The 72,089-nt window shown below is 42.9% G+C and overlaps 1 protein-coding gene across 10 annotated transcripts; it reads left to right on the plus strand.

Moving 5' to 3' along the window:
* Positions 1-23,720: 23,720 nt before the first annotated feature.
* On the plus strand, positions 23,721-55,769 carry Vldlr (very low density lipoprotein receptor). Of its 10 annotated transcripts, none has more exons than XM_087637875.1 (20): positions 23,721-24,104; positions 24,235-24,590; positions 37,023-37,142; positions 41,320-41,442; positions 42,761-42,883; positions 44,495-44,866; positions 44,952-45,074; positions 45,168-45,290; positions 45,867-45,986; positions 46,090-46,215; positions 46,700-46,871; positions 47,445-47,663; positions 49,093-49,211; positions 49,770-49,909; positions 50,214-50,355; positions 51,561-51,707; positions 52,594-52,677; positions 53,010-53,090; positions 53,857-54,026; positions 55,122-55,769. In XM_087637875.1, exons 2-20 carry the CDS (start codon positions 24,509-24,511, stop codon positions 55,155-55,157), a joined length of 2,622 nt encoding a protein of 873 aa, XP_087494001.1. In that variant the 5' UTR covers positions 23,721-24,104; positions 24,235-24,508; the 3' UTR covers positions 55,158-55,769.
* The last annotated feature ends 16,320 nt before the right edge of the window (positions 55,770-72,089 follow it).

A 72,089-nucleotide genomic window follows, 5' to 3' on the forward strand; every position in this document is an offset into this window, starting at 1 on the left:
CCTTCTTACAGGCACCAACGTCCCTCCTCTCCAGCAGCATCTCTCCTTTCAATCCATGCAGCTTCTGAGAGAGGACTAAAAGGAGATCCATCTCTCCATTAACACCTTAGAGTCTGCAGAGAAAGATTTGGCTAGGAGTAAAGGCCTTAGTATCTAAGACTTCACTTATATAAAAATAAACAACCCAAGCATCTTCCATGAAAAGACGCTGAATACATGACTAACGTTTACAAACACTTCCCTCTGATCTCATCATAGCTCTGCCAGCAATCCAGAAATACAGCAACATTTTAAGATGGTTCTTTTTGTTGTGATATTTTGATTGGCTGCTTGAGATAGGATCTTTCTATGTAGCCCTAGCTGTTCTAGAATTCACTGTGCAGACCAGGCTGGCCTTAAATTAACAGAGATCTCCCTGCCACTGCCTCCCAAGTGCTAGGATTAAAGGAAAATTTTAATATTTTGATTTGACAATAATTGTTTTGTAATAACTAACAACCAATTGACATGGTTTGCTTTTCATTTAGTTTTGTGTTTAGTGGAAACTTTAAATGAACTTTGATGAAGCATCACTACCACTCTCGCCATCATTAAATCTGAGATACAGAAACCTCAGAGTGAGGAAAGGTTTTACCCCAGGGACATAGAAGAATGGGTTGAGCCAAGAACAGATCCATGTAGCCCATGACTACATGGTTGTCTGCTGAATCACTGTAGAAGGAAGTTGGAGGCAGAAGAGCAGCAATTGCAGTCAGTTATGCCTGCATGCTAATTCTCCACTATCTTCTGTGCTAAGCACTTTTCAGGTGCTTTTCCTCTGTGCATCTCAATACCAGATAGCTTTGTTTCATTAAAATCTACAGCCCATAGTGCTTGCGACAACACCAAGAATCAAAGGAATTCAATGAGTGACCTAAGGTCGCTAAGCTATAACCCACATAGCCAGATGCCCCAGTGACATTTGACCCAATATTCCTGCCAACAAGAGGCACTTACTGCGAAATCTGGCTGGAAATATACACTTTGAGTATCTGGGGGTTTTGTTTTATTTTGTTTACTTGTTTTGTTTTGTTTTGTCTTGTCTTTGGATGGTTGGAAGTAATTTCACTTGGTCCTTCTTTACCTGATGTGTGATGTCATTTCATTTATTTTCCTTCAAAGGTCTGGAAAAGGGAACAGGTAAGAGAATTTTTAAATGCTGTAACTTAACCTTGAGAAAAGACGGCTCCATGACATAGAGAGAAAATAGATCAATTACTCTTTCTCACAAATCACAAGTTAATCGCTGGGGGACATAAGATTAAGAAAGCTAAAAATGGAATATGCAAAAATAGCATTGTTCTTTGGGAACATTGCCTCTTTATAGAAGTTGAGACCCTCCCCACTTACAGCAGACTCTATGTGGGGTGTGAGTCCTGGATTTCAGATGTCTGTTGGAGCCCATGACTGATCAGTTTATGGTATTTGAGGGAAGTGAGAAGGGCTGAAGACAATTTTGGCAGGCTTTGTACAAGGCTGATCAATATTTTCCATTTCTCCATTTATGTATCCCTAAAATTCACTAGCTATGAGAACACGCTGACCAGATGCTATATGAAAAAGTCCGACAGACCCATAAGTCAAGGTGAGGAGAAAGAAAAGAGTGATGAAGGAAGCTGAGGAGTTGGAGGGAGCAAAGCAAGAGGATGCTCATAAAAGCATCTTTAGACCAACCACTGTGCCCGTGTCACAGAATCGCTGATGGACTCATAAGAAGATCCTTCCACATACTCAATGCTAGACCAGAACTTTCCATCTTGTATATGTCAAGAACATCCAAAACCATAGAAGTAGGAGCTTCAAAAGAAACTAGAACCCAGGACCTGCAGCCGTTTGCATCATTTATTTTAAGACCTGCCTTGATAGCCAACAGGTTAGCCAGTGGAGTTGATGTTGACATTTCAGGCTTCAGGTTCCCTGTCATGTTTTTGTAACTTGCCTCAAGGGTTTGAATTTATTCACAGAGAGGTGAAAAATGGCAATAAAGGAGCAGAGATGTGCAAAGGTGACCAAATATTAGCCAGGTGAACAGCAGCCTTTACCTAGGTCCAACCATGCTCCAGTGGACTAGGATGAAGACTATCAAAAGCCATTGTGTAGACTCTTCAATTAAACAGAAGAGACAGATGATAGTACAAACTTAGGAACACAAAACCAAACCATGATAAGGCCATGGAATTAGGACACAGCCACAAGACCAATGAACCTGTTGTAGATAGAAAGCAACAACAGGAAAAAGGACAAAACCAGCCAACCATCTAAACAAGCAAGGAGAGAAACAAAACTGCAGTATCTGGACCACTGCAGATCCACGTTATCTTGTCCATGAAATCTGAAGGAATTCAGAGAAGTCACTAGAAGTCTAGCTGCACTTCCAAGATCAAATGAAACTTAAGAAGAAGGAAGACCAAAGTGTGGATGCTTCAGTCCTTCTTAGAAGGGGGAACAAAATACTCACAAGAAGAAATATGGAGACCAAGTGTGGAGCAAAGAATGAAGGAAAGACCATCCAGAGACTGCCCCACCTGGGGATCCATCCCATATACAATCACCAAACACAGACCCTAGTGCTGGTGCCAAGAAGTGCATGCTGACAGGAGCCTGATATAACTGTCTCCTGAGAGGCTCTGCCAGAGCCTGACAAATACAGAGGCAGATGCTCACAGCCAACCATTGGACAAAGGATGGAGTCTCCAATGGAGGAGTTAGAGAAAGGACTGAAGGAGCTGAAGGGGCTTGTGACCCCATAGGACAAGCAATAATATCAACCCATCAGACACTCCGGAGCTCCCAGGGACTAAACCACTAACCAAAGAGTACACATGGAGGGACCCGTGGCTCCAGCCACATATGTAGCAGAGGATGGCCTTGTCAGACATCAGTGGTCCTGTGAAGGCTTGATGTCCCAGTGTAGAAGAATGCCAAGGCAGGGAGGCAGGAGGGAGTAGGTGGGTGGGTGGGAGAGCACCCTCATAGAAGTAGGGGGAGTGGGGATGGACTAGGGGTTTATGGAGGGGAAAACCAGGAAAGGGGGATAGCATTTGGAATGTAAATAAAGAAAATATCCAATAAAAGAAAAGAAAAAATAAAAGTAAATCACTGGTAGAAGGAGGAGGAAGAGGAGGAAGAGGAAGAGGAAGAGGAGGAGGAGGAAGAGGAAGAAATGTAGCTGTACATATTTCAGAGTTCTCAGAGATAGAACCCCAGCAGGAAACACAAATTCAGGCTTAGAAGACCCTGACTGCATTGCTTAAATCTTCTAAAATTGAATCTTCCCCACAGGTAGCCAATCTACTTATTCTCCAGAATATTTCTATGAGAGGCATTCATTTATTACAAAACACTGAACATGGGTTGAGTACCCCTCACCTAAAATGCTTGGGACAAAAACTATTGCATGTTCAGAGCATTGCAGTCAGGGATACGTAAACTATCTCTTGGCTTAATGACAAGAAGACATTCTTTTGCGAAGCAGATTCTAGTGTATCTATGCTGATAGCCAAGAGACATAGAGAATCGTGTAGCTTTCTGAGAGTTTTGATAGGCAGTCCCCTCTAGAAAGGGCAAAAGGGAACAGAGTAGGATCTAGGCATCAAAAACATTTTTAGGATGGGTGGCTCTGAAGGGAAAAGCACCTGCCCTCCAAGCCTGACAATGGTGTGTGTGTGTGTGTGTGTGTGTGTGTGTGTGTGTGTGTGTGTGTGTGTGTGTAATAAAACTATTTTTTAACTCTTAATATTATTTATAGTATTTTATTATCACAAAGTAAAATTAGAGGTTACAGTAAGTTGTGTATGCTCTTGCTCTATTTTTTTTTTCACTAAAAAAGACTAGACCCTTCAGAATTATGGGCACAGAAGATACAGGAGAGTAGAAAAGATGAAGGAGGGTCCAACAGGAAATGAGGGGAGAGATTGAGAAGATGCCATTTGCACAGCTACTAGTGAGCCGTGGGGTAACATGACAAGGAATCCCTCCTTCAAGGGTGTAGGTAACCAAGGTAAAGGAAGAACAAAGATAAAGGCTTCAAAAGAGATTTGTTTTACTTACTTATTTGAATCCCCCCCCTCTCTCTCTGTGTGTGTGTGTGTGTGTGTGTGTGTCTGTGTGTGTGTAAGCTTATGTGTATCTGTGTGCAGTTGTTTGCCACTATGTAATGTGGAGGCCAGAAAAGGGCATAGGGTATCCTTCTCAATCAACCTCTTCCTTTTCCTCTGAGGAAGTGGAAAACCCATTTTCTCCATTAAGCTAGAAGCCAGAAAGTCCCAGCATCCCTCCATCTCTTCCTGCCTTGGAGCTGGGGCTGCAAGAAAGCACTGGGCACTCAGACGATTGATTTTGCAGCAAGTGCTCCTAACCATGGAGACAGCACCTCGACTCCAAGATAACGGCTTGGAAAACCACAAATAGACAAAGAGGAAATTCCTTTAAGCTAGTAAAAAGACCCGGAGACTCCCTCGAAGATATGGTGCCATCAGAACTCCAAGGAAAAAGATCAGGTTCACCAGGTCAAGGTAAAAGTCCTTGGTCACCATCGAATATTCCTGTCAGATACTTTAAATGGATTCATCTCACTCGGCACACAAGTGTTTCTCTGAATTTGAAATTAAAGCCATTGTGCACAGGGAATTCATATTGCAGTCAAATTCTGAATCAGCTATCAGGCAGTCTGGTCTGTATGGTGGGGTCCATTCACACTTCTAAGACACCAGGGAGGACTCTGAAGAAGTTGAACACTCAGCGTTCACCCACCTGCTTTGCTTCACACACAAAATGTACATTCATTTAGACAGATAAAAAGGGGGTTGTTTCACACTTACATTGGATATTCACCATTAAATATTTCAGTATTTAGTAGTAAAGATAACAACTTTTTTTTATTAATTTGGGTATTTTTATATACATTTCGAGTGTTATTCCCTTTCCCGGTTTCCGGGCAAACATTCCCCTCCCCCTTCCCCCCTCCCCTTCCTTATGGGTGTTCCCCTCCCAACCCTCCCCCCATTGCCGCCCTCCCCTCCATAGTCTAGTTCACTGGGGGTTCAGTCTTAGCAGGACCCAGGGCTTCCCCTTCCACTGGTGCTCTTACTAGGATATTCATTGCTACCTATGGGGTCAGAGTCCAGGGTCAGTCCATGTATAGTCTTTGGGTAGTGGCTTAGCCCGTGAAACTCTGGTTGCTTAGCATTGTTGTACATATGGGGTCTCGAGCCCCTTCAAGATCTTCCAGTTCTTTCTCTGATTCCTTCAACGGGAGTCCTATTCTCAGTTCAGTGGTTTGCTGCTGGCATTCGCCTCTGTATTTGCTGTATTCTGGCTGTGTCTCTCAGGAGCGATCTACATCCGGCTCCTGTCGGTCTGCACTTCTTTGCTTCATCCATCTTGTCTAATTGGATGGCTGTATATGTATGGGCCACATGTGGGGCAGGCTCTGAATGGGTGTTCCTTCAGTCTCTGTTTTAATCTTTGCCTCTCCCTTCCCTGCCAAGGGTATTCTTGTTCCCCTTTTAAAGAAGGAGTAAAGCATTCACATTTTGATCATCCGTCTTGAGTTTCATTTGTTCTAGGCATCTAGGGTAATTCAAGCATTTGGGCTAATAGCCACTTATCAATGAGTGCATACCATGTGTGTCTTTCTGTGATTGGGTTAGCTCACTCAGGATGATATTTTCCAGTTCCAACCATTTGCCTACGAATTTCATAAAGTCATTGTTTTTGATAGCTAAGTAATATTCCATTGTGTAGATGTACCACATTTTCTGTATCCATTACTCTGTTGAAGGGCATCTGGGTTCTTTCCAGCTTCTGGCTATTATAAATAAGGCTGCGATGAACATAGTGGAGCACGTGTCTTTTTTATATGTTGGGGCATCTTTTGGGTATATGCCCAAGAGAGGTATAGCTGGATCCTCAGGCAGTTCAATGACCAATTTTCTGAGGAACCTCCAGACTGATTTCCAGAATGGTTGTACCTGTCTGCAATCCCACCAACAATGGAGGAGTGTTCCTCTTTCTCCACATCCTCGCCAGCATCTGCTGTCACCTGAGTTTTTGATCTTAGCCATTCTCACTGGTGTGAGGTGAAATCTCAGGATTGTTTTGATTTGCATTTCCCTTATGACTAAAGATGCTGAACATTTCTTTAGGTGTTTCTCAGCCATTCGGCATTCCTCAGCTGTGAATTCTTTGTTTAGCTCTGAACCCCATTTTTTAATAGGGTTATTTGTCTCCCTGCGGTCTAACTTCTTGAGTTCTTTGTATATTTTGGATATAAGGCCTCTATCTGTTGTAGGATTGGTAAAGATCTTTTCCCAATCTGTTGGTTGCCGTTTTGTTCTAACCACAGTGTCCTTTGCCTTACAGAAGCTTTGCAGTTTTATGAGATCCCATTTGTCGATTCTTGATCTTAGAGCATAAGCCATTGGTGTTTTGTTCAGGAAATTTTTTCCAGTGCCCATGTGTTCCAGATGCTGCCCTAGTTTTTCTTCTATTAGTTTGAGTGTATCTGGTTTGATGTGGAGGTCCTTGATCCACTTGGACTTAAGCTTTGTACAGGGTGATAAGCATGGGTCGATCTGCATTCTTCTACATGTTGACCTCCAGTTGAACCAGCACCATTTGCTGAAAATGCTATCTTTTTTCCATTGGATGGTTTTGGCTCCTTTGTCAAAAATCAAGTGCCCATATGTGTGTGGGTTCATTTCTGGGTCTTCAATTCTGTTCCATTGGTCTGTCTGTCTCTGTACCAATACCATGCAGTTTTTATCACTATTGCTCTGTAATACTGCTTGGGTTCAGGGATAGTGACTCCCCCTGAAGTCCTTTTATTGTTGAGGATAGTTTTAGGTATCCTGGGTTTTTTGTTATTCCAGATGAATTTGCAAATTGTTCTGTCTAACTCTTTGAAGAATTGGATTGGTATTTTGATGGGGATTGCACTGAATCTGTAGATCGCTTTTTGGTAAAATGGTCATTTTTACTATATTAATCCTGCCAATCCATGAGCATGGGAGATCTTTCCATCTTCTGAGGTCTTCTTCAATTTCTTTCTTCAGAGTCTTGAAGTTCTTATTGTACAAATCTTTTACTTGCTTGGTTAAAGTCACACCGAGGTACTTTATATTATTTGGGTCTATTATGAACGGTGCCGTTTCCCTAATTTCTTTCTCGGCTTGTTTCTCTTTTGTATAGAGGAAGGCTACTGATTTATTTGAGTTAATTTTATACCCAGCCACTTTGCTGAAGTTGTTTATCAGTTTTAGTAGTTCTCTGGTGGAACTTTTGGGATCACTTAAATATACTATCATATCATCTGCAAATAGTGATATTTTGACTTCTTCTTTTCCGATCTGTATCCCCTTGACCTCCTTTTGTTGTCTGATTGCTCTGGCTAGAACTTCAAGAACTATATTGAATAAGTAGGGAGAGAGTGGGCAGCCTTGTCTAGTCCCTGATTTTAGTGGGATTGCTTCAAGTTTCTCTCCATTTAGTTTAATGTTAGCAACTGGTTTGCTGTATATGGCTTTTACTATGTTTAGGTTTGGGCCTTGAATTCTTATTCTTTCCAGGACTTTTATCATGAAGGGTGTTGAATTTTGTCAAATGCTTTCTCAGCATCTAATGAAATGATCATGTGGTTTTGTTCTTTCAGTTTGTTTATATAATGCATCACGTTGATGATTTTCCGTATATTAAACCATCCCTGCATGCCTGGGATGAAGCCTACTTGATCATGGTGGATGATTGTTTTGATGTGCTCTTGGATTCAGTTTGCCAGAATTTTATTGAGTATTTTTGCATCGATATTCATAAGGGAAATTGGTCTGAAGTTCTCTTTCTTTGTTGGGTCTTTGTGTGGTTTAGGTATAAGAGTAATTGTGGCTTCGTAGAAGGTATTCGGTAGTGATCCATCTGTTTCAATTTTGTGGAATAGTTTGGATAATATTGGTACGAGGTCTTCTATGAAGGTCTGATAGAATTCTGCACTAAACCCGTCTGGGCCTGGGCTCTTTTTGGTTGGGAGACCTTTAATGACTGCTTCTATTTCCTTAGGAGTTATGGGGTTGTTTAACTGGTTTATCTGTTCCTGATTTAACTTCGGTACCTGGTATCTGTCTAGGAAATTGTCCATTTCCTGCAGATTTTCAAGTTTTGTTGAATATAGGCTTTTATAGTAAGATCTGATGATTTTTTGAATTTCCTCTGAATCTGTAGTTACGTCTCCCTTTTCATTTCTGATTTTGTTAATTTGGAAACACTCTCTGTGTCCTCTTGTTGGTCTGGCTAAGGGTTTATCTATCTTGTTTATTTTCTCAATGAACCAACTTTTGATTCTGTTGATTCTTTCTATGGTCCTTTTTGTTTCTACTTGGTTGATTTCAGCTCTGAGTTTGATTATTTCCTGCCTTCTACTCCTCCTGGGTGTATTTGCTTCTTTTTGTTCTAGAGCTTTTAGGTGTGCTGTCAAGCTGCTGACATATGCTCTTTCCTGTTTCTTTCTGCAGGCACTCAGCGCTATGAGTTTTCCTCTTAGCACAGCTTCCATTGTGTCCCATAAGTTTGGGTATGTTGTACCAACACTGGAAGATAACAAGTTCTGAAGCTTGCAGTGTTGGCTACAGGAAGCAAACCATTACAAACGCGCATTGATTGTTTCCATTCATTAACTGAGTACTAGGAAATGAAGGAGGCTCCATCACTGTGGGCAGAATCCAGCCTCTCCATCCCAGCTGCTTAATTACAGCAACCCAAAGCTCCTAATTTCACTGTGTCTTTTCAGATACCTACAGTCATTCATTGGGACCGGGAAAGGGAATAACAATCAAAATGTAAATAAGAAATACCCAAGTTAATAAAGATGAAAAAAAAAAACTCACATTGGTTGAAATTCTGATGATATGGCCTCCTCAGAGAAGGGATTATCAGGGAACAGTTACTGACAGGTTCTTTCCCTTACCCTGCTTTTTAAGGTTATCAGAGAAGAAAAGGATCATGGATTAAGATCCTGATTTCTGTAAGCCTCATCTCCTGGCCAGCAAAGAACTACCAGGAGTTAATAAGATACACTTCCCGTCTCTTTCTGGAACAGAGGTAACACAGAGAAGCAAGGGAAGGGGAGTCTACTTGCTTCAAAGCAATGCAATAAAGCCATCTGTGCAAGATCATAGCAGGGGTATCAGATCCTAGGTAGAGGTCATCCAAGACATGCTTTCATGGCAGAGTGCTTGCGTGCCTTGCATGCAAAAGATTCTGGGTTCAATGTCAATCTCTCTCTCTCTCTCTCTCTCTCTCTCTCTCTCTCTCTCTCTCTCTCTCTCTCACACACACACACACACACACACACAAGAGCTGGAACGATCACTTGACTTCCATGTCAACTGGGTCACAGCTGTCTATAACTTCAGTTCCAGGGGATCCAATGTCCTCTTCTGCCATCCACGGGTATCAGGCACATGCGTGGTGTACATACACGCATGCAGGCACTCAAAACACACTTAAATGAAATGAAGGGTTTTCGAGACATGCTTTTGATGAATTTGTTGTTATATTAAATAATCAGAAATTCTTGATTTCTGGAAAGGCTGAATAAAAAATGGAACAGAGTGGGAGCAGATAATTAGGCTTCTACATGGGAGAACTAGTCTAAAAGCATAGGCTGCGTCTCCTTCTATAATTAAGATTCTGTTTTGAACTGTCCTTTCCAAAGAAAGAAATAAGACACCAAGCTCTTGAGGATGACAAAAGTGGCTTCTACAAAACCTGCTTTGACAAGAGGGGAAACATTACAAACTCATGTCATCATCTGTTACCACCAGTGTCTGCTCTGTTTTTACCTTGGCTGTAAGGACAGATCTTACACACACTTGAACATTTAAAAATTGTCCCATGAGACACATCTGCTCTGTCTTGAGACCCACGTAACTGAGTCCTTGCACCCCAAGGCTCTTCAACTCTCCACTGGTATAAATTCCTACAGACACCTTCCCTTCTGATTCTGATTTGCTGGAATCTCCCCCAAACCCATGTCTCACCCACTGCCACTCCCCCGCCCGTGTGCTGATTCTAATCTCTTTAAGCAGCCTCTTTGCCTAATTTCCTAAGGCATTACTTACTTGTAGCATGTGGCATATGACATACTTTATGGAAGGTCTGGTGCACGGTGACGATTATATCACAGAACCCCGCACGCTCTGGTAATATAAAATGTAATAACCTATTTTATGCTGCTTAGTTAAGTGAAAAATGGAAAGAATTTGTATGCACACCCTCATGGTGCTAAAGTTACCCATGAGAAGATTTTTTTTTTAAGATTGGAATATGCAAAAGTGTGACAAGCAGTTAAAGTAGTAAAATCACCATTAATTTTTTTCCTTCCCCTCCCTCAGACTTTCTGCCTCTCCTTTGAGATCCTCGTCTCTCCATGTAGAGGCACAGGCAGCATTCTTCTGCTTCATGCTTTTGGCCTCCTTTTTCTGTGGCTAAGGAAATGCTACCTTTGCCCAGCTAAGGGGACTAGGCTGGAGTCCTTGGCTTTGCTCTTGGGCACCTGTTAAGCAGGCCCTCGTGTTCCCTCAGAGGTAACCTCTGGCTCTGTGGGCTCGATGCTTCACATGCATTCAGTGACAATAAACAGCGAGAACGCATGACCGCCTGGAACTTATTTTTCTCCCTTTATGGAGCTGCACTTTGGCGACATACCAACAAAGACCATTATACAGAGTGGCGCTGTACAATTTGGTGGCAGTCGCTATAGGGAAACTGAATCATCAGAGTTGCACATGGCCCTTTTTATGAGTAGCTATGAGAAAATTCACTTCTGTTCTGTGTATGAGGGAGAAAGGAGCTGTGCCTGAGAAACTTCATTTTTCTTTTCAAGCAAGTAACCACTTGAGATTCATTTCTTTTTAGTCATGGTCACGAGAACAGTCACAAACAAACTTTGATTGCATGAAAATGCATTCTTTATAGCTAACTTCACCTTATTGCTTTTACTTTTTTTTGTCCACAGTTAAGCTTCTTTAAGGGAGAGGGGGAGAGTTATATAACCTAAATTAGCCTTGAACTCATTATTTTAGCCCAGAATGGCATTGAACTCTTGATCTTCCCTTTTCAGTCTCCCAAGCCCTGGCATTATAGATGTGTACCAACACATCCTTTTAAAAATCACCTTAAAGTCTTTAGGGAACAAGGTTCTTTGAGGGACAAAGTGAGCATCCTCGCTGGTTTTTATTGTCAACTGTATATAATCCAGAGTCACCAGAGAAGAAAGAACTTCAAGTGAAAATTTTTATTAACCAGACTGGTCTGTGCCCATGACAGTGAGGCATTGTCTGGATTAAGGATTGATGTGGCAGGCTCCAGTCCACTGTGGGAAGTGCTATTCCTAGGAAGGTGAGCCTAGGCTATATAAGAAAGCAATGGAGAGCAATCCAGTAAGCAACACGCTTTCATGGCTCTCATCTCCAGGTTCCAGTCTTGAGTTGCTGGCCTGGAAACCTCAGGGATGGATCACAACACAAAGTGGAAGCTAAAGCCCTTCCTCTCTGAGTTGCTTTTGGTCAGTGCTTTATCACATAGAATGAAACTAGGGCAGCCGTTAGGAGAGAAATGATTACTGCTAGAAAGAGAAGAAAAATAGAAAATGGCATAGAATGATAGCCCCACGTGACCAGAACTTCATTCATGTAACCCTTCATTCTTCAGGAAGGGCCTAGCCTGCCTCGTCTTCGGCAGAACAAAACTGATAAGAGGACAGAATGCCTGTCCTACCTGCAGTGTTTTCTCCAAGAATCCCGGGCTGCTTTCCATTGCAATCTCAGCCTCTGCTAAATTCTGAGCTGGCAAATGCTTTCATAGAACACACTCAAAGACATTTTCTCGGTGCTTTGTCCCAGGAACATATATGCGTAGGAGGGTGCCAGGCCACTTGCTTTTCATCACCATGAGCACGCATTAATAGTCATACATTAGTTTTAGGAAAAGAATATCACAGGGCAAGTCACAAGAATTCCTTTTGCAAGGGCCTTCCTTAGCACAACAGTGGATTCCAGGGGACCTAAGCCCCGAATAGCAAACCTGTAGCTCCGTGAAGGCCTTGTGGACAGCCTCCATGGTGTAAAGCAAGAGGTCTCAACCCGTGGGTCTTGACCCCTTGAAGAGGTGGAAAACCCTTTCACAGGAGCTCCCTAAGATCATCAGGAAACACAGATTTCTTTACATTATCATTCATAACAGTAGCAAAACTATGGTTATGAAGTAGCAACAAAACTAATTTTATCATTGGGGGGTCACCATAACACAAGGACATGTATTAAAGGATCACAATAATAGGAAGGTTGAGAACCACTGGTATAAGGGTTACTGTGTGCTGGCATGACTCTTGGGTTCTACTGGAACTCAGAATAAAGCATTAAGAGTGAATCCACTTAATGCCAGGAGTGGTGGTGTGTCTGTAATCCAACTGAGGTTAGGGGAGCTGGACTGAGGCTAGCCTGAGATGTACATAGATAGATAGATAGATAGATAGATAGATAGATAGATAGATAGATAGATAGCAATAATAAGGAGACATGGGAGGAGTTGGAATAAGGGCGAAAGGCTAGCAATAACATAAATGCAGATCTCATATATAAAATTCTCAAAATAATTAAAAACATAGAAAAGATGAATAGAGACAGAGGGGACAGGCAAGCATGGGAGAGAGCCAACTCTTGACACTATTAATGATACTCTGCTATCCTTGCAGACAGAAACCTGGCATGAATGTCTCCTGAGAGACTTCATCCAGTAGTGGATGGAAACAGATGCAGAGTCCCACAGCCAAACATCAGGCAGAGCAAGGGGAGTCTTGTGGGGGATAGAAGTGATCAGACAAAGTGGTCAAGGACACCACAAGATCTAGAGTGTCAACTAACCTGGGCCCATATGGTCTCCAAGAGACTGAATCACCAACCAAAGAGCACACAGGGGCTTCACCTAGGCCCCCATGCACGTTTGTAATAGATGTGCAGCTTGGCCTTCATGTGGGTCCCCTAACAATTGGAGCAGGGAATGTCTCCAACTCTGTTGCCTGCCATTGGATCCCATTTCCCCACATGGACTGCCGGGTTGAGTGTCAGTGGGAGAGGAGGTGCTTAGTCCTACTGGGACTAGCTGTATCAGAGTGGTGTGGTTCCCAAGGTGGGAATAGGAGGGGGTATGGGAGACAGATTTGTAAGGACTGGAAGGAGAGGAGGGAGGCTGGAATTGGGAGGTGATATAAATTAAAAATAATAAGCTATAGAAAGAAAAAAATCCTACTTGTAAAAAGAAAAAAAACATAGAGAAAAGTCTAAGATTTAAATAAGTAAATAACATGGAGCTCTGTGCTTCCTGACTGCTGGATGGCCTCATGCCCTACTGTTATGCCTTCTACAGTAAGACGGACTGTGTTCCCTGGAACATGAAGGCAAAATAAACAATTTCTCCCCTAAGAAAGTAAAAAGGTGAGGAGTTATAGAGGAAGCCACCCAGCATCAAGTTCCAGCCTCCACATACATGTGTGCACTCATGTGCAGATATCTACATACACACATGTGCTTAAGAAATTTATATTGTTCTGACAGGCTACACTTCTTTCTCCCTAAGATGACACTGAGCCTGGGAGTATTCAGTCTTGGACCATCTCACAGCCCATGGAGAACATGTCAGACTCTGTTAGGATGGCTCTCCAAGCATTTCTCAAGGCTGATCCAGATTGAACTTCTCTGAGGACCACATGCAGATTTCAAGGAAAATGGCAATGGCTTGTTGTCCATAGAAAATCAGTGCTTGCCACCTCCAGTGGGGTGTCTCTAGGCAGAAGGCATAGGACAGAAGAGGAACCTTGGATCTCAGCCATCAGAGTATACAGTTAAGACCAGTGCCTGACCCATATCTCCATCAATGAATACACAGAGAATCCCTTTCAATGGTTATAATAGATGATGAAATGCTAGTGTTAATTTCTTTCCAAGAAACAACATTTGTTGGAGATAGACATGGCTTGGAGTCCAGGACTGTGCTGCTATGATGCAGGGAAATCGGTACCACAGATCCTTTCAACATACTGGGTATGAGTCTCGGTCCTTGGAGGGATTTAGGTAGCTAAAAAAGACAGTAAATATAACTCGGGTACAAATTACCCTTATTTGTCATTAAAGGGCTTTTAAGTGCCTCCTAAGGTGGGCCCCAAATACTATGGGAATATCAACACAGAGAATAGATTAAAAATAAGTAGAGAAGTGCTTTGTGATCCCGACCTTACCAAATTGGAAGACATGTCTGAAATGACAAGTGTCCCAATCCCTTCCCACATGATACCAGTGACCAAGAGCAAAGGGTAAGTATGAGAAAACAGGATTGTATTATGAGACTCTGTGGGAAGAGGGGATAGGAACTCATCATGATGGTGGGGAGGAGGTCCCAAGGGCCATAATGAAAGGGTTTACTAAGCCTTTGGAAGGAGAGATATGTGTGACCTTTTCTCAGCAAGAATGATGTGTACAGCAAGAACAGGTAAGAAGATAAATTGAACAGTGCAATTCTAAATACATGAGCTGTCCCTCTGCTTTTCATAGTCAGTCCTGATAAATCTAAAACCCCTACCATAGTCCCACTGGACTTGCTTTGTTCTTTTTTTTTCTTTTTTGTTAGTATTTGGGGTGAAAAAGACAGAGTCCTCTCAAAATCTGCTTGGTGAAAAATCCAGGACACACGGGGCCAAGTCTTCATACAGGGCAATTAAATACAGAGACAATACTAGCAGCAAACCACTGAACTGAGAATGGGACCCTGTTGGGGAGTTAGAGAAAGGATTGAAGGAGCTGAAGGGGCTTGCAACCCCATAAGAACAACAATGCCAATCAACCAGAGCTCCCAGGGACTAAACCACTACCCAAACATGGACTGACCCATGACTCCAACTGCTTATGTAGCAGAGGATGGCCTTGTTGGGCACCAGTGGAAGAAGAAGCCCTTGGTCCTGCCAAGGTTGGATCCCCAGTGCAGGGGAATGTCAGGTGGGGAGTAGATGGGGATGGGAACACCTTAATAGAAGAAGGGGGAGGGAATAAGGTGCTTTTGTCCGGGAAAACAGGAAAGGGAATAACATTTGAAAGTAAATAAAAAATATACAATAAATACAGGACAATTGTTTGTGGCTGAAAGAGATTTACCTGGGTGGTACTGCTTCCTTGATAATGAAGAAACAATGAGAGTGGTGGTTACCAAGAGCCCCGGAGAAGTGGGAAGCAGGGAGCGGAAGTTGGTGGTGCATATGGAAGGTGAACACTTTGCCATCCATTGCACACCCAATTGAACATAAACCAAAATAATATATTTTATATTTCACAACTAGAAGAGGACATTTCAAATGCCCTACCATAAACACTAACAGGTAAATGAAGTGATAGGTCAGTTAGCTTGATTTGATCATGCAACATTTACATCGATTCAACACATTATATTTCATAGATGGGCAACCACAAACTGCTTATCAAACACAGCATTAAAATAATTTAAGATTAAATTTTATTTAAAAAATAACAAAAGAAAAAAGGAAAAAATAAGACACTAATGGGATAATAACTCTGTCTGACGGACTAGAAGACCCATTTGTAAAAATAAACTCCAGGCAGTTCAGGTCAGGAACAAAGGAAACCAGAATAGAATTTGACCTGATAAATAGTTCCTGTTTTCACCTTCAATTTCGAAAAACCCTTGCTGCAACAGTTCCGATAATTTCTCCAATGAATGTCTCCTGAAATCAACTAGACTTGAGGAAATGTTATTAGATCCATCAGGGACAGCTCCATTTTTCTTCATATTGTTTCATGAACTTTCTTCCACAGACAGAGCACCTAAGATATTTTCAGACAGGCAAGCAGAAAAGAGAATAGGGTTGGGGGACAGACAGGAATCAAGAAATAGGAAATATAAACAGCTTGATTAAATGTGACTGACATTTTCTTACAACACAGAAAAAAGAAGATACGTATGCATGTTTATGTGTTTGCATATAAAACTGTAAGTCCTGCTTACATTGTACATTTCAACTTGTTTAGGTTTTAGCAACTGTGCTTTGCTACAAGATGACATCAGGTACCAGAGTGGGGTACTTTTACTCTCTCTTCTTCTGGGGATACTGAGACCTCAAACTCTATCCAAGGGGATCCAGTTCAATGTGATGCTAATATTTCTCTCTCTCTCTCTCTCTCTCTCTCTCTCTCTCTCTCTCTCTCTCTCTCTCTCTCTCCCTTCCTCCCTCCTTCTCTCGCTCTCACTCAAAACAAAGATGTTTGATAAATATCTCTATGTCCTAAGACTGATCATTATGGTGAAACAAGCAAAAAGTGATAAAACTCAATATGAGTTTACTAAGAGGCTTCACTTAGACTTCATCTAGCCATCCATGAGTAATAGTGACCATTGTCCTATAAGTGAGGGCTGTTCATGAGTAATAGTGACCGATCTTTCATAAGTGAGGGCTAGAAGTTAAATCCCCAGGAGACACTTTGCATAAACTCAACATGGACTCCAATCTGTGCTTGAGCTCTGTAAGCTCCCAAAGGGAGATCCACGGTCTCCTTCGAGGGGGTAATGATGTCATGTTTGCAGAGTTCTTTGAACCCACACAGAAGAAAGGCAACGCACAAGCTGAAGACATTCTTCTCAGACTATGCAAGACATAACTATCATATTTCTGTTCTGCATGTAGAAAGCTGTCCCTCTTGCTCAGCCAGCTCTATAGAGTCATTACACAAAGGAACATAGATCCTTCCTTATAACTCTCTTAGACTGAGTGCTTTACATATTCTCGCCTCCTCTTCCTCCTCCTCCCTTCTCTCCCCTTTATTCCCTCCCTTCAACCCTCTCTTTATTTCTGTTTTTTTGTTTTGTATTTTGTTTGTTTGTTTTGTGTTGGTTTTTTTTTCTTTTTTTGTCTTGGCAAAGGGGAAAAAGAGAAGAAATAAATACAAAGAAAACGAAGCCATAGTCCACCTTCCTCATGGATACTTACTCATTGAAAGGGACTGTTCTGGAATTTACTGAAAGAACATGACTGAATGATACCTCCAAGCAGTTTAGTTTGCTATTCCACCAACAAGTATTTAAACCATAAGCTCTGCCATCAGCATTCATATTTCTTACACAGATAGCAAAGGAAGTTTTTATTGCAAGGGTAGCTTTGATGATATTAGGACAATACTGTGGAAAGAATGAAAAGCAAGTGCCCGAAGCAACAGGCAAACCTTGAGATTGCTATGTAGCCCAGGCTTGCCTAGAACTCATGATCCTGCTTCTGCCTCCCGAGGGCTGGTATTATAAGGTTGAGCCACCACGCCTAGGTTCTCTTTGTGATTTCGCAAAATAACCATATTGTTATAATGTCAACTAAATTCATTGTTCCTTTATTCTCCAGGTCGTAGTTTATTCTCTATAAAACTAACTTGAAAGATCTTTAAAACTACAATGGGAGCCCCAGCTCTTGGTAAAAGGGCTTCCCCAGCTGTAATGAAATCCAACCCCTAACTCTTTGATCTGTCTGTCTATTTATTCCAGACTTCTGACTCTAAGAATCCTTAAGTGGTCTTTCCTTTCTCATATGGCAAACTCTGTCATGCCTCATAATTGAGTGGGCACTCGATAAATGAATGCTACAGTGCTTCTGCGAAATAATACACTTCCTATTGGCAGCAAATCCAAGAGAAACTTCCTTAGAAGAAAGGACTGTCAGTTACCACTTAACAAGCCTGAGTTGGCTCCCGTAGAAAGAGCAAGCAGAATAATAGCAACTTGCTCCCCAACAGCAGCCACATGGCTATCTGGTTGCTGCCTCCAGTCACCTGGCACGCTGCTGGAAACACAGAAGGAGCTCAACAAGTCCTTGTTGTAAGATCAATTCAGAAAGGCATGGGACTGGTGATATGTAATCCATCACCTGATAGGTGGGAGCCGGCTGGGTTTCTCGCAGGCTGGCTGGGCCCGTTTTTGACCTCCTGTGGTCTTTGGCTCTCTTACAGCTGACAAATTTAGCTGAGTGCGAGATGCCAGGCCGAGAGCAGGATGCCCAGAGCAAGGACTAGAAGGCTGTTCTGGCGCTCTGGTGGGTGATTTACTTCTGCAAGACCCTCATCCTCTCTATGGATGATCTCACTTTCAAACTTTATCCCAAGATGTCCTCTGTAACAATCCAGGCCGGAGCTTCAGACTGGACAGGAGGGATTCATAATTAGAACGTACATCAGACTTAGCTGGGAAGCCTGAAGCTGCTGACGGGCAGACTCTGTTTGTAATTATTGCTATTCTTAAAGAAGGGCATCGGTGTAGACAGTCCCATAAACCAACTGAAAGGGCTGGTGTACTGCAAGGATCAAAAAATATTGCTTTACATTCTTGCAAAAACTGTTAACCCTTTCACATCGTCAGAACAACAAACACCGCTCTTCTTGCCAATCAGAACATCTTTATTGATCACCTGTTATATGCTGGAGGCTGTTATGAGTAATTGCTTAGATCTGATTAATCCTTGTAAGAAGTGGGTAGGCTTGCTAGCCCACTTTCAGGTTCAGGGAAAATCTGATATAAAAGAGAGTTTGAATAGTGGTTGAAGTTTTCATAACTAGTTAGCATCGGAATCAGGCTTGGAATCCCCAAAAGCCTGCTTCCACCCTCCCATTCCTTTAACAACTGACTTACACTGCCTCTCCATATTCATTCAGTTCCAGTGACTTCTAGGTACCTAGTGGGTGGCCTCTAGAATCTGTGCAAGGAAAATCACCTTCCTGCTCATATTTATAACTATGCGTATCAGTTCTCATCAACAACCTTCAATGGTGTCCTAGACACTCTGAATAAATAGAGAAGGTACCAATACTGTCTTCCTCAATTGTATTCATCCGTTTCTCTGGTGTCTCCTCTTAATTAAATTAACCTATTTTTCTACAATTCCAATCTACCTGTTATTCCTAAATCAAAACGGTTTCCAGATCTGACCTCTCCTTTAGTCCCTAGATAAGTCACTTGTGTCCAGTATTTGAACTCCAGTAAATACATTTTTAAAACAATAGAGATGTTTGGATAACACCCTCCCTAAGTGCTTGGGAGGAGGCAGTCTGTTCTTCCCAGAGCACTAGCTGTGATTTTACGCAAACCACACACGTAACCAAGTAAGGAAACATAAGGTATATTATTGCTGCCCGTGTGCAAATCTTGTAAAAGTTCACAAAACGGAATTATTGTGATAAAACTGCATGCAAGTTGGCACAGTGACAAAAGCGGTTCTGGCCTTAGCCTACTTATCATATTAGTTAGAAGCAAACGTCTGTCTAGCCAAGAGAAAGCTGGAAACTAAGTTCTTGAGCCTCTGCACAGCTCAAGCAACTTGGGGAATGTGCTTAGGGATGTGCCTGGAAGGACGTACCTGGAGAATGCCTTGGACTAACTGGTTAAGGCCCTGAACCAGCCATGTAGCTGAGGGAAGAAGTTCTGTGGTAGGTTCAAGAGTGATTCTCAAAGCACATTCCCTGACCAACAGCATCAGTATTCCTGGGGAATATGTTAAAAACTCAGCACAAACTCTCAGGGTGGAGCCTGGCACACTCTTGAGACTGGCTTTTCAAGTAACTCTGATAGAAGTTGAAATGTGTAACACATTAGTATAAACCATCAGGCCATGACCACACAGCCTAGAGAGAAGGTGAAACCTGTGGGTTTCGCTGGCCTCTCACACAATTGAAAAGGGATTGCAGGGGAGGCCTAGGTGTAAGCATCAGAATACACCAGGAAGGGTCAGTTCTCTTCACTCTGACTTGCTGAGGCTTTGGTGATCGCCAGGACAATTAGCCATTTGGTCTAAAGATGACTTCAGAGTCCTGTATGTATTCAATTAGGACTTTGAAGAGAGGGAAATGACAGAAGAGCATAAAATTTCAAGTTTTCTGTAGGCCCCTGCCCTGATTTCAGAAAAATTGGATAAATAATTTTATATAGTTTTCACGGGGGAAAAATCCCACTTCTTAAACAAAACACATTGGAGTTGTTCTCTAAAAAATAGTATATATATATATATATATATATATATATATATATATATATATATATAATTCCCAGTGTAGCAGTATATATATATATACATATATATTGCTTTTTGTGAATTTTATAGGTTTATACATTGAAATATGGTAATATCTGCCTCCCAGTTCACTTGAATTGGGGTATACAGTTTGTTTAAGGCCCTATAGCAGGATTTCTGAGGTAGAGTCCTGAGATTCTGTGCTGAGAGCAACAGTTTTTCTTTCTGGTCTTTAATATACTCCATAACCACCAGTATCTCTAGGGTTTCCTTCTCTGATGCCATTCTAAACTACCTTGCACCACTAGAGAGTCATCACTGGAAAAGAATTGGATGACAAACCTCTGATCAAATTCTATCTCCAAGCCTCCCTGTGCTTCAGAGCAAATGCCAAAGCCTTACGGTGAGTCCCCAAGCCACACTAATCCAGCCCTGCTTCCCACAGCTCCACTCTTGAGCTCATTCTGAACTCATCACACTGCCTTGGACACATGGGGCTTGTGATGGTTTGTATATGCTTGACACAGGGAGTGGCACTATTAGGAGATGTGGCTTGTTGGAGTAGATGTGGCCCTATTGGTGTAGGTGTGTCACTGTGGGCGTGGGCTTTAAGATCCTCACCCTAGCTGCCTGGAAGCCAGTCTTCTCCTAGAAGCCTTCAGACAAAGATGTAGATCTCTCAGCTCCTGCACCAGGCCTGCCTGGATGCTGCCATGGTCCTGCCTTGATGATAATGGACTGAACCTCTAAACCTGTAAGCCAGCCCCAGTTAAATGTTGTTCTTATAGGGGCTGCCTTGGTCACGGTGTCCGTTTACAGCAGTAGACCCCTAAGACAGGCCTCTTGTGTTTTGGATTCCTCAACAATCTTCCCAGTGTAGCAACTGCCAGGTTTCATGAAATACCAGGTTTCATTGTATGCAAACTCTCAGTAGATGAAGGAAACATAGATTGGTTTTTTCACTCTGTGTCACGGGTTGCCAAGTCTTTCACTACTTTATGCTTTGTGAGCAACATGGTCTCTGATATGTAAGTATATGTATCCAAACCTTCAAACTGTATTTAAAAGCCTTCTTATTCATAGACATTGTCAGAGTTGTGTGTATGACCACTCATGCAATCAATCAGAAACCTGGCCTAATGGCACAGCCACTTCTTGAATGCCTCCTGTTGCCAGGGAGACAAAAAGAGTCTCACACCAGCAATTAAATGTCCAGGTCTGGAAGTGATGCCCTTATAACTTCTTTCCCTTAATTAATGAAAGTTAATCTCTTAAAACCAGCCAATGATAAAGAGGCAGGCTGTGACTTTACTGTGTGAAAAATCTTGACTGTATCAGCTCAAGTCAAGCACCCGAGGAAGCCTTTTCTTACCTCTTCATCCTGTAACCAAGTCAGCGGCATTTCCCTGTAATCCTATTCATTCATTCATTCATTCATTCATTCATTCATTCATTCATTCATTCATTCATTCTTTTGTTCACTCATCCTTGTGATGCTTCAGATGGGATGCACGACCTTATGCATGCTAGGCAAGCAATCCACCACTGAGTGACAGATACAGCCACAGCCCCATCTCTGTATTTTACAGCATCTCAAACAACTTTGGGTCACAATGCCATATGTAAAACACTGCTGCAATTCTCAATATGTCTCTCTTACTCTGACCAGCTCCCATAGTCTCCTCAGCTAAGTGTTTATCCATGGCAATTGCCTTGCATAGCATAGCACCCAGCACGGCTCGGTGTGTGCTGTTTAGACATCCTAACTCACTCGGTGGATTGTGGGAGTAAATGGTACTGTTCACACAGTTACCTGAAGGCCTCTGTTAGTTTGCCCACGCTATCTACTTGTGATCAATCTATTCTTTTAGTTATCTATTACTCTCTACCTTAATCACTTGCATGCCTTCTTTGTAACTTCTTTCAGCCAATAACGGTTTGGTCTGAAACACAGCCGGATCTTGAGGCCACGAAAGATTTTGAGTACCGTGTGGGTTGTTTCCGTCTTCAGTTTACAGGTCAGAAGGCAGACACAGCAAAGGGAGTGGTTTGTTTTTGTCGTTTGAAGTTGCGGAGAGAGAGAGAGTCAAGTGATGGACCAAAAAAGCCACCAAATTGAGTATAGAACCATAACTTGGCTTACCAACAGTTTATTTATGCTAGAAAGCATAATACATGTTTGTCAAAGATAAGTCTTATTGTACCATATCAACGTTTCCCTTGTAGTGTACATTTCTCTCTAAAGTAAATTAAAAACAAGCATGTGACGTCTCAGTTAAGTACTGAGTCTGTTCATATTGACTTCACCTATGTCCCCTTCCCTCTCCACCAGCTGTAAAGTGGTTATGAGCTTCTCAAGCCCCAGAGATATGAAAGTTAGACCAACCCCCGCAAACTTGGTCTGTGTTTGGGTACTAGCTGTGAGCACCTGCGTTGTAAAATGGCATGGATGGTGTTTCCCATGCAGTTTTCAGACGTCCTCTACCCTCCGATTATACACAGCAGCATCCATGCTGAGCAGCTTTGAAGGATCCCATCTCCGTGTGAGCTTATCAATCACAATGAGGCTAAATTACACGGACCAAAAAATGTGTCCTGGCTGAGAACTACCCCCAGGGCCTCCTGGGTACAGGAAGTTCCCAAATAAACCTCTCTCCCAGTAGTCTGCCACTGAGAACTGCTCAGGAGAACCAAGGCAGGGACCTTACAACGCCTGAAGAAAGCTCGGACATGGAATCTGAAATCTGTCAACTTGGATTCATTCGAGGTACAGCAACTTATAAAACCGAAGTGTATACACATCACATTAGCAGGTGAAATAATTCAATGTATCCCTCTACTCTGCTTAGACCAGAGCACAGAAGGCCTCTCAACCAGGGCGATGTGTTCAAGAAAACTGAAGTTCAATAAGAACAAATCCTAGACTTAGGTCCTGCCCGGCACCCACCTCCCCCGATCTATCCTTTCGAGAAGGTTGACTTTACTTCCTTTTTTCCCTCCACAATGCTCGTAATTGAACGTTACAAAGTATACCGAGAATAAATCTACCGGGGTCCCCTTCCTCCAACCAGAAAAAGGTTAAGCTTTTAATTACAGGCCCTCAAACTATCATTTTGTGCAATTAGCAATTAACTATAATCGTTGATGAGAGAATGCAGGGCTGCGCTGGCAATTTCCCTCCTCCCCATCCCAGACTCGGTTATTTTAGTCTTCTTCTATTACAGAGGACAAGCCACAACCGCGGGAGCGCTCTTGTTCTTTTTCTCTCTCTCTTTCACACACTCTTGCTTAAAGCCACATTTAATTTTTAACAAAATGGCATGTCAGCTTGCCACTGTGATGGGACACCGAACCCCACACAGAACAGCGGAGCGTTCGCATCCCTCCTCTTCATCACTTTCAGGTTGGCGAGAAGAGTCCCCTCAGAAGATGCTACCTACCGACCTCACAACATCAGCCCTTCCTAGGGGCTCTGGAGAGGGGGGAAGAGGGTTCCTTGCTGCCCCCAGACCCCTCAACTGCCAACCCCATCAAGCCCGGAGGCGGTGGCAACAGCAGCAATAGTTGCATCAGCGCTCCTTGCCACGGCGCCAGGAGGGTACAGTAGCGACTGTAGGGAGCTAGGGAGCGCACAGCTGCTGCGGCCGCAGGTTCCCTGGATCAGGAAATTAGGACAGGCACCCGGGATTGGAGGTGAGAACGGTGCGCGAGCCAACCAGAGGCCGCCCCGGGTCCCCCGTGAGCCCCAGGCCGACGCGCGGAGAAGCCGAGCCCCTGGAGCCGTCCGGATGGCGGCGGCGACAGCCCCAGCCCCAGCCCTAGCCCCAGCCCCAGCCACTCACGCACGCACGCTGCCACTTGCCCCCGCACCCTCCTCACAGCGCGCGGGAGAGCGGTGCGTGCTGGAGCTGCTGGGCTGAGCTCCCCCGCTGGGGTCGCCGCGCCGCTCGGCCGCGCTCCTGCCGCCGCCCCGGTGGGTGCCCCAAGACCGTTCACTCGAGCTGTCCCCGGCGGCGAACGGGCTCCCCGCCCCCTCCTCCCGCGCCGTTCCCTCCCCTCTCCCTCCCCTTCTCTGCAACGCCTGCATTATTTTCCGCCCGCAGGGTCTGCGCGCACACCGCGGCCGCGGCGGGGGAGGTGACCGGGTGGCTGGCTGGCTGGGTGGCTGGCGAGGAGTAGAGCGTGCAAGTTGCAGAGAAGGGGTGCCCGCTCCTTGCGTGCTCTCCGTGCTCCCGGCTCCTCACTCCTTCCCCCTCCTCCTCGCCTCCTCCCTCCCCGCCCCCACCTCCTTCCTCCTCTCCGAAGGGCTGGTAACTTGTTGTGCGGAGCGAACGGCGACAACGACGGCGCGACGGAGGCACCATCCGGGCGGGCAGCATGGGCACGTCCGCGCGTTGGGCGCTGTGGCTGCTGCTCGCGCTGTGCTGGGCGCCCCGGGACAGCGGCGCCACTGCAAGCGGTGAGTGGGGACGCGCCCCTCCACACTCGGCCCGAAACAAGCCGGGCGTCCGCGATCGCTGCGTTTTGGGAGACCCCGGGGCTCCTCTTGCCCATCCCCTCCTAGCAGACGTCTCTCCACGCTCCTCTCCTGCTCCCCTCCCCACCCGGGTGGCGCCTCTGAGCTGTCAGAGCCGAGGCTACTGGGAGCCGGGCCCGGGGGACTGTGGGGTTTAGGGTGTCCTGAAGCGTCCCTTGAACTTGTTGTCATCCTTCTGTGTCCCCCTTCTTTCCAGAACCTCTGTTTTACATGGTTTTCACCTCCCATTGACAAGGGCTAGGGGATGTGGGCTGTAGAGCCACTGAACAATGGTTCTGCCTCCTCTGCCAGGCGGGCTGTTAGGACCCTGGCAGAGCATGGGGCCTGGAAGCCCGGGTGCGTCCCTCAGACTTAAGCAGGGTTGAGAGCGCACGGTGGGTGAAGGTGGGCGTCTCCGAGGACACCGGGCACCAGGTGCCGGCCGAGCCTGTAGTCCTCGCGCCGCCGTGAGCAGGCGCACGTTCGGTGGGCGGCAGCCTGGAGGCCGAGCCATGTCAAGTACGCAGCCTGCGCCCGGGACTGCGACTCCCCAGGCGCCGGGCCATCTCTCAGGCTCCAAGTGTGGCTTTCAACTGGACTGTCCTCTGAGTGCCTTTCTTTCTCCCTCCCCCGGGGATTCCGCAGCTACTGCAGCCTTTAAAAACCTCTGGGGTCTCTGAGATAACTGAACGGGGGAGGGGAGTGGGATCCAGACTTAATCAGGTTACTTTGCTGAGCCTCATTCTGGGCAACACTTTCCCCCAGAGAAACTGAGTCCCAGTGTAGTGACTGTAATTAGCCTTTATTCTACACAATAAGGCCGGAAGGTGTGGTGCTGGAGCTGAAGTGTGACTGTAGCTTGCGGAGGGCGGGGGTGACTACAATCGAGTCCCCGGGGGTCAGCACACTGACTTCGGAGCCCTGTGTACTTTCAGAGTCTCATCTTGGGTCATACAACTTTCCAGAGCAGGTGATAAGACGCCTTCCTAACAAGGTCCGGTCTGATCCTTGGCAGGCCACTGAAGAGGTCTTAGAGGTCTTAAGAGGTGACACCAGAGTGCTTGCTTGTCAACCGGCTCTAGACAGAACGCCGTCCCCGCTCTAAATAGTCTACGATCCCCATCTCTTGTCGCCCGAGTAGCTTAGAAGGCCCGCCCGCGTGCGGTCACGTGTGTCCTGGAGTGAGAGCGAACTTTCAAGTGTGTGGTCAAGCGGTCTGTCGAGCTATACTGGGGTGTTTAAGTCCCCCAGCGCCCCTGGGCCTTTGGTTCCGCTGTCCGGAGCGTGAGAAGCTGGGCAGGGCTTTTCTAACCCATGCGATTGGCTGGTAGCTGGATTGCGTTTAGCTTGGTCACGTGTCTTCGCGGAGTTAATTGAGCTGCCCCAGCTGGGATACCTTTAAGATCTGCCAGGCTCAGAGGGGCCTTTCCCTCTGGAGCTTTCTCCAGCTGCACTCTGAAAAGGGCCCATGTACAGTGACGCCAGAATCCTACGTGTGGCAAGCCTATGCGCCCAGAGAAGCCCTGCTTAACCGAACATTTCAGACGCTGACATTAATCATTAATGGATGAGTAATGTTAACTTATTAAACCATCCCTCAGAAGAGTGACTCGACTCGCGTTATGTATTCTGTAATATTTCAAAACACGAAAGTATAAAATCCATTATTGACTGTGATTCAGGGAGGTGGGAGAAAGGAGTCACTTTAGCTGCAGAACCTTTTCTGTTCTTGGGAAATTTTAAAGCGCTAACTTTCTCTCAGGTGCTGTTTTCTATGGAGTGGTAGGAAATACCCAGGCTGCTGCAAAGAGCTAGTCAAACATCAGAAGTTGTTCGGCTGGGATCAGGAAAGCGGGGGTAACCTTTGTTCCCCCTTTACTGCAAGTGGAATATGGTGGTGCTGCCAAAGTGGAAGAGGAAAACAGGCAGGCACGATCCTAAAGAGTCAGAGGGGGAGGGGCAGTTCTTTCTGAGCTGCAGCAAACTTGGAGTTGGTTGAAGCAGATACTGACCATAAGTAAACTCAGAGAGCCGTGTCTTAAGTTCAAAGTCCCGAAACATGTGGACTGGTTTTCCTGCCCCCAACCTTCTATGCTTTCTCTTTCTCTCCAATGCTTCCTTCTGTCCCCCCAACACACATACCGACACACACGCACATACGCACACGGGCATGCATATGCACATACAAGGGGTTACTCTAAACTACCCGACACAGGGTAGGTATGTGTTTGCAGAGTTTCTTCAAGAAACTGAAGTGAAGCTAACAAGGGATGTTAACAAACGAGACATCACAAGGGCTGATGGCAGAATACATGGGGACTCTAGGACTTTCCCCCTCCAGCCTACCTATAGATTCAGATGGGGCATGTTGCACAGCCTTCAGAGCCGGAGTTCTGCAAGAGCTCTTCCTATCTGACCAGTGAGTATTATGCCTCTTACAATGGGAGTGAGCAACTTACCAGCAATACCAGCGTGCCTGCAGGTAGGAATCTGGATGACCAGGAGAAATAATCCCTGATGGAGCACCAAGAGAGGGTAGCAATCATAGCATTCCATGTAGAGGAGGGATTTCTTCTTTAAAAAAGAGTCACAATCCAAGCTTCGTGGGCAGCGCATTTCCTAACACCTGAAATAGCTGTTTGCCCAGGTTTGTCCTTTTACCAGTAGCTGTAGGGCTGTGTCATGTCAACGCAGTTCTTCACTTTTAATGCTTGAGTCTCCAGAGATCTACACTGTGCACATGAAGTCCAAGTTCAGTAGAGCTGACATATGTTCAGACTTCAGACCAGCTAACTGCATTCGCAAACACGATGCAATACTTGTAGAGGGGGCAGTCTCCATCTTCTAAACGGTTGCAAACCTGGTCATCATGTTTCTGCTCTTTAAAATATGAGTAACCATAGACAAGACTTCTTTGAAGTACTTTCTGTAAAGGTTCTGGAAGAGCCAAAGAGTTGTGACCCCTTTCTGTCCCCTAAACAACGTCAGACCAATAAAACAATGTGCCTTAAGGTCAAGAGCACAGATAGGGTCCCAGGCATACGGCTTGAGGCTTAGATTCCCAATCCCTGACATTTACCAAATAGCGCAGAAAGAAAATGTCTAGTAACTATTTTTCTAGTCTCTCACAGCACGGTAAGCGATTCTCAGTGAAGATACGATGGAGATGGGGTTGTTTCCATTTCAGCCTCTGCCTCCTGGTCCTGATTGGCTTAACTTGACCTTGCTTTGGAAAGTCGAGGGCAGGTATTAGCCTATGAGACATTACATCACAGAGCCAAAACAGGCCTGAAATGGTGCTTGTCACATATAGAACTAGCTTACAAAGGAGAGTCTCACAGCCGACTAAGTCATCTGCCTTTCACATGGCAGGTGATAGAGTCGTCTAACGAGATAATCTCAGAGATGATCACCCAGGATGATTTCCCAGACCACAGCCAGCAGACAGTTTTCAAGAAAAATAGAAGCCCTTCTTTGGAGGTTTTGAGTAAAATGTATTTATTATAAAGGGGGAATCTAAGACTGTTTCCCCTCCTAGCTGAGGAGGGGATAATCTGAGGACTGATAGCTTTTTCTGAGGTCTCCAAGGCATACTATAACCCACTTCTTGGAGAACCTGATTTTGTAAGCGAAAACGGGCTCAATTTTATTTGATTTGTTTTCTTACGAATCTGTATCTCTCTGCTAAGCTCCAGGGTTGGCTTGCAATCACATGTAACATGTGCTGTAAACATGGTTAATTCCAACTAGTTAGACATGCTAACTTCGGTATAGCTACACGAGAAAGCACCTTAAACTATGCTTACTTTGCCTTTAGGTAGAGAAAGAGCGCTGGATGATTGGGGCCTGTGAGCCACTTTTATGCTCTAAATTAGAAATGTAAGATAAAAACCACTAGGTAGAGGGAAAATAAGCATAGAGATCTTCCAGAAATGTCTCCATGTTTGTGCAGGGGCCTTTCACCAGATTTCTGTGGTAGAGGTACCCAGCTTTGTATGGTAGAGGTGCATTGTGGGGAGGGTTGAGGGAATGCCTCAGCCAGCACTAACAAGTACATTTAAGGCAAGAAACTACAATGTGGAAGGGTCAGGCACTCACTAGAATGGCCAATTCTGCCACCAAGTTGGGGCATCTCAGTTGGCAATTGGCCAGTAGTCTTTGGGTGCCCCCAAAACAGTATTGCCATGGAGGTGAGGGGGTGGGGAGGATGTGCAGTGGGGAGGATTTGCCAGGAAATGATGATTGACATTTGAGCTTTCATACGTTGTAACCATATTCTCTGCAAAGAATGCTAGTGTATACTGTCCTAGTCTCCATTCCTGCCTCTGATCTTGAATTTTCCTAAGAATGCTTTCTCAAGATCTAAGTTATTAACTGGCAAGAAGGTTACCGGGCAGGTTATAAATTGAAGCCAATCTCCTTTATGCATTTTCTCAAGACCACTTGATATCAGGTCAGCGCGGAAGCCAGGTTCCACCTTTTTTTTATAGGAAATCAAACGGGGAAATTCAAGATCCAGAAAGATGAGGATAGAAGCCGCGCGTGGAGTGAGCAGAGCCACAGAAAAAAGTCGCAGACATCAGCTGACGAGGTTCTGTGAGCTCCCACATGCTGCTTTGATCGTAGCTCATGATGCTTGCCTAAAGTCCCCAGCATCTTAGACTTTAATATGACAAAGCCAGAAGGGATTTCATCTCTACCAAATGGTCCCATGAAGGGGAGGATTCAGACGGTAGTGGTTATGGCCACTGTCCCCAAAGAGCAGTAGTAGAGCAAAAGTAAGACTTGGGTCTGACACACCAACCTCCTAACTTGCCCAGATCTCCCATGTGTTTTAGAATCCTTCTCACGTGAAAATGTGGCTAACTCACTAATTGTGGCAGACAGGTGTGCAACGTGTCTTTTTTTTTTTTGTTTTTTAATAACCTGCCACACGAATGAAATGAAAGTACTCTCATGGGCATAGAAATCAGGTACCGCTATAGCTTTATCTTTCAAAGGATTCTACCAGGCAAACACTTCATTTAGCAGGTCACACTTCATTTCAAGTTTAGAAAAGCTGAGAAAATATTTTGACAAAAGTCTATAATGCAGAACATTTACAGGTTAATTCATTAACCCAACTAATACCTTCATGGCTACTGACTAGGACTTAGCAAATCTCTGGGTGCTGGGAGATAAATCCTCGATGCACTGGCATTGGGGAGGGAACTTTTGGGAAATAAGCCAGATCTCCCTGGGTTCTGGGGAAAGACTTTAAAGACCCAGAGGGGCACAGAGGACCTCCATGAAGAAGTGCTATCTGAAACTGTCCCTGGTGGGGAACAGGATGGAATCATATAAACAAATGCAACCAAAGTATCAGCCAGAGTGGTTGAAGGAGAGGAAATAAGGGAAGCCCCTTAGAGCTGTTAGCTCAGCTGTTGCAGCCAGAGCAGATGGTGGGTGATGACTGAGAGGAAGAAGTCAGGGGAAGCTGGTAGGGAACTGAGACTCAATTCTGGAGTCAGTGGGAAGCCAGGAAATGATCCTATCTGTGGCCCTTCTGGATATTCTAAGTGGCTTAAATCACTCTCTTAATTTGGATAGAGAATGCGACAGCCTGGAGGCAAAGGGAAGGGTGACTTAAATTTAGATCAAGTGAGAAATGAGGGGTTAGCCATGGCCAAGATTTGATGGCCCAATGACAGGGGAGAAGGATCCCGGCTCCCTCTGGGCTCTTGCGTTAGAGTAATTTAGAGCAAGCCAACTGAAGATAGGATGCAGAAGAGAAAGGGTGGGTTTTGGATCAAAGTGCTCTGCATTTTGTGTCTGGAAGCCGTCCCATTGGATGTTACCTATATCATGTGCTCAAAACCTGTACTTGGGTGGTCATCAACATGTCTGTTATAAAACACTTTTATTTATCTCCTATCTCCACCCAGTGACAGACATGAGGGTTTATGGGGGATTAACAGTATATTCAGTATTGAATTTCAAGTACAACCTTGAAAACAAAGTCTCTTCCATGATATGTTGCCTCTGTAACTTCTTAGTCTTCAGGCTGATGTCCCTTGGGCTGTTCTCTATGCTCAGGCAGATAAGGTTCGGACAATGACTTGGTCACTAATCAAGAAAATCAAGAGACTTAGTCCTTCTAAGAAAAGCTACTAAGGGAATTCTAGCAGCATACTTAAAAAGGCTATGATGGGAATAGAGAAACAGGACCTACCTCAACAATAAATCTATGCTGTAGAGTGTCGTTCTTGAGAAGAAAAACTACTCCATTCTTTAAGCAGACTGAACTAGGCAAATTCTAAGCAAATGAAACGTTCTAGAATTATGCAGCCCTGAGTTGGCTACTGCCGATTGCGGGCTTGGTATGGAGCATGGGATTTAGAGCCAGAGTACCTGAGTTCAGATCTTAGGTCAGCCCAGAGTAATCTTGGGCAAGCCACCACATTTTTCTTTTCCAAGACTGTGAAGAGGGAAAGGGGAAGGCTCACTTGGAACTAACTGGTAAAGACAAGAGAAGTCTTAGAGCAGCAATTGGCCAACAATAAAAAGCATTTGGTTGTATCTAGGATTCTAAGATAATCCCCATCAGGTGTAAATGGGACAACTTGTGACAACTGAACTGTAAAATTCATTAGTCTGCATCTCAGGCCCTTTTCCTGGGCACCTTGCTGTAGAATTTGCTGCTGATAGCCTCTCATTCTGGTAGGAAAAGAATTTTTTTTTTGCTGACTCAGAAGTTTGCTTGTCCTAAAAGGAGTTTTAGACTATGAATAGAAGGATTGGCATTAAATTAGCAAGCAGTAGAGATGAAGTAGACTAAAAATAAATGCCCTTGGTGGCCCTAGAAGTGCCAAAGGAAATGGACTGAAGAAAAACCTGTAGATGATAGCACCCTTAACTGTCAGCCGGTGAAGTGCATGCTGGGTCTGGCAGAGTGTGGCAACCCTCTCTACCCCTACAGATTCAAGTTCTTGCTGAGCCTGATACTCTGATATCTGGAATACTCAGTAGTCCAGACGTTCAACCAAGAGGACTCCTGCCAATGTTACTCAAAGCCTACGGGGGAAATCTGTGGCCCATCTTGAAAGCCAGCTAGGCTACTCACTGTAAGGCCCATGAGGTGCTTTACTGGAGCTCACATGCTGATTTTCCAGGTTAACCCTTGCAGAACCAATTAGACAGTGGCAACCTGACTTCTCTGTGCACTCAAAGCCCCGCACCTCCTAAGGTCTGTGAACGGCTTATTGCAGGGCCGCAATGAGTGAGTGTGAAGTGTTTAAGTGAGCAAACCTCCTGGGACATGGGTACCTTCTGAAGCCTGGTGCCACCTATACAAGTGACAACAGAATCATTTGGGGGGAATGGGTCTATTACTAACCCTAATAGCCACACGAGTGGGTAGACACGAGCGAACCCGAATCTCCAGGCTCAGAAGGACAAAGGGATTCCTGCTCAATGTTAGAGCTATAAGGAAACTTAGAAAGTCTGATCTCTTCATGGAAGAGGCGCCTTTTCCTATTCCTAAACTAATACCAAGACGAGTTTTTTCAATGGAGATAGAGCTCAAGGCTCCTTTCCTCTCCACTCTAGCCCACCCCCACCCCCATTCCTTTAGCCCCAAGCAATTTCCTGAGAACACTGCAGCTTTAAGGTACCTACTACCACCTTTCAGACCAGACAGGTGCAGGGGTATAGAATCCCTAGCATTTGCACTCCCAAGGTTATTTATGGTGTACCGTGGCTTTAGCTCAGCTTAACAATTAAAAGAAACCTGGCGGTGGATGATTTCATGCCAGTCTGTTCCCTCTATGTACTGTAATAGTGAATTTGAGGTTTAATGTTCCCGGATGGAAATAGACTACAGGTCTACAATCCTATAATCCCCGAAGCTTTGAGAACCAAAAGCTTCTTAATTCACGTGGTGCTTTCAGTTCTGGACCTCGGAGCAGCAGTGGTCGCAGCTGAACATCCAAATAGAAAGGTAGAATCTTTTTGGAACCTGTGGAGAAAATCGGTAGTGTCCCAGGATGGTGGCTGGGGTCTCTGTGTTCAATTTAGTGGCTAAGCTCTCCCTGCTGTGCATGGAACAGAGAACTAAACAGAAGCAGCGAGCACTTTCTACCTATGAGCAGCCTCTAAAAGTGCCCAGGGACCTGGAAATCTGAGAGACAGGACCATAAAGTTCAGCGTCTTTGATTCTCTCTATAGGACTTTTTATCAAGCCAGCTGGCTTCCCATCATCCACTTCTCCATCATCTTTTAGACAAGCGGGGATGTTTCGGTAACCCCTGCCTTCCTTGTGTACATTCTTCCTCTTTGCTAATGGGGTGTCACCTGTGTCATGGTAACTTTCTGATAAGCAAGCAGAAGCCTTGGTGACATGGACACATATAAGAAAAGAAAAGCTAGTAAGACCTCTTTCTGCTTTAGGAAGTTGGGATGAACAGATGAAAATGCTTATGTCTGTTTTAACCCTGTTTTGAGCCAAACTTCCCGGGATTTTAACATAACCTAATACTGTTGAGAGCTTGTGTATTACAACTAAATCCAGAGTCCAGAACGACCAGGAACTGTATATTAGCTTTATCATGTTATATGCTGCCCTATATGTTATAAGCTTCATGACAGCTTGAAGGTCTACAAAATCCATCACGCAAGCCTCATTTTTGAGGAAGTTCTCTCCCAGAAGCCTAGTCCTGGGGCTAAAATAAATTTTTCCCCCAAGTATCTCTTGAAGTCTGATGGCATGCTTATCATGCTCACTATGTAGATTTCAATGCTAATGCTTTTGGCTCGTTTTGAATAGAATAAATTTGGCTCTTCAGAATGAGAACCTTGAATGTCTCTCTTCACCTTTACTGTATCCTAACTGCAGGGAGCTGTACTTTCTAAGCTCGTTTCACTCTATATTCTCTGAGCATAAATCCTTTTTTTTTTTTAAATAAAGTCCTCCGAGTGAATTCCTGCCATTCCTATAGTCCTCAAAGCTGAAAGGTTTTAGAGCCATAGCAAATGACCTCCACCTCTGAGAATACCAAGAGCATTCCAAGAACACAGTGGCAGGAGGAAGGAGGCAGGGAGGGCGGGGGAGAGAAAGGAGGCAGCCAGGTACCTCACACTTGGCTTCTTGGTTTTAAAACAAACAACCGATGCTCACCTCTTGTTCCCTTTGTAATTCCCTAGTATTTTTATTTTATTTGATAAAATATTTGTAGGATGAACAAACCTGAGTGGTGGTAGGAAATATCAAGTTCTATTTCTCAGTAGCTGAGGTCTGGCTTGCGAAAGGTTTAAGAGCAGAAAGGTCTATAGAGTTTTAAAAAAGCAATGTACCATAGTACTCGAAGGTAGCCACACCCCAGTGTTAATCTAGTCTTGGGCTGAATTTTAATCTCTTTGGGAATTAGCCACAATGTGGAGAATTCTCCCTGACAGCAGGGCGGAGTCAACACCAGGGAGACCAACTAGAGCATTGTGCTTTTCACACAAGTGTTCCAGTCTGTGCTTGCCTCTGCCCTCTCTGTTTCTATGCCAGCATGCCCCAGCTGCAAATGCTGAGAGGGGGCAGGAAATCTGAAGGCTTTCTGCTTGGAACCACCCTCCCCCAGCAAATCTGCATGCACCCTGGGACGCATGCTGGGTTTTGTAAGTCTCTGCAGTGGATGTAATGAGAGGCCTTTAAGGGACAAGAGCTGCACCTTTTTATGGCAATGTAGTCTGGTCTTGCAGAAGGATAGACGTGTTAACGATTAAAGCACCTGAACACTCACTGTCCTGGCCATGGAATAGGGCCATGAAAATCTTAGTTCACACCTCTCTAAAAGACATGTCCCTAATGAGCCAATGCCATGAGCTCTGGCATCAGAATCTGTGGCTCTAGCTTGCTCTCCTTCTCTCCTCACTGAGTTAGACATGGCACCCCATTGTCTCCTAGCCATGCTTTCTTGATGCCTTTGACTTGGTTTTGGAGCTGATTTGTAAACATGTGTTTTCCAAAGGAGGCCTTGGTTTTTAAGACACACAACCCTTATCAGTCCCTTCTTTCTGCTTGCCACCCTCACACATTGTTTGCTTGTGATAGCAAAGTCACTCTTGAGTAAAGCTGTGGCCATAGCCAGGAAATGCTATTAAAGGATTAGAGTGGTCTGCATGCTGTTGGGCACACACACTTACACAGCTTATGCAAACTGGAGGCGGTGCGATGGCCCCTTGTGTCTCTCACCTACAAATGTTCATTAATCTTGCTGTGATTCCATTGGCCCAAGATCACCATTCCAGCCACCAGGTTGAGTTTTTTTAGACATAAAAAGGACTTTAATTGCATTTATTTACTCATGTATGCATTTATGTGTATATATGTGTACACTTGTGCCATAGCATAGATGGGAGGTCAGAGGGCAACTTACAGGAATCAGTTCTCCCCAACCCTGTAGGACTCAATCTTGGTAGCAAGTGCCATTTCCTGCTGAGCCATCTCACCTCTGGATCCTGGAGGCAAAAACCAAAGGAAAGAAAAGTTAATACCCTGTTCTTGTAGAGAGATAATCATGCATCACATAAAGAAAGAGATAAGTCGTAAGCTCTACAATCCATTGTCCCTTTACTTAAACACACCACATTGGTTGTCTTAGTTCTGTCCTATTGCTGTGATGAGACACCAGGAACAAAGCAATGTGGAAGAGAAAGTACTTCACTGGGGGCTTGCTTACAGTTTCAGGGGTTAGTCTATGACCATCATGGTGGAGAGCATAGCAACCAACAGGCAGGCAGGTATGACACTGGAACAAAAGCTAGCAGCTCAGACAGACAGACAGACAGACAGACAGGCAGAGAGGGCTTAGTGAGGACTTTTGAAACTTTCTAATCATTCCCACAGTTCCACCCGTGAGTAAAATGTATGAGCCTATGGAGACCATTCTCATTCAAAACACAATGGTTTGACTTCGCAGCTGGGCTATAGGGTCCAACCTATTGATTCTAGGCTGCAGGTATACACCATGGTACTTGCACTAAATTTTGTAGGCAGCCATAACACAATGGCAGGTATGCGTGTATCCAAACATATCTAAACCCTGAAAAGGTACATACAAGTATATCTATCTGTACAAGGTTAAAATGTGCTTCTGTACAGGATGCTTAGCATGGATGGGCTTGGCAGCATTGGAGATTGCTCTGGGTGAGCCTGTAAATCAATAAAAAGTGAAATCCAGAGCCTAGGACATCACTGTCACTTCAGAAACACTATACTTGATGGGCCTTTGATTTTGAATAAGTTTACAAAACTGTTTGCTTTCAACAATGACTATTCTTTTTATCTTTCTTAAACATTAAAAAACAAATGTTTATTCAGGGCGCACAGCACCAGTGTGAAGGTTGGTAGACAAACTTCAGGAGTCATTTCATTCCACCCTAGGTTCCAGAGCTTGACCCCAGGTGATCAGACTTAGAAAGCAAGTGCCTTTACTCACTGAGCCGTCTACCTCACTGGCCCACCTTAAAAAAAATTAAACTCTAATAACAGCTTAAAACACGTGGTGCACAGCTATGCAAAAATATTTTCTTTATATGCTCATCCTATATAAAGCTTCTCTGTATTTATCTTTTTGTGTTTCAAACTTTTCCTGAGAACTAACACATGGTCGTACATCATCTCCTCGGCCCACTGAGGGTCAGGCCTGTTAGTGTCTCATCCTATGTGCAGGAAGTTACCCTTTACGAACAGTAAGGCTTTCTGGACTTTCTCCTGAAGGAGTTAAAGGGCACTCTCTTAGCCCATGGTGCTTTGTACTTTCTTTTCAACCAGACAATTTTGTGAGCATACCACCCTGTCAGTGAGCACATTTAGGTGTTGAGTGTCCATGTTTGTTGTTACATTCCCAACCTACTTGAAGTCCATAATCTTTCCTTGTCCTTCAATTTTCTTAGAGGTGGTGTCTTTTCTTCTGAAGTTTTCTTTTGCTAGTTCTTCATCTGAATGTTCTCTAGACGCTAGAATTCTGTTGCTCCATTGAAATGTTACAGTCACCATTGGAGATGAGGCACATGTTGACATAGTAGCTAAAATATCACTGGCCGGCATGTGCTAGATTTCTTAGAAGCTACATAATTCCTCTCTGTTTGTACTACACAAGACGGAACCAGGGATACAGCTGTGGATCTCTGGGAGAAAGGCTGGAGCTCTAATGTTCAGTTTTAGTTTGTTGCCTAGTGAAGGAGTCTGCTAGTGTTGTCCATTGCTCCCGAACCCATCCGAGGCTGACCCCTGGAATGTTACAGCTTGCTGAGTCTGTAGCTGTCCCTATCCATCAACCTTGGGGAACTTGTATCTCTAACTTACCTTCTGGGCCTGCATTGATCAATGTGCCTTCCTTCTCCTAGGGAAGAAAGCCAAATGTGACAGCTCCCAATTCCAGTGCACAAATGGTCGCTGCATTACTCTGCTGTGGAAATGTGATGGAGACGAAGACTGTACTGATGGCAGTGACGAGAAGAACTGTGGTAAGTAAAGACCTTGGAGGTCTTGTTCATAACCAAACTTTAATAAATATATAAATGGGGGAATTGGTACAGGGATGTCTTGGTGGTTACGATTGTGTAGAACTTTTTCAGAGGACTTGAGATCAATTCCTACTACCCAAATTGATTGAACAACTCGTAACCTCCTATAACTCGACACCCATATTTAATGTCCATGGGCATCCCCTGTGTATGCGCCTGAACACACACAAGCATCATACAATTATACAGAAATGCACATTGTACATAAATAAAGTAAATGTATCTTTAAAGTCACAAATGGCTTTTGATCCAAGAAGATAGAAAGCTATAGACACTACAAAATCCCCTAACATTTTAGAGGTTAACTAACTGCTATAAAAATGACAAGACAACAACAGGCATCAAAAATCAGAAAAGGACTCTATTTTTCTGTTTACAATAGTTACTTCTACAGAACCGTTAGGCAAGGTAGAAAGCATTCCCTTCACAAATGAATGTGAATATAACAGCATACCATTGATCAGAGCCTATCAAAAGGTCATTGTGAGAAATGGCTGCCTATGTTGGCCCCACCACCTCATGCCACACAGAATAGCTAAGAACTGTATGTCAACATCACATGGACCTGAAATTTTTGCTGAAGTTTACTTTTTCACTCTGTTCTGTATTGTAAAAATCTCAGGGCAATGTTGAGAGGGAAGATGAGTGTCACCATTGTCGTTTGCCTTTTGAAAGATGGTACAGACAATGCTGGGTGTGGAGGCACATGTGTGCCCCAGCACTTGGGGAACAGAAGAAAAATAAAGGCCATGTTGGGTTTTATAACTGCCTTGTTAATTTGTCTTGTTATGCCTTTGGCGCCTCTTTGTTTATCAACATTAAAATTGTCTGGGACATGATCCATACTCAAATTGATCACAGTCATTGTCAAGTGCAAAAATGAGCCCTCCAGGAAATTACAACCATACATGGGTCAAAGGTTAGAAGAAGACTTCAGAAGTTTTAAGTAAATATGTAGTTTTTCCATTTCAGACACACATTTAAGGCTGCTTTTGATAATGCTTACACCTTCCCTGTTTGCCTCCTGGGAGCCAGGAACAAATCTGCAGATTTATGTGTTTAATTTATCCCACCTCGAGAGACCTTGAAATGTCACTCCAGGTGTTTCTGTGCCAGTGTCAGCTCTGAGGGTCCATTCTGCAATAACTTAGCCCCAGTCCCAAGACCAAGCACAGTTCTCCTGTGTTATTCTTTCCTTTGTGTGCTTTTTAAAGTAAGAATTTCAGTCTGCTCCACAGAGTGCTGAGTTCCCTGCCACTGCTAGGTTGTCTAAAGACTATAGTTCTCTCAACTGATATGGAACTAAGAGGACTTTCAGCTGTTTTATCGTTATAAGGTACAAAGCTACCAAAAAAATTATGTATCAGGCAAAGGACATCTTATACCAATTTTTATACTTCCCATTCTAGGAGGTTTTATCATCTAGCTCGCCAGAAACACCTGGGTCATCATAGGAGCGGTGACGGGATTTTCTTAAGTCCTTTCTGCATAAATACTCTCTACCAGACACCTGGTAGAAGGATTTGGGTGGTGGAAAGTGGTGGATGAACAGTATAGTGAATCAAGATCTCTTGAAGTGGGATAAATTAATACACATCCATCTGCAGATTTGTTGCTGGTTCCCAGGAGGTAAACAGGGAAGGCGCATCACCAAAAGCAGCCTTAAACGTGTGTCTGAAATGGAAAAACTACAAATGTACTTGAAACTTCTGAAGCCGCTTTCTAACTTCCCCATCTAACCTTTGACCCATACGTCCTTGCAGTTTTCAGCAGGACTCATTTTTCCACTTGACAACTACTATGATCAATTTGAGTGTGGATTTCCTATGCCATTTGGTTTTTGGGTTCCTAGAATATGTATCTGATGGCTTTCCTCCCCGGCGGAATGCTTTCTGTCTGCACATCAATGTTGATTCGAATAGCTTTTCCTTGCCTTTACCGTGTACGCTCAGAACTGAGAAGGATGAAGTCTATGGAGATGCATCTGTATCATCTTTGTTCTACCTCTTTGTTGCACAGTTGACCTTTCATATCATGACATTTTCTACTTGCAGAAATCATCTGCTTCCTTTATAGCCATCACTCTGGTCTCTCTTTTGCAACTTACAGAGCTGATCACAGGTTGAATTATAGCATCCAGACCCTATAGCCTGGCTTCTGTTTCCACATGGGCCCAAGAGAACACAGGCCTTGTTTAGTATTTGCCAGGTTAACGTTGTATTACGGTGATTTAAAAACGGGTGAATTTATGAGTTGGCATGGCTTTGTAGGTTTCTTAGTTGCGTTCAAGGACATGAATAAGCCCTTAGGGATCATCATAATTTATCAGCCCATGCTGAATGTTACAGAGTGACTATCATCCAAGTTTATAGGCTTAACAAGAAAGGCATAAGAATATGCTTAGCCTTCAAGGCCTCTACCCAACTTAAACCCCTCATGCCCAGTGATCTCTTTTAAGTTTGCAAAGCATTGCAGGCTTTGGCTGATTCTCAAACACAGAAAATTGATTAGAGGGTTTTTTTAATGGATGTTTGGGTAGAAAGTATAGACATATAGGGATTGAGAAATCTAATCTATAACGACAATCACGGTGTGTTGATATCTCGTCTAGCTACTTTGGCAAGACTCTTCCAGATTCTGGGACTCCTTTGTGGGTACAGTGATCAAGCTGCCTGCTTTGTTTATATTTTGCTTTCCCGGTCTAATTAGCCAATGGGTGGCAAGTTGTAGTGCAACTCTGAGTCTTGCCCTAGGAAGAATTAGTAGTGGAATTGATATTTTGCCTTAGGCTATTTGATGGGAGCTGTGAATTATGGGACTTAGTCCTAGCAGCCCCAGTGACTTTCAGTTGGTTGATGTTAAACCAAACTTTGGCTGAAAGCCTAAAATCTCCTTGAATTCCAAGTCCTACCACTTGTTCTAAGTGTTATAATTGACTTTAAGCTTGTCTAGGGGGTGAGTCCCTCTACCCCAGTAGACCAGCAAGAGTGGCACTATCCAGTTCTAGATACTCTACATACTGCGTTGCATGCAGTGTAACAAATGTCCCTGAAACAGCCTTGCTTTACACTGCTGTAACACAAATCCTATAGGGAGGGAGGCTTAAATAATAGAAATTTGATTTTAGGATTCTGGGTGTTAGGACGTCCCAAAACAAAGAAGTGGCAGAGAGGGTGTCTGATAAAAGACCTCTTTTCTGGAATGCAGAAAGCTGTTTTTCCCCCATGTCCTCCCATGGTAGGGGAGAAAGGAGAAGGAGAGATGGGAGGGTGGTAAGCAAGCACTCATGTTTCTAATAAGGGCACCAATCCCATCTGAGAAGATTCCAGCCTCACCTCTCTCAGGTCCTCCCTCCTAGAACAGAACTGTAGGGATTTTAAGGTATGAAGCACATGAAGACACACATACTCTATATCGAACAGTTATCCTGTGGTCCAATAGGATGGAGTATTTTGTTGTTAAAAATCTCCTCTATGGTTTGTTTCCTCTGGAGCTTGTGTTGGAGTCTGATTTTTAATAGTATTGTTTTGGGAGACAGTACGGTATTTACGAAGTGATTAGGTCAGTGAGAGGGAATAAATCCTTTCTCCCTGGACCTGACTAATTACTCAGAGTGGGCTAGGAAGCAAGCCACAAGGTCCTCACTCAAAGGTAAGCAAGTGTTAGTGGCATGCTCTTAGGATTCCCAGCTCAGAACCTTGAGCTGAAGTAAGTTTCTTCCCTTTATAAATTGTCCACTCCCAAATGTTCTATTAGAGGGACAGAAAATGGTCTTGGAGAAAAACACCTCATAGCGTGTGAATGAGTTGGAAGGAATCCATGGCGCTAACATTGTACACAGATGAGTTCATTTTGAGATGACCCTGGGTCATAAGACAATGGACAACATTTGTCTTTCCTTGATTTTATCATCTTCCAAGTCCCTCCTCTGAAACCTATGAGGAAAAGATGAGCTTTCTAAAGTCTGCCTAGAGATGCCAACAATCTGAATATCAGTCGGTTGGTTCAGCATTATTTTTAAAGGGAAATATAACAAAATATGGTTTTTACCTTAATCAGAAAATTGAGGTCTGGGGTAATTGGCCTTAATTCTAACTCTGAAAATAAACATTTATAGTGAAGAAGACATGTGCTGAGTCAGACTTCGTGTGCAAAAACGGCCAGTGTGTTCCCAACAGATGGCAGTGTGATGGGGACCCTGATTGTGAAGATGGTTCTGATGAAAGCCCAGAACAGTGCCGTGAGTGTGCCTCAACTTGCTTTGGACTTGACCTCTTTTGTGCTGTTCTGTCTCCGTTCTAAGTGATGCTTTATCGATTGCTTGGCATTCATTTTTCTTTGCCTGCCTTAAACTTGAGGCCAACTGACTTGAAGGTCATTCAAGCTATTAACAGTTATTCCATCTCCTTTAAAGACTGCTCTCCCTAGTCTAACAAGACTGACATTCTCTTGGGTAGCTTCCTCATTGAATACTTAAGACTGAAGCCAGCAGATTCAATTAAGAACTCCTTGACTAGGTGCACAGATCTCAAATGTTTGACAGGAACTGGGTAGATGGTTCCCTGATCCTGGAAGTAAAATCAAGATGTGAAGGTTTCCTAAGACTCACACATAAGCTTTGAAATGCACAGACTCTTATATTATAAAAACATGCTATGATTAAAACAGGAAGATGATTAGTAATAGGGTAATTTGGGGACATTTAACAAACATGTAACCAAAAGCAAGGGCCATAGAGTTTGTTATCGAGTAAGAAAAACTTCATAGAGGTACAAATAAATCTCTTTTCTCATAGGCTGATATGCAGGGCAGGCGGAAGGGTGTGGTGGAATCAAACTGGGATCATTTGGATGCTAAGACGAGGACTAGTCTGAGGATCCATCGTAGTAGAGGCCTGCTCATACAGAAGAAATAGGATCAACATGAACCAAGTTTAGGTTTAGGATAGGATTACAGGAATAACTAAGGTTAGACTTTCATTTTCTAGCAAAGAAGTGAACTGTTTCGTCAGTTAGTTGGAAACTTGAGGGTCCTAGACAGGACCTACACAGATTAAGCCCCATGTTTCAGTGGTGAATGCCGTGATAAAATCAACACATAGTCCTGCTTCGTGTATATAATGAAAGATGTGAAAGGGGGCCTAGGAAGGCAACTGTTCCATCGAAGGTCTCATAGGCAGTAGCATCTGACCTTTAATGGAGTCAGGATTAGGTGACAATATCTGGTATGCCCACAGATATCCAAACATAGGTAATGGACTAGGAGCAGGCTAACAAACCAACCTAACTGTGCCAAGTAAAACAAAAGGCAGAACTAAGCGTGCGGCAGAACCTTGAAGGAGTAACCTGGTCAGGGTTCTCAGGTCTGCTGCCAGGTGGCCTTGCTTGGCGTAGCTTCTAAGGACAGAGCTGGCGAAGGACCTGCCTGGCTTCCACTACTCAGTGTGCCCTGTGTGCCTGACCACTGAGTCCCAGGTGTTGCACTTCCAGGCAGCACGGGAGCAGCAGCTTTGCACTGACCAGTTTGGAGGCTCTTTTGAGACTGTATGTCATCAACAGATATGAGAACATGCCGCATAAATGAAATCAGCTGTGGCGCCCGTTCTACTCAGTGTATCCCAGAGTCCTGGAGATGCGATGGTGAAAATGATTGTGACAATGGAGAAGATGAAGAAAACTGTGGTAAGAAGACCAGTGTGCAGTGGCATACCCCAAAGACCCTTTTCCTAAAGAAAGGTGGGCAAGGGATGCTAACTTAAGCCGAAGACCCAGTGCCACTGACCCACTTTGCAGTGGCTTCGCTGTCTCCTCAATACTTGTCCTTCCTAACCACCACAAAACTGTGAAAGGCCTTTTCCTGGTAATCAGCTATTGCCTGGTATGCCTTCTAGGCAGATAGACGCAAGCAGAGAAGTCATCTTGGTGCTTCTGTTCAGCATAGTACATTTAGCATAGCTTAGTAAGGTAGCAGCAATGTGGGCTTTTGTCTTTTATGACAGTAACTCATGGGCCTTTCTTACACTGGCTCCATAAAACTAGAAGGTGATGGGACCAACAGACACAGTCCTGGGTTTAGTTAGACTAGCTTCTTGGAATAAGGTATGTGAGTATGGGACAACCATTTCCACCAACTGGTTAAGTTAGCATTGTAGTATGATCTAGCATGTGGCCAGCAAATGCTTACAAAGTCTAACTGACCTTTGTGTCCTATCATGATTCCTGTCTCTGAATGCTAGCACTGTTTCCTATTCTTTCATGCTTATATTCTTAGAAAGTCTATAATGAAGTGTCTGTGTTAAAGGTGAGGCCCTGGAGAAAATCTGCAGGTTAAATAAACATTGCCCTGACTTCTTTCAAATTACTACCCCTTTAAGGCGCCTCTCTAACCTGAGTTTGATGAGTGTAACCTCCGCAGTATTCAGGGAGCTCAGGGTCCTTGCAGGTCAAACACTAGTCTGGCATGTACAAGTCACTTTGTGAGGGTAATTGCACCTAGTCCAATGAGTTTCACGTTCAGTCATAGAATTGAGCTTCATGCATTGCCGTGGCGAGCCCTGGAGCTGCCAAGCATTTCCCTCGCAAATCTACACTTTGCTTCCCAAGAGAGTCGTGGTCTCCTGTCCAATTACCACCAAATTATAACCTTGGTATTTTTGGCAGGAATTTAAATCACTATGGATACCTTATCATCAATAGCATGCAGGGTTGCTAGGCTGAGATTCTGATCCTAGCAGAAACATTTAAAAAAAAAACTAAAAATTATTAAGATGGTATTCCTAATGTTTATTTAAAAGACTGAAAAGGAAAGGAACCATGTAGAGTGTCTTTGGTTTGTTTCTTTTTTGATAGTGCCTTAATATCCATTATGCCTTGCCCATGTAGCTGATGTATATTCTCAGCTAGTCATGTGATTTGGGCTGCCATGCAATAGGTTGGCTTAGGTATAACCCTGCCTTCCAAAATGAAATACCCAATACCAGCTTAAGCCTTTGAACACTGTCCCTTTAAGCGTCAGTTGTGGGTCTCATCTCAAATTAGTTTCTAGCCTTCTACTGTTTTCTTGGTCCTTTATTTCTGCTCTTCGACATAGTATGGCTGCATCTTATTTTATAGTGTGAAACTGTTTTGTCGTATTCCAGAAATGTTCTCAATGTAACAGCACTATAGCTTTTCAATTAGAAAGCTAAAGTTAATCATCGAAGATGAATATGTTTGATCTGGTGATGAGAGTCTTGCATATTTTTTAAAAGTGCTGATGTACTTTCAATGGGGCATCCATCCTCCCTCTAACAGGCAACATTACATGTAGCGCGGATGAGTTCACTTGCTCCAGTGGCCGCTGTGTCTCCAGGAACTTTGTGTGCAATGGACAGGATGACTGTGACGATGGCAGTGATGAGCTGGACTGTGCTCCACCGACCTGCGGTGCCCACGAGTTCCAGTGCAGCACCTCCTCCTGCATCCCGCTCAGCTGGGTGTGTGACGATGACGCAGACTGTTCCGACCAATCAGACGAGTCTCTTGAGCAGTGTGGCCGTCAGCCTGTGATACACACCAAATGTCCCACCAGTGAGATCCAGTGTGGCTCTGGCGAGTGCATTCACAAAAAATGGCGGTGTGACGGAGACCCGGACTGCAAGGACGGCAGCGACGAGGTCAACTGTCGTAAGTAACTTCCCTGTTCTCTTCCACTTGCCGACCGGAAGCCATTTGGCTGGCTTAATTCCATCGTTGTTACCTCCTTTCATAGCTTCTCGAACCTGCAGACCTGACCAGTTTGAATGTGAGGACGGTAGCTGTATCCATGGCAGCAGACAATGCAACGGCATCCGAGACTGTGTTGACGGCTCTGATGAAGTCAACTGCAAAAACGGTGAGGTTCTTTCTCTCCATCGTGTTCACTTAGGCCATTGGCTGCTCCGGTCAGACCAACAGGGGAACTTTTCTCTTGTGTTTGGTTTTATAGTCAATCAGTGCCTGGGCCCTGGAAAGTTTAAGTGCAGAAGTGGGGAATGCATAGACATCACCAAAGTATGTGACCAGGAACAGGACTGCAGAGACTGGAGCGACGAGCCCCTGAAGGAGTGCCGTAAGTGAGGGGCTTGCTCCCGGACAGAGCCGGGAGTTTCCATTCAGCCCATCAGAGCTAATGCTGTTTGGACCCTGCTTAGTGCCCTAGTGAACTCGGAATAAGCTACATTTTAATAGTTAAGCTTGAAGAGAAAGTGTTACAAAATGGAATTCTATCCGGTGACAAACTAACTTAGGGTTTAGGAACCCTTTAAGATAGCTGAAAAACCTGAGTAAATCCTTCATAACTATCATCCAGCCTGAAATGTATATCTACAAAACAAATAATCTAATCTTAGAAAAGTCATCACCAATAGCCTGAGATTGAATATGAATAAGACGACTATCAATTAAGAATAAAATGTCATACTAATTTCAACTCTGGGTTTACCAAACAGAAAACAGAATGAGCACCATGAAGTTGGGAGGGAGACATTTGTGCCGCATCCTCTGAGAGCTGGGTGGGGTGCAGAGTGGTGGAAATGATCAAAATACGTTGTGTCTGTATATGGAAGTCTCAAAGGGATAAATCTAAAATATTATATTAAAAACAAAAAGTAAGCTATCAGATGACTTTGCTACCCTTTCATTCCAGATATCAACGAATGCTTGGTCAATAACGGTGGCTGTTCCCATATCTGCAAAGACCTAGTTATAGGTTATGAATGTGACTGTGCAGCTGGGTTTGAACTGATAGACAGGAAAACCTGTGGAGGTGAGTGGAAGCAAAGAGCCTGGCCCCTGGAGGACACGGGAAAGGGCAACATACATCTAGTAAGGCAGAGGAAGAACAAGACTAATTCTAATTTCCCTCCTAGATATTGATGAATGCCAAAATCCGGGGATCTGCAGTCAAATTTGTATCAACTTAAAAGGCGGTTACAAATGTGAATGTAGTCGTGGCTATCAAATGGATCTTGCCACTGGCGTGTGCAAGGCAGTAGGTAAATGGACTTGGGCTGGTGTTGCTCTGGTACCTTTTTGAGTTACTGATTCTAAAAGGTACAGTCGGTGACTGCAGCAGTCAACCTACACATAAAGTCACACCCCAGAGCAATGCTAGTAAACTGCTAGTGTAGCGGGATAGCTTGAAGTAAACCATCTTCCCACGCATCTGCCTTGGTCCTTCCTTTTGCATAGGATACTATGAATATTCACCACATTTTCTTCCTTTCTGCTTCTAAAACTAAGCACAATTCAAACAAGTAACATGTTTATCAGCTACCCTACTTTTGAATGCTGCAACCCCAAGACTGCTTTCCTAAGCAGGGTGAAAGTACTTGCAAGGTCCCAGGGGGCTGAAACTCCAGGCCGGATACTACTGAGATGTTTAGCATTATCTTTAGCAGTGGTCCTCTGTGAAGAGGAGGTGACTTAGAGGATGTTGCCTTATAGCAAACCTAAATCAACCTGGCTTATGTCTTATAGGCAAAGAGCCAAGTCTGATCTTCACTAATCGGAGAGACATCAGGAAGATTGGACTAGAGAGGAAGGAATACATCCAACTTGTAGAACAACTAAGAAACACGGTGGCTCTCGATGCTGACATTGCAGCTCAGAAGCTATTTTGGGCTGATCTAAGCCAAAAGGCCATCTTCAGGTAACTCCCACTTGCATTCTGTGCATAGATCACTGTTATTAGGCCTGTGGAAAGAATTGGAGTAGGGGTGGGTCTTCTCTTGTCTCTAGCTCCATTCTACCATCTACTTAGCAGGGAGTTTCAGATATAACACTGGCTTTTCAGCTATTAAATGGCCATGTGCTGTTACTTTGATGATTGATCATGATGTAAAATTTGACTATGCCTACATATGACATCAGAGTACCTCTTATTTCCTCCCCTTTTGTAGTTGTGGACTGACTTTTCTCGCTACAAAAGAAATGATGGCAACAGCTTTTCCTCAGTGGAAACCTTAGACCAGGGGTGATGGCTACTGAGTTGAATATCTCTCTTCTAATTTTGCTGGGCTCTGAGCTTGTATAGAGAGTTCACATCCACAATTAGATAAGCCACAGTATTACTAATTTCCCATCCCCAAGCAACACGCCTTAATAATTTCATTGCTGTGTGATGGGATTCCTAGAGTCCTTGAACATTTTGTAAGCAAAACGTCCATTCTCCAGGGCCCAATGGTGACAACTTTTAAATTTCTTGTGACCTATTCTGTTTCAGTGCCTCAATTGATGACAAGGTTGGTAGACATTTTAAAATGATCGACAATGTCTATAATCCTGCAGCCATTGCTGTTGATTGGGTGTACAAGACCATCTACTGGACTGATGCGGCTTCTAAGACTATTTCAGTAGCTACTCTAGACGGAACCAAGAGGAAGTTCCTGTTTAACTCTGATTTGCGAGAGCCTGCCTCCATAGCTGTGGATCCGTTGTCTGGGTTTGTATTCTATGTTTTCTTCCACTTAGCCTTTCGGGTGCTAGTAACATAGGTCAGGAGATTTTCTCATAAAGAGCTTTTCTCATAAAGAGCTCACTCATTGTGCCCAAGAACAGAATTAACTGGTTCAAGACATCAAAGACAGTGTTCATTGCCCAGTCCCTCCCACTTTTCTTCCTTAGTTAATTCTTCCCTGATCTCATGTCTCATGTCTCTGCCCCTGCCCCACCCCCACCTCCCACAATTCATCTTTATAAAACCTAGGATCTGCAAATAGGAGAAAAGATGTGATATTTCTTGTTGGCATCTTTCTATATTTAATATGATCACCTACAGTTACCCTTATTTTCCAGAAAATGTTATAAAATTTTCTTCTTCTCCTTCTCCTCCTCCTCCTCCTCCTCCTCCTCCTCCTTCTTCTTCTTTTTCCTCTCCTTCTCCTCCTCCTCCTCTTTCTTCTTCTTCCCTTTCTTCTTCTTCTCTCTGTTTCTGCTTCTTCTAATTCATCTTCTACTTCATTCTTTTTCTTCTCCTCTTCCTCCTCTATGGCTAGATAAAATTCAATTGTGTACATGATAAATTTTAATGAAAATATTCTCTTGAAACGAATCATGATACATAGTGAATGTATACTAATAGAAAAAATGCTGAGAGTGACAAAATATGGAGCAGGCCTGAGCTGTCATAGGCCATCTCAATCTCATTCCTTCTGACCCCGCTGTTTGGTAGTTTTAGCAATGCTTTAGATTTCATGTAGCACAAACACCAAAAGCTGTGTCTGAACACTTTGTCTACCCAGCTTCTGGGGAAGAACACTTTATTGGCTTAGTTAGCTCTGGGTGTTCAAATCTAGGACTTCCAGGAAATACTGGGATTTGCATAACTCTGTCCCCTCCAGTCATCTATATAAAAATGTAAATTATGTAAAAGTTCAATTGAGAAGAACAAACGTTTGCCAAAAGGTTTCACTGAGGCAGGCTGCTTAGAAAGCAGTTGGCTGCAATGATCACAGTTGGTCCCTATGAAGTGTCATTAGAACATAATCCCTAAACTCGTCCTGTACAGATTATGGGAAAATGTGCCTTTGAAAAGGAAATGGAATTTTGGGCTGATAGTTACATATCAACCCAGACTAACATGGTTATGGCTTGGAAACTATATCATTGCCTCCTACAGTCCTGAAGAGTAGATCTGGAGCCTTGTACCTGATAGGCCAAATATTCTACCACTGAACTGTGCTTCCAACCCTTGTGAATTCCAACTGTTAAGTTTAATTTACTCAAAACATAATTAGAGCCTTAAGCATCAGCATTTATCTCAAGAGCCACAAGCTTAAGAGTGTTCTGCTCATTCTTTAATCTTTTGTTCTAAAGTACAAATTTATTCCTTCTAATCCATTAAAGCACTTTTCTGACTTCACTCTTCCCAGCTTTGTTTACTGGTCAGACTGGGGTGAGCCAGCTAAAATAGAAAAAGCAGGAATGAATGGATTTGATAGACGTCCACTGGTGACAGAGGACATCCAATGGCCTAATGGAATTACCCTCGGTATGTATGTCCATCCCCCTCACAAACTAGTTAACTGCCTTCATAGCTTTTAAATGCATGCCCATTACAAATTTGAAATGATTCTTCTATTTCTACCTATAGCAGAAACTTTGGGAGAGAGTAGCTAAACAAACATGCCAGACTTAACAAATTATGGGTGCCAGGATAGTTGGCTTGTCATCTAATTGGTCTAATATGGTGAGGGAACCTTAGATCTTTGGACTTTTCATATGGAACACTGCAAGCATGGTGCCCTTGCCTTCCCTGGGTGGTAACTTATAACTGTTTCCTTCTGCATTATCTGGAAATAAATACAAAATACAAGCCTTCTCTGTCTTAGGTTGCATCTTGTGAGTCAATGACTTTGAGAGTCTTAGAAATCTCATTGGCACCTACAGAGGGAATGCAGACACATGTTCTCTTGGTGACCTCACAATTATTGTTGTGACCTCATTAAGAACTTCTGGTAGAGAAGAAACCATAAAATAGAAAGGCTTCATTGGGAGTTTTAAATAGAAGCTGGAACAGCTATAGCTCATATCCTGTTTTCCTGCCTAGACCTTGTCAAAAGCCGCCTCTACTGGCTGGATTCCAAGTTGCACATGCTCTCTAGTGTGGACCTGAATGGTCAAGATCGTAGGATAGTGCTCAAGTCTCTGGAGTTCCTAGCTCATCCTCTTGCACTCACCATATTTGAGGTAAGACTCCTTCCTCACATGATGTAGACACTTTTGGAACAGTTCTATGAGAAGAGGAAGGGGCAGTAGCCAACTGAAAAACCTTTATCTAAAGCCTGGTATACATTACACACTAAGTCTTTAAGGCTTGGTATACATTAGACACTAAATCCAAAGAACTTGTTTCTCTTACCTTTTGTCCTCCATGTTCCAGAGAATCACTCAGAGACCTTGCCCCACTAAATGGCAAGTAAATCATGATAATCTTAGCCCTTGATTTGTGTCAGCCTTGGGTCTGCGTGCTAATTGTAAGGTTCTGTTTTAGGATCGTGTCTACTGGATAGATGGAGAAAATGAAGCAGTGTATGGTGCCAATAAATTCACTGGGTCAGAGCTGGCCACTCTAGTGAACAATCTCAATGATGCCCAAGACATCATTATCTACCATGAACTCGTCCAGCCTTCAGGTAACATGAAGATGCCCACTCCTTAATGAACATGCTAAAGGAATAGTATGGTCCAGAACTTACTATTTACTGGCTCCTTAGCAACTCAACTCCCTTTAAAACATAACTTTTGTCCTCTTGAACCCTAGGTCCAATTCCACACTTGATGCCTAATATCTCTTTTCAGCCATCTTAAAGAAATGGCTTCAGAGTCAACTCTTAGCTCCTTCCAAGCCCTAGTGGCTTGGCTTCATCTCTACATCGTATGGGTCTTCCTTGCTAGGCCTGTTATACCAGTTTCCATGGTTACCTTCAGGCCACAGGTACTCCTCATGACTAGTTTTCTGGGTTTGCTATAGCAAAATAGCACAAATTGGGTGCCTTAAACAATAGAAATTTACTATCTCACAATCTGGAAATTAAGAGTATAAAGTCAAGGTGTTGGTAAGTGGGTTCCTTTTGGAGACTTGAGGGAAGGCTCTCTCCCTCTCTTCTTGACTAGAAGATGGCCATTTCTCCATAGCATCTATACATACCTTCTTTTGATACATGCTTATACCCATAGTTCATCTTCTGTCAAGGACACTAGACACTTGGGGTTAAGATCTAAGCCTAATCACCTCATTTTGACTCGAATACCTCTGTCAATACGGTATCTGCAACTAAGATCACATTCTAAGATAGTCAGTTAGGAATTCAATGTGAAAATTTTATGGAAGGACACAACTTAATCTGTAACACCTTTTCTCCACCACGACACATCCTTTATAGGATTTAACATATCTAGTTATGTTTTATTTTGCCCAGAACACCAGCTTATCTATCTAATGAGACCTTCACACCTCTCTGAGGCTGAGTTCCCTTATACTTTGTAGGAGTAAATCAGTATATAAAGCCAGAAAATTGTGATTTGTCTCCTCCTCCTGAGTCTTGGCTCTGAGCTTTGAATAAACAGTGTGAGAAAGGCCTGGTCTCTCAACTCCCTTCACAATTATCCATGGAAGACATAACTCTTACTCTACTTCCAAAGAAGCCTTTGAATCAGGTATCTTTAGAGTGTACTCATAATACATTGATTGATATCCGTCCAACACCAGTGATACCCATTCTTCATTGATGTTAGTCTCATTTAAAGAACAGATAGAGTAGACAAATGTAAGTTCCACAGAGACTATAGGTAGTTAACACTACAGTGCCTATTTTAAAGGACTTTCCTTCCCAACTAGGTAAAAACTGGTGTGAGGAAGATATGGAGAATGGAGGATGTGAATATCTCTGCCTGCCAGCACCACAGATCAATGATCACTCTCCAAAATATACCTGTTCCTGTCCCAATGGGTACAATCTTGAAGAAAATGGACGCGAGTGTCAAAGTAAGGCTTTCAGCATTCCAACCACAAGCAAGACATAGAACGAGCATTATGGGACACCACCTATAGCTTGCCTGGATTTTAGAGACTGATGTGGCTGACGTTTGAAACTGATTTCAGAAGAGGTGATTAGGTATTATGGTTGTATGACAGGCATTCATTCTATCAGTGCTTTGGGGCTCAGTTGTGACCCATCTCAGCATCAGTTGAGTTTAGAGGGGACAGAAGTGCTAACTTGTACCCATTAATACCCCCTGAGCTAGCCAACTTTTAGCTAATTAAAGTCTTCCATAGAGGGCAGAACAAATATACTGAAAGCACTTGAGGAAGGAAGCTATGGTTCTAGGACACTTACTGGCCTCAGAAGACGACACACGTTTAAACTCACGGATAGTCTGAACTTGAATTTTAGTAGTTTGTTCTCAGCTTTTGATTAAGCAGCAAACTGAACTTGCTGATTGTAAGCAAGGAACTCACATAGTTATATCTTAATTAGCCTCATTATGTAGCATCATAATAAGTACTTACACAGTTTTCTAAGAAAATAGGTACAAGAACCCCAGGTGTGCATAGCACACTAGAATAGATTTGAGAACATTTATGGACATTTCGGGAGCTTGGGGCTCTGTGGAGAGGAATCCATTTGTCTGAATATTTCTAAGTTGTCAAATTTCACACCCTGCCCAATGTTTCCTATGTTTCTGGATTTTTGCACAAAGCTGGCTATTTCTCTCCATTCTGATACGTCCACTTTGCAAGGTAATTCTGCAGTGGGATGTCTTCTTTTACCTGGAGTTAAAAATAACCTTGCAGCATGACCTCTCTGGACTACACAGTCAGCCACTCAGGAACCTTGGCCTTAACCAGGTTCTTGGTTTTTATAATCCAGGTACTTCAACTCCTGTGACTTACAGTGAGACAAAAGATGTCAACACAACAGACATCCTACGAACTAGTGGACTTGTTCCTGGAGGTATTGGGTCCAGCATTGCAAACTGTTAATCTCAACTAACTGCCGCTTAAATAATCGATCAGCCTTTAACTACTGGTTCGGCCCCAACTGGCTACTTGTGCCTAAAATCCAAAGATTTAGACCCTGCATATCCTGGATTTCTCATGACTTATTTAAACCTATCAGTTTAATGTAACTCAAATAATTCTAAGCCAATGTTTTTCTGATATCTAATTGTAGTGGATACTAGAAATCAATATTATGCACAAAGGTATGAGGACCTCTACCTAATCATTGGAAGTCTAAGTCTTAATTCAAATCTTTATAGACTGATTTCTTCTATGTCCTTGTAGGGATCAATGTGACCACAGCAGTATCAGAAGTCAGTGTTCCCCCAAAAGGGACTTCAGCTGCCTGGGCCATCCTTCCTCTCTGTAAGTAAATTTGCTTCTCATATAGATTTTATGGACAGTTTTAGTTCCTGTACAGCCACCTTCCAGTGGTCTCTTAGACTGTCATAACACATAAGACACTGAATTCCATTCCCTCCCTCACCTACCTGGTACCTACTCTTCAGTGTCACCTTTCCCTTCATAGTGAATATCCATCAATTGTCTACAAGGCCTTATGGTGTGGTGAACTTGTTAACCTTGCTTATCCCTGTTTAGAGGAAGTCTCTTTAATAAGAGTTTCATTCTAGTCCCATTTATTGTATATAGTCATTCACAAGGAGGAGGAGAGCAAAGGGACAAATGCTTTTTCAATGAGCTGTAGAATTCACGAAGGGTAAATTAAAAGTAATTATTTTTGAACTCAGGGAAAAGAATCTCTAAAGCCTCTTTCAGTCATGTAAATTTGAAGGTACCTTGCTTTAATGTCTCCCTTGACCTAGCTTACTGGTTGACCTAATACACAGAACCACCTGATGTAGCACTGTGTAGACTTCTGTAATTTTTTTGCAGTTGGCCTAGGGTTGGGACTCAGAACTCTATACTTTCCTGGATGCACTTCCCTCATCCCACCCTCCAGTGCAAAGATTCACACAACCACTGAGCTGAATTTATTTCAAAACTGTCTAACCTATAGTCAAACTTCTAGCTATCCAAGTTCCCTTAAACATGGAACTCTTGTTAGTGTTAATTACCATAGGCCCATAAACATTAGACTTCACTTAGTCGCCTCTTTTTTTTTTTAAATCAGTGCTCTTAGTGATGGCAGCAGTAGGTGGCTACTTGATGTGGAGGAATTGGCAACATAAAAACATGAAAAGCATGAACTTTGACAATCCCGTGTACTTGAAGACCACTGAAGAGGACCTCTCAATAGACATCGGTAGACACAGCGCTTCTGTAGGACACACATACCCAGCAGTAAGTATGCTTCATTTGTATTCACTGATTTGACATCAGTTGCTTCAAAGGAGACTAGAGCCACTAGCTATGGCTACCTGGGCTGGGAAGGATCATTAAGTCCCAGACATTTTATCCACTGACTGCATGTTAAATACTAAATGTCTGGCCCACTAGACCAATCAGTTTATAAGCATCTCACCCACAGAGGAAGAGGAAGTAAGTCCTACTTGACCTTATTTTAGATTCTATTAGTGACATGTGAACCATGTATGAACCAACTAGCTCATTTTTAAACTTCAATTCCTTCCATACTGGATAACTAAATCAGTGTGGACATATGAGAATTGTGGATAGGAGAGTTGACTGGAAGTCGATAGCTTGAGTAAGATTCACTTAGCCAAAAGTAATAAGTGCTTTCCTTGGAGAGGTGCTCCATTCCACCCTGGAGAGACAGCTTTCTACAAAGCCAACAACAACGATCACTCGTTCTTCCACTAAAACCCAAGTACTTATTTGTCCTCTACTTCTAAATGAGGGACAGGGTCCTTGCATGCTGTTCAGTGGAATAGTGTTCAGTTCATATTGTACATCTTTTCACATTTGTCTTTAAGATTTATAGTCCTTAAAGAGAATCAGTCAAGGTTTTTTTTCCTACCAAGTAGGTACAGGTTAAATATCCCTTTTTAAAGTACTTGGTACCAGAAGTGTTCAGACTTGTAGATTTTTTTTAAAGGAGGACATGGATTTTGAAGTGTTTGCAGACATAAAAAGTTTGAATACAAAGTCCATTTGTTTCATCTATTCTTATATACATACATAGAACCTCCAGTACTTTACAGAATATTTTGATGTATGTTCATTTTGACCACAACCAATAACATAAGGTTGGACGTGGAGTTTTCCTTTCATAGTGTCACGGTGATACTCAGAAATTTTCAGACTTGGGAGCCCCTTTTGGGTTTCAGATTTCAGCTTGGGGACACAAACAACAATGTATATGTCTGACCTCCAAGTCTTTCTGTCTTTTAATGGCCAACTCAAAAGGAAAGTCCACTTTGTAGAGTTGCTAACACTAGCCAACAAGCTCACCAGAACCTTCTTCCTTCTCCACAGATCTCAGTTGTAAGCACAGATGATGATTTGGCTTGAGTTCTGAACAAGTCTTGCTCTATGAGGTCTACACCCATAACACCCTACTCCAGAATGGTAACAGAGCCAGCGCTGAAGTTTCTTTTCTTCCTCCCATCTGGAAGAACATCAAGATATCTTTTCGTGGATCAAGCTTGTGTACTTGATCATTTTTATATTACTTTTGTAAATATTCTTGGCCACGTTCTACTTCAGCTTTGGATGTGGTTACCAAGTATCTGTAACCCTTGAATCCCTAGACAGTATTGCCATCTCTGGCCAAATATGCACTTTCCCTAGAAAGCCATATTCCAGCAATGAACCTTGTGCTATAGTGACTCCCACCTGTACATATACTGTATAGGCCACCTGTACATATCCCAGAGAACAATCACTATTCTTAAGCACTTTGAAGATATTTCTATGTAAATTATTGTAAACTTTTTCAATGGTTGGGACAATGGCAATAGGATAAAACGGGTTACTAAGATGAAATTGCCAAAAATAAATTTGTAACTAATTTTGTACGGATGAATGAAACCTTTGACCTCTGTAGAGGTTTGCAAAGACTGAATTCAAACTACTGTACATTTTTTTTCAAGTGCTAAAAAAAAATTAAACCAAGCAGCTTAACCACAGTTTTGATTATTCCTCTAAGATGAGCTTCTGGGAACAGTAGTGCCAAGTGTCCTAGACATCCAAGCTATAGTTAGTTCTTAATGTTGTATACCTAAGCCCATAATTGAGCTAGTATCTTCTACAACCAAGAACTAGCTAAACAATTAAGTACCATTTAATATTTGTTCCCCCAAATATTTCACTTCCTTCCTTCTTTCCTTCCTTCCCTTCTTCCTTTGCTGGCCTCAAGCTTGCAATGCTCCTGTCTCAGCCTCTCAACTTCTAGAATTACATGACTGCAGCACTACACCAAGTCCATGTACTTTTTATTTTGTAGATGACACTGTCTTCCCAGAATTCCTTTTGCTGACAGATTTCTTTTTTCTTGCTTTTTTTCCCCCACAACTATCTAGAAACTCATGCCAAGATTTTCATGAGGTTTCTTGCTTTGTTGTCCATGTTCTTTTATTATTTGTAGGTCAAAGTCAAGTGCCTTCTATGGCATGGGAAAGGGCTTTATTGTTATAAGAGTCTGGCCTGTTTTAACTGTGAAGATGGGTAGGAAGGATACTAGGCAATGTCATTGAACAATCTAAGTTGTGGTTCTTACCCTGTCCCAGGAACAGCAACATGGTCTGCTAGGAACTTAACAGAAATGAGGATTCTTGGTCCTCACCCCAAACCTACTTAATCAGAAACCCTAGTAATACAGACCAGGAAACCGTTCTCACAAATTCTTCATGGACTTCAGATATAGCGTAAAGTTTGACAAAAGTTATTCTAATGTGGCTTTTATGGAGAGTGTAACTGGAATGTATTCAAAATTGTCAGTGTGATGCCATCAAATATGTAGGCACCGTCTTTCTGTGGAGAATTTGTGGAACTTCGTGTGGAGAACAGATAAGGAGTTGGAGATGAAAAAGTGGTGCTGTGTCAAGGGAAGATTTTTTAATGAGTTTTCCATCACATTGGACTTCACATCCTGACTCAAGTCTCAAGATTACTGCAAGTGAAGGAAGATGCAACACTTAAAACCCAGACAAGGCACTCTGACTCCACCATGAATGGTCACTGTGAAAAGTCACTGGTTCTTTGGGATGAAATGGCTGAGCCAGCGTCTAAAACAGTCAAGGTCATTTCTTTTCTTTCTTTCCTTTTCTTTGTTTTTTTTTAAAACCTTGTCTCTTCTGTAAAAAGAGACACCTTCTGTAAAAAGAGTTCACCGTTAGATAGAACTTACTGTAATTTAAAAGTTACAAAGTCATTTATAAAAATGAAGTGCTTAAATATTGACAGGGTATTGTTAAGTATGGCTAGAGTAACTAGTGAGACTGCTAATTGATTCAGTGTATAACAGTTCACAAGAGATGAGAACCTTGGCCTTTATCACCCAAACAAGACCTTAAGAACATGAGATGGGTTGGCATAAGTCTGTTGAGTCGCTAGAGCATCAGTTTTCAACATGTGGGTTGCCACTCCTTTGAAGATTGGGCTCACATAACAAATATCCTATCAAAGATTTCCATTATGATTTATAACAATATCAAATTTATAGTTATGAAATAGGAATGAAATAATCTTATGGTTTAGGGTCACCACAACATGAAGAGCTGTATAAATGGCTCATGGCATTAGGAAGGTTGAGAACCACTGCTCTAGGGCTCAATATGGTAGATAATTCATTAAAGGGCAAAATATGAAATATCAAATCCTAAAAAGGATATTTATAATTAAAACAGCCTGTCATGAGGCAACTGTGAGTAGAATGTCTGGGGACTTTAGGAATATCTGAAAAGTATAGACAAAAAACACAGATTTGTGGACCATGGTAAAGAAATTCAGCCAAGTCTCAGTCCAAAATGTTAAGAAGTTGTTGCCAAGTTGCCAAGAAGCAGGGCTCACATATCACCAGGTCCCTTAGAATGCTCTAACAGCTACTCTGAAGATGTGGCCTTTGGCTCTGGGTAAATAAGGTACAAAACTAATTCTTCAAGGCTTTAACTTGGGTACTTGCCTTGATTATTTTCATTATTAGAAGTCAACTATCCCCTCTCAAAAGTGAGCAGGTAGGTTTTACCCAGCTCAATTACTAACCAGTTAAAAGACTCGCTTTTCAGCCAAGAACCCTGCAGAAATCTGAGACCCACCCAAATCCTAGCTTTTAACTGTCTTCTCTCCAACCTCAAAGATCCTGGTGCATCACATTGCTAAAGATTCTTGTGCATCACATAGCTAAAGAGATCTGATTTCCTAGCATTCTACCCTAGTAAAATCTTTCCTAATAGAACAGTATGTTCCCTTAAACCCGAATGAACATCGTGCTGCTTTCTTTTACCTGTGGCAAAACAAACAATTTAAAAAGAAATCATACACCCTTTTGCTTACTTAATTCCAAGAACAACAACAACAAAATGCTACTCCTGAACCAGACACTGTGCCCTTCATTTCTAAAACCAGTGTTTTGCCCTCTTTGGAAATACTGAGAACCCTGTGCCAATTTCATCCATAGTCTAGACTCTTAAACTTGGCAAACTCCAGAAATGGAAAAAAAAAAAGAGTCTGTGAGAGTGGCTTGCTTTCCAGGAGAAAGGGAAACGGCTTTGAAGACGAGACAGTCTTTGTGGGTTTTCTCATTGGTTTTTGTTCGTTTGCTTGGTTTTCTCACATCTAGCATGGAGGTCGCCAGCTCACAAGAGCTTCATAGAAAGGATAATAACCACATTTGTAGGAATCTCATTCCCATTGACCTTCACCATTCAAAAGCTGATTGTAAACCTTTGTGCCCTAAGGACTAGAGAGTCCTAAGTTGTGATTGGAGGTCCCATCTCTTTGCAGTGTCACCTCAATCTGTTTAGTGTTTCTGAACCTGGTTCATCCAAGACACAAATGAAGTGGGGCCACAGACCCAGCGTCCATTTAAGTTGTGTGTATGTGTTAACCCTGGAACAAGTGTGAGACAGGAAGAGCATGGGGAGTATGGGCTCGGTAGTAACTCTGGGATATCTCAAGGATGGCTTTCTTTTGGGCTGTGCTTGGGGACAAAGGAAGATGGGCAGCTGGGTGTGTGTTTATGAGCTACTTTCGATAGCACGCGCTTCTCTGTCCCTGGTATGCTAGCTTGGGCCAATTACTAAGCATCTCTATAGGATGGAGATATAGAAATTCACTGGGGAAATGGCATGATACAGCAGTGGAATCTAAGAGCTCAGCACAGCGGCTAGCATCTGGGCAAACGTATTGACTATGACTGTCAGTGTGTGTTGTTACACAGCCCAGGAACTGGTAAGTACCCTCACCAGTGAGCATGACAGGAAGCTTCACTCAATGAGTAACAAGGGCACTTAGCCCTGATACACATTTCCCATCACACCAATTCAGGAAGGAAGCTCAATTAATACAGGTGAAAATCCTTAAACCCTGGAGTCACAGCTGGTGTGTGTCTGTCTTTGTGCCTCCTAAGACATGAAAACAAGTATTGGAGCCTGCAGAGTGTTTAAATGGCTATTGACGTGTTTTTAATGGCCCTTCAACTCTTACTACAGGCTTAATATTGTGCTAGATAAGTGCTCTTCGTCTTTCATTAGGGCTTCTCAGAAACCCTAATAAGCAAATATTATCTTGGTTTTGCAGATGTGAAAGCTAAGACTATGAACCATGTGTGATTCCAAACCAAATAAGCTTGCAGCCATGGTCTAGGAAGAGGGTGCTGTCCAGTGCAAATATTAAGTTGGCTATCACAGTGGATATTTGCTGAGTCTCTTTTCCTATAGGTTTGCTGAGCATGTCTGCAGTTTCTCAATTATTATAGATTTCCTACCAGGATGATGGTACACAGAAGGATAAAGCCAGTAGCGTGGCATCAGAATAGCACAGTGTAACTCAGTTAAGCCATGACTTCAATTGCTTCTCGGCCTTTTGGCTAAGATCAAGTGTAGCCATGACTTCAGGATGCTAGACTTGGTAGACTCCTTTTACTTGACCATCCGAGTAGAAATAGGAATAGCTTTAAGAAAAAGATAGATTCCCTAAAGGAATTTGGAAATATGGCGTCACTCCCTAGCAAAGCGTATTAGAAGAAAGCAAGATACCATACACTAATTTTCAGTTTCCAAGGCAGCCAAGTGGAGAACACATCACAAGAGACATGGAACATGGCTTGTTCATAGAATGATGGTACTGTGGCTTCAAAACTGATCTCGAGTGTTCTAGAATCTGCCGGAACACCAGGTTCCTTCTCAATTTATGTGTACACTTGGAGAGAAAAGAATGTGTTTGAACAAAATGGCTGGCTTTCCCAGAACTCTCTTGCCTCTTTTAAACATTACATTTGATATGAGAAATATGGCTTAAGAGCATGTGATGCCTCAGGAGGCCCACGCACACACCAGACCACTGTCTTAGTACCGTCGCTGTTGTAAAGGCACATGTTGAAACACATCCAGTCCTGCTGACCTGTAGATAATTATTTTTCTCTAAATGAACTGTACATTTATCTTAAATAAAAATTTATTTTTGAGATAACTGTTGCAAGTCTACTTTTTCTAGAGACCTTCTTGGGAAAACATTTACTCAAATCTTCCTTCTTTTCTTGGCTCAATAATTAAGGACAACACAGTTGCCCTTTAAATAAAACGACAAGAATCATCCAAACATGAACTGATCAGGCTAAGATGTCTTGCCACCCTGAAAAGGACATTAGGGCCTCACCACAAGTAACAGTGTCTTAGTCACCTCCTCATAATCCCCCATCCCTATTCCTCTTCTCTGGAATGAAACAAGATCTATACTGTTTTCCACAATAAGACTGCTGGACCAGCTCTTCCTCACAAATCCAGCCACACCCATGATAAGGCTAAATCTTCATGGGCCTTAGAATTCCATGAAACCCAGACAATATTGTGGATGCCAAAAAGTGCTTGCTGACAGGAGCCTGATATGGCTGTCTTCTGAGAGGCTCTGCCAGAGCCTTACTGATATAAATGAGGGTTCTTTCAGCCAACCATTGAACTGGGTACAGGGACCCCAATGGAGGAGTTAGAGAAAGGACTGAAGGAGCTAGAGGGGTTTGCAACCCCATAAGAAGAACAACAATATCAACCAACCAGACCCTCCAGAGCTCCCAGGGATTAAACCACCAACCAAAGGGTACACATGGAGGGACCCATGGCTCCAGCCTCATATGTAGCAGAGGATGGCATTAGCTGGCATCAATAGAAGGAGAAACCCATGGTCCTGTGAAGGATTGATTCCCCAGTGTAGGGGAATACTAACATGTTAAGGTGAGAGTGGATGAGTGGGAGTAGGTGGGTGGGAATGGGAACATCTTCATAGAAGGAGGAGGTGGTATGGGGGAGGAAGAAAGTGGATAACATTTGAAATATAACTATCCAAGAAAAAAAGAATTATTCTACCTGAAACTTCTCTAAGAAATAGGACTTGTGTGTTTGAATTATACTGGGTGCAAACTGAGTTCAGTAGGAGCTAACTGGAAGACAAGGAAACTTAAAAAAAGACGATAGGAAGGGAGGAAGAAAGGGAGAGGGACAAGGAAGGAGAGGGGAGGGAGGAAAAGGAAAAAAAGAAAAAAGAGAGGAGGTAAGGACTCTGAAATTTTGGAATTCCCTCACTCTGGTGAGTTCTTAATGAATGCAGAGGCACCACACATTGGACTGCCCTCCCACTACTTGACTAGCTTCAGTCATGGTTTTACTGCCCACCATCTATGTTCTTCTGAAAACTATCGAGACCACCTCCACGCGTATTTCATTTTCTTGCACCATCCCTGACATCATCATCGGGTTCTTCCTTCTATTTGGGTTGTTGTCATTGTCGTTGTTGTTGTTGTTTTGGTTGGTTGGCTGTTTGTTTGTCTAGTAAAGTTAAAGGCTTTCACTCATGTTCACTTAGGGACTGCTTTCTGATCTGCCTCTTTGAATTAATCTCCCATTATGAGTGTTTCTTCTTAATTCTTTCCTTGAAACACTAGCATTGGTGACCTTTTCTACATTCAAAAGAAGAAGAAGAAGAAGAAGAAGAAGAAGAAGAAGAAGAAGAAGAAGAAGGAGGAGGAGGAGGAGGAGGAGGAGGAGGAGGAGGAGGAGGAGGAGGAGGAGGAGGAGGAGGAGGAGGAGGAGGAGGAGATTAAATGTCCTGTACTTATTGGTTTTGCAGAAAGCCTCACGTGTGACTTTCTGATGATTAAAGAATGCAAGTGGAAGGCTAGAGTTCACCTGTTATACAGCAAGGTTTTTTGAATCAGTGGGGAAAGGTAGAGTATACTCAGGAAGGAGGGGTTAACACACCCTCTAGAATGATTATGCTTAGGAGACAAGTCTGGTCCACGGTGTAAGAAAAGGAGAGTTAAGGTCCGAACGACTAAGGCTGGAATGTTGACTTCTGGAGCAGAATGTGTTTTAAGCCTTCAGTCATTATATTTGTTTTTTTTTTTATTTTAAAAGATGGTTTTCAATTATGCGTGGGTGTGTGTGTCTATGTGTAACTCTGTCCATGTAAGTGCCCATCAAAGCCAGTGGTGTTGGATTTGGATTCCCCAGGAGCTGGAGTGATAGGCAGTTGTGAGCCCCCTGACATGGGTGATGGGAACCAAGGTTGGCTCTGCAGTAGCAGATTGTGCTTTTAATTGCCGGATCATCACTCTAGCCCCCATATTTGTCTTCATCCATTCATATGTGACATTCCTGAGGTTTAGTCCTTTAAATCAATAGGGCTGTGGTTTTCTGAGAAACAAATCTCAGTGGAGGATAGTAAAAGGTAGTTAGCACAGTGTCTCTCCCTCAAGCCTCAGGGGGAGAGTGGTAACAGTCTCTCGAAGGTTCTAAGACAGTTTCAAGATGGGCAGAGTCTGGATGGGACATCAATTAGGACAAAAATGCAAAATTCTTTTCATGAAATTAAGTTACAATGTGCAATGTGCAATGCACAATGTACAGTCAGGCACTCTTCTTGATGCCGGGGAGCCAATAAGACTAAGACAGACAAAACTACACTTTTCATGGTGTTCATTGTAGCTGGGAGCCAGGAGCTGAACAGACATTGAGCAAGGTGGAGACAAGCTATGAAGGAAAATAAAATAAACCGTGGAACACAGATGATCTAATTTAGATAACATTTCTAGTTCACTTTCCAAGGAGGTGACTGGAGCACCAAAAAAAAAAAAAAAAAAAAAAAGCTGAACTGTGGGGCAAGCCCATCAGGGTGGGGGGGCAAGGTTCAGAGTGAAAAGCATGCATGACTTATCACAGACAAAGCAAGGTGGCTTTGTAGCCATGGAGGAAAGAGCAGAGAGTGGGAGGAGAGGGGGCAGCAAGGACCAAGTGTTGTCAACTTCAAGGATCATGGTGAGAACTCAGGAATGTCTAAGTGATAGGATAACTCCAGATGGGATGAAATAGCAGGGACACACCTAATTTTAAAACGGTTCCACTGAATGCTTCGTTCGGAAGGCAAACAGAAAAATGGGGTGTGAGTTAGAGAACTGTGACAGTAGAGCTGGACCAAGTCTGTAGCTTGGGTGGGACTGGTAAAGCTACTCCTCAGGTTTATTCCGTGAGGAAGACATGTGTATTGGATGCCTCACTGAATGAATAATGGGGTGTGACACATCTCTTCATCCAGGCTCCTATCTCAGTTATATCCTCTGCCTGGAGTTACCAACCAGGTTGCTCCTAACAGGCAAGGGACGATAGGTACAAACCACTCGGATGGAAAAGCTAACAATTCTGGGGGCACCATGAATAGTGCTGCTCCTGAACCAAGGATATTAGAATCTAGAAGAGCCTAGTAGCACCTGGAGCAGAAATCTTTGCCTGCAGCTCAGAGGCCTCAACATATCAGTCTGTCCTTTTCCTATATCTTCCAGGTGAAGTCCTTCTAGGGACACATTTGGATGAGGTCATTGGAGAACAGAGCCATAGGCAAGCTCCCCGGGCACCTACCTTTATAAGGGCAGTATTTTCTCTTTTATAATACAGTGGCTTTAGACACTATTTTCTGTACACCCAGCTGCTTCTCGTGTCTCTGCTAACAACTTTGTTCTTAAAAGCTTTAGAGAACCATCTGAACTACTTTCCCAAGGAAATGTTGGAATCCTGGCTTTTCTGAGTTACAGAGGACCCAAAGTCACTGAGCCTGATACCAGATAGAGGAGGACGTGACAGAGCCCTGGTAGAGCAAAGAACCCATTCAGAAGACTGGCTTCCAGCCACACACAGTGTAACAACACCTCTTATCATAAGCCACAAAGTCACTGACAGCTCATGCCCTTGTGATACAAAAAAAAAAAAAAAAGAGAAGAAGAAGAAAGAAGAAAAGGAGGAGGGAGAGGAGGAGAAGGAGAAAGGAAGGAGGAAGGAAGAAAGGGAGAGAGAGAGAGAGAGAGAGAGAGAGAGAGAGAGAGAGAGAGAGAAGGTAAGTATAATTGTCTCAGAAAATAATGTCTCCTTAGGATCTAAAATTTGAAGGATTTTATTTAAATGTGCTAGTACACGAACTGGGTTTCCAAACTGCCACTCTGCTCGAATACAAATGTTAACAGCTTATGAGAAAGAAAGCCACTTTCCACACATCAGCCCCAGTACCTGTCTCCACTCAGAAAAGCAAGTCTGCCCCACACTATCTCCAGATCTGGTGACCTCCAGGAAGAGAGTACAGGGCTGAGAATAGAGACTCCGTGCAGTTCTCCTCGCAGCCTCTCTCTAGCAGCAGACACAACGTTCCCATCCATTAGGAAACAGATAAAGATTTCAATGGGCCTAATTAATAGCATCAATTCACCAGAAGTGGCATACTAGTTCTCATGCAATCTCAGACTCTTGGAAACCCAGTGAAATTGAGGTGGAACAGTATCTGCTTTTGCCTTGGCAGAAGGCCTGGGAACATAATGTCCCTGGGAAAGGCGATTTCTATATTGCTGCAGGGATGGGAAATCTTAATATTTACTAGAGAATGTCCCTGAGTTGAGTCAGAGGATTGACTGATCCTCTGATCCACTGATCCAAAACCTGTAAAGAATCAAGCAAGGAGTAAGGTGGAACCAAAGTGTAGTGAGTAGAAATTTGTGACTTGAGTAAACAAACAATAGAAATGTTAAATACACAGGTTTGAGTGTGTGTGTGTGTGTGTGTGTGTGTGTGTGTGTGTGTGTGTGTGTGTGTGTGTTCGTGTGTATGTGTTCCTTTTGGTGAAATAACAAGACAGCAGTCTTAGAGGCACACATGTCAGCACAAGGGACTTAAACCCATTAACTGAACAACTTCACTCTCTAGAGAAGCATAGAGCCTAAGAATTGGGCAGTGCAAGAATTTTTGTTCATTTATGATTCAAGTGCCCTTATACATGTAGCTTGAAGGTGATGTCATACAATGAGTTCAATTATTGTTTATATGAATCAAGGTTCATGATGTGAAGTTTTCTTCTTTTGGTATCATGTTAGAGATTAAAAAGTTTCTATTTGGTGTTTGTGAGTTACGGATGCCCAACTTGTAATCTTGACATGATAAAATACATGGGAGGAGAGGCACATGTTGTGTGCAAGTACTACCATTCAAGGAAACATATGAGAAACTCTGGCATCCATGAAACTTGATTGACAGTTGACCAAGCCAGCTCAGTCAGTCAACAGCATCTCAAGGGAGGGGGTGAGGACTGAAAAAGAAAAACAGACGAAATTATAACATGACTCCACCCAGTGCTGAGGCTGAAGCAGCTTTATTTTTTTTTCCTGCCTGCTTTTATATCATTCTAGATACATCCAAAAACGAGGTCAGTTCTTAGATCAAAGACAAAGTAATCAAGGAGATCATACAAGATAGTAATCAAGCAAAGTAGTAAGCAAAAGGGTCACACAAGGTAATCATTAAGTAAAGTAGGAAGCAAAGAGATTACACTAGGTAGTAATTAAACAGAGCAGTAAACAAAGCCCAATGGTCACTGTTTCAAATACTCTTATCTGCGCCTGCTTCCTTGCCCGAGTCCAGTGACAAATGTCAAATTCCTAGAAGCTGTACCAGAAGCTCTCAACCACAGGGGTCCTGGGAAAAACACCTGGCGGATACTGAACAATGACTGAAACATAAATTCCCACATTTAATGTCAGTGACACGGGATCTCCTGCTGTCTATCTATGAAGTCTAAAGATGTGCATAGCTCAGGCTAGAATGAGTATATGAGTTAGGACTCCTACATCTCAATACCTCCATATTTCCTGTTATTACTCCTAAGATAGAATATATAAGTGCTGAGATGTCACCAAAATGGGCAGAGCCAACCACAGAGTCAGTATCTTATGTGATGCATATATAGGAGTCCTTTCTATAGTGGTAACAATTGAAAATGTCACAAAACCTCCAATTCTACACTGACGAAACAACATACTTTGGTTAGAGGACACAGAAATCAAGCTGGAGTTGGGCTGGAAGCGTCCTTCCTGCTGATCACTGTCCATAGAACCAGAAGGTGCGACACAGGATGCTGGAGGAGAATCATCATGGTTTTATTCAGTTTTAAGCTTTTGTGCTATAGCATTAACCTACCAGCAGGATGAGCCTACTTGCACAATTGGTGGTATGACTGTTTTGCAGGCAGGGCCTGGGGGGAAAGGCAACTAGCTGCCTTCTGATTGGATTTAAGGCCCACTCCACAAGAGGGGGCACATTCCTGCTATAGGAAACCTACCCAGAACCCTACGGCTGGTGAGAGAAATTAACAAATCTAACTCCAGCAGTGTAATGCTGATTTTAACTATTGGTTGGGGATGGGATTATATTTTGATCTTTCAAACTGAACCCTTAGCTATAATATCCATGTTTTCATTCTGAAGAAATTACCACACGGGTACTCCCATGAGAGTCTGGGTTGAAAGCTGCGAGTTCTGATCTTAGCTGCTTCCTACTTGCCTTATAATCTTGGTAAATTCCCTTCCATTCCTGACTCTCCATTTCTCCAGCTTCAAACAAGCCAATGATAAACTCTGACTCAGTCATTGCACACAGTTGTTATGAGAACCAGATGGGAAAACAGATGCGCACTATTCAAATGTGAGCTCTCTTTCCCCCAGAGCTGTTTGAATAAAAGACATTTGCCATGTGCACATTTGGCAGGTTCACGTCCCAGATAGAGATGGGACTGAAGTTTGACACCACAGACTTTCGCTTTACAATAAGAATCACAGTGCAGGGTGTTCTGTGGTTAAAATAATGCCACCCACATTGGCAAAGCCAAGTCATTCACACAGATGCCAGTGAGCCTTATTCCCTAATCCAATAAGTCCTCTAGAGATGTTGACTGTGGCTTCCTCCTGGCAACAGTTAGCAAGGTATGCATGCTTTACTCACACACAGGTTTTGTTGGACTCAAACGGCAGAAGGAAATCTCAAAAGATACTCTTAGAAAACTTGTATCTTAGGAGATATTGTCAAGTGCTGTACCAGATTTACAGGATACAGTAGTTTTGATCTTCAACTAAGCCCACGTCACTATTCTTACAGTTGACCTTACTAAGCTTTTTATTTGGCCTTGTCCTATGCTGGGAGCTGATGCAATGCAGTGCAACACTGTGAGAGCAGCCGAGGCAATCGATCACATAGTGCAGCATTGTGTCCTTCAACACCATGAACGGTGTGGAAGGAAATACCCTGGACACCATGTCTAGAATAGAAGACCAAGTCCAGATTGTACTTGTTCATATGACAAATCTTTAGAGTCGAAGGCAGCCAGCAGCAACTTTGTAGAGTGGTGTTGGGAATACATTCTTTGGATTTCTGTTTCCTTTGTGCTTGTTTAAACATACCAAGAAGAGGAAATCCAAGATAGTCTTTGAAAACCCCCGTTCCTTAAAAATGTTCTGGCCTGATTTCATTCTTGGCACTTCATAGAGCATGTGTAAAGCCAGACTAGATTTGTTCAGCTACATGAGAAGCTCCAGGTAGGAGGTGTCACTTCTCAGTGTCCATGGTGACAGCCTTCGTATAGCCTTCCATGAAGAAAACATTCCTTTCAGTTTTCATAAGAGAGAGTTGCCTTCTCTCGTATGTTAACAAATCTCCCCAAGCCTTCCAAAATTAACCAGGTTTATCTTCAGGAACATTGGCAATTAGAATATGTTCTCTTCAGTGTCTAGGCTCTCTCCCTACCTACAAGTGCTAGATTTGGTTTCTCAAGCAGACAAAGTAGACATCTTTTTATACATGGGTCTGCTTGTGAGACTCAAGTTCAAGGCCATCCCCACCAAATACTTAAGAAAACAGAAGTGCTGTGCTTACTTAAAACCTCCTGGGATATTGAAGGCTATAGAATATTTCTCAAATTATTTCAAGATGCAAACAGTATTTTGATACGAAACTAGATGAAATATTATAAGAAAAATAGGCCAATGCACCCCATGATCGAAGTCATAAAAATTCTTCAGGCATACATCTCTACTTATTTAATAAGTTATTAAGAAGGAAACACTGAAATCTCTTATTATAAATATGAATTATCTACTGTATTTTACTTATAGTGAAAATAATCTTGTCCTGATGCTAACGTGGATAGACTGCTTGCATTCATATGTATGCTTACATGAATTTACAGATTATCATCATTTATGGTGGCAAATAAAAAGAATTCCCAAAGAACATGCTGGCAAGTCAAATTCAAAGGTTTTCTAAAATATACAATGTGCCATGACCAAATCATAATTCTCAAGCTTAACCAGGAATATTAAATATTAAGCACTCTAATATGGCATACTAATGGATCAATTAAGGGAAAAATTCTAGAAGGCATTCTGTAAAAGTGAACTGACAACTTTAAGTAAAAGCCCTTTGAAATCCGAGACTGTAAGGAAACTTCATTAAAATGGCAAAGAGCAGGAAGGAGAGAGAATGACAGAGAGAACACACCGTCTTAGGGCCAACATGTTATTTTCAAACTTACTGCCATGTGATTGGCTTTTTTCTAAGACCCTCAACAAAATGAAAGTACAGTATTTACCAAGGATGCTTGTGGCTCTTTTATGCTCACTCTTCATGCTAACCATCTCCTGGTTTCAGGTCCCTTGAGTTTCTCTAGTTTGTACCACAGAGAGTGGATGTGGGTCACTTGGTACCACCGAGCTCATACTGTATTTCACCTCCTATTTTGGCCAAAGAATCAAGGCAAAGTATCTATGAGTCATACAGCTGACAAGAGGTAGAGGTAGGAAGAAAGTCAATGCAACTAGGAATGTGACCTCCTTATACTTTATCAGATGAGAAAGCTTTTTGAAAAGATACCTGTTTAGTTTTACATTTAAAGAGCCATTTATCTTGTTAACACAGTTTTTGTCTTACAATTCAAAGTATTTGATAATGATAACTGTTTTGCAGTTTTCTTAAAAATATTATACACATATTTATCACATGAACTCTTGATTATCTCTCTCTTACATTATGAACATTTTCCTCTGTAACAGATTTGTCTAAATAATCCATTTATCATTAGGGCAGGGCTGAACAATGATTTTGTTTTAGTGTTGGCATACCATTTTGTTCCAGTTTTCCTAAATACTGAATTAGAGGAATATTATCGACCTACTCTCATCCACACAGCAAACTGAAAACTTTTTAGATGTCTTTAACAACACAGATCATTCTCTAACCATGACAGGAGTCTTCAACTATACAGTCTTAAAGAGACAAACCAGATACTTACATAGAAAGTAGAATGATCAAGCTAGGAATCAACATTGTACATTAAGCGTTTTTCCAAAATCTATCTATCTATCTATTTGCATGTATGTGTTTGTATGTGAGTTTGCATACACGTATAAATGCACATGAGTGTGTGTGTGTGTGTGTGTGTGTGTGTGTGTGTGTGTGTGTGTGTGTGTGTGTAATTAGTGTTCTGGTCCCTGTGGAGGCCAGAAGAACATGTCAGATCTCTTGGAACTAAATTTGAGAAAATTCTCATTTTTAATCGTAGCAAGTCAATTGATGATATCTAACTGAGTAAAGAATAAGGCAGAACAGTAAAATTATATAATTTAGAAAATTGAGTATGATATAATATTAGCAATAAAATCAATGAGTTAACGATACTTGTCTCTGTATAGCTAGATTCAGGAAAAGGAATGAGTAAGAAAGAAAATGCTGGGTTTCATTATATCATTGTAGAACCTTTTGACTTTTAAAAATGCCTGCTCTAAAAATAGTAACTTTTCAAAAGAAAGCCAGGTACAGACAGAAGGGGGAGGCTCCTTTATGCTTTGGCACAAGGAAGGTAAACCTGACATGCTAAGAAACGGAATGGCTCTAACTCTGTCTTGATGGAGGAATGTGTGGGCTGCATGGGCAATAATACCACAGGCACAAAGAATGGACTCTGAGCTTCAGTTTAAACAGCTGCACAGCGTTCCACACACACCTGGTTCACAGACTGTTATCTCCATGGTATCTACTCGCCGAGCCAGCCAGGGAGGACACTATCTATCATCGAGGCAGTTTTGGATCAGAGGACCAAATGTTTGCAAGTAGAAAAGGATGCTGGGAAAGATGAGATGGTGTAGGGATGGGGAGAGAATATAGGCACTGGGGAGAGAGTGGGAGGGCCTATGAATTAAACTAGTTCATGCCTGCCTGAGTTGGGCACTGTGCTAAGCATCCCACATACACAGCAACATTACAACCATCATTTCTCATTGGTCCATTTACCAACAAGAAAACTGGGGCTCTGTGAGAAATCTATCAACTAAAGATACTCACCAATCAATTGGTGTGTGGCAGGGCATGATTTGTGCCAAGTGTGTATGCTGCCAAAGTCTTATGCCATGACAGAATTAAAAAAGAAAATCAGACTTTTGTCTCTGAGGGACATTTCCTCCCATTCCCTGAGATAATCAAAACAACAGGATTTGATATTATGCCATACATTTGTAAACTATGGCAGGACACACATAACATAAAAGATGTTGTTTTAACCATTTCATAGCAGGCAATTCAGAGGAACTGTTTTAATTAGGTTTTTACTGTAATGATAAAACACCATGATCAAAACCAAGTTGGGGAAAGGAGGGTTTATTTCATTTTACAGCTTATAGTCCATCATGAAAGGAAGTCAGGGCAGGAACTTAGAGGCAGAAGATCAAGGAAGGAACCTGGAGATAACAACTGAAGCATAGACCATGGAGGAATGCTGCTTACTGGCTTGTTCCCCGTGAATTGCTCAACATTCTTTCTTATATAACTGAAATCTCTGAAGCTGGAAAAGATGACTGCTTCATATAAAGGTATAGCCTACTATAGGTTTAGATTTAAAAAGAACCCAAAACTTTATGTGCCACTCTTATAGCCAGTGGTTCTCAACCTTCCTAATGGTGTAACCCTTTAATACAGTTTTCCTTTTGGTGTGGTGACTCCCTACCCTAAAATTATTGAGAGGCTTCAAATTGGCAGTTCAGCAGACTAGGCCTAAATCTCTGTTTCCAAGAACTGAGCAAGTCCAGACAAGTACAGGGCTCACCACCTGGTTTGAGGCAAGGACAATGGGTCAACAGCAGTTTCCAGACTTCCTCAGCAACATTTTCCAGTCCCCAACACCCCAGCAATGGTTCTGGAATGTCCCTAGAGAAAGAGCCAACAGATTAAGATTGAGGCCACCTACTCCTCCCCAGAATTCCTCTAATGTTCTTTAAATGGAGCCTGCAAGTTCAATGGGGCACCTCCACCTTGGAAAATAGTAGATCCCAGCATGCTGGACTTCTGCAGAATAAAACCCTCTTTGTTTTTGCATAGTATTTGGGTCTGCGATTTCATTCTTCAGCAAATCATTGACTCTTACATTTGGAACCTCATCTGGGATTCACTGGAGACCCCCTAACCCAAATAGTGGAGTGTTTTTCTGGTCAGTAAGTTGTCTTTTGTCCATGTCTGTATTTTCATTTAGGGTTTAATCTATGTTTCTGTTTCAGCTTTAATCTGGAGACTGAAAGGGACAAAACAGACAAGTATTTTGTCACCTGGCCAGGGGCAATGGAGGATGCTCCCCAACCCCTACCAGAAGCAGGAGAACTTGCTAGTTCTCATCAAGATTCTGAACTGGCTGTGGGTCTATGGGCCTCCCATGTGCAGGGAGGAAGACTGTCTGAGACAGCCTTTGGTATATGTTTTCCCGGGGATGTCCTTCTGTGTCTGTGTGTATTCTGTTTGTGATTTTTGTTCTCTCATGCAAACTTTTCTTTGATTCCTAGGATGGAACAGGTACAAGGCACCCCACTGTGCTTGGTCCTGAACAATTTTAAGGACTATTGCTGAGTTGCAGAAAACTTTGGTCTGGTTGTTCCTCTCCACAAACTAACCA

This window comes from Rattus norvegicus, chromosome 1 (assembly GCF_021556685.1).
Source record: "Rattus norvegicus strain SHRSP/BbbUtx chromosome 1, alternate assembly SHRSP_T2T, whole genome shotgun sequence".
Classification (NCBI taxonomy): domain Eukaryota; kingdom Metazoa; phylum Chordata; class Mammalia; order Rodentia; family Muridae; genus Rattus; species Rattus norvegicus.

Coding starts and splice junctions, on each gene's coding strand:
- Vldlr (XM_087637875.1), top strand. CDS start 24,509: ATGGGCACGTCCGCGCGTTGGGCGCTGTGGCTGCTGCTCGCGCTGTGC. Junction 37,143..41,319: donor CAGTGACGAGAAGAACTGTG/GTAAGTAAAGAC, acceptor AAACATTTATAG/TGAAGAAGACATGTGCTGAG. Junction 41,443..42,760: donor TGAAAGCCCAGAACAGTGCC/GTGAGTGTGCCT, acceptor TGTCATCAACAG/ATATGAGAACATGCCGCATA.